This window comes from Diospyros lotus, chromosome 11 (genome assembly GCF_014633365.1).
Source record: "Diospyros lotus cultivar Yz01 chromosome 11, ASM1463336v1, whole genome shotgun sequence".
NCBI classification, from domain to species: domain Eukaryota; kingdom Viridiplantae; phylum Streptophyta; class Magnoliopsida; order Ericales; family Ebenaceae; genus Diospyros; species Diospyros lotus.
This window is the reverse complement of record NC_068348.1, coordinates 27,048,226-27,111,801: the sequence shown is the minus strand read 5'-3', so window position 1 is coordinate 27,111,801 and position 63,576 is coordinate 27,048,226. Positions and strand designations below refer to the sequence as shown.

At 35.4% G+C, this 63,576-nt stretch overlaps 5 protein-coding genes across 11 annotated transcripts; 2 read left to right on the top strand and 3 right to left on the bottom strand.

Annotated features, from left to right (window-relative positions):
* Nucleotides 1-11,657: 11,657 nt before the first annotated feature.
* LOC127813619 (probable receptor-like protein kinase At1g49730) lies at nt 11,658-13,412 on the bottom strand. The gene is made up of 2 exons (XM_052354670.1): nt 12,916-13,412; nt 11,658-12,466 (listed from the first exon to the last, which is right to left on the bottom strand). Exons 1-2 carry the CDS (start codon nt 13,376-13,378, stop codon nt 11,787-11,789), a joined length of 1,143 nt encoding a protein of 380 aa, XP_052210630.1. The 5' UTR covers nt 13,379-13,412; the 3' UTR covers nt 11,658-11,786.
* Nucleotides 13,413-25,387: 11,975 nt separating this feature from the next.
* On the top strand, nt 25,388-45,244 carry LOC127813752 (arabinosyltransferase XEG113). Of its 4 annotated transcripts, none has more exons than XM_052354885.1 (13): nt 25,389-25,844; nt 27,668-27,961; nt 28,085-28,290; nt 28,950-29,055; nt 34,158-34,414; nt 34,509-34,644; nt 37,584-37,678; nt 37,772-37,825; nt 39,761-39,874; nt 41,971-42,069; nt 42,158-42,277; nt 44,544-44,630; nt 44,730-45,244. In XM_052354885.1, exons 1-13 carry the CDS (start codon nt 25,643-25,645, stop codon nt 44,895-44,897), a joined length of 1,938 nt encoding a protein of 645 aa, XP_052210845.1. In that variant the 5' UTR covers nt 25,389-25,642; the 3' UTR covers nt 44,898-45,244. The 4 variants fall into 4 exon arrangements, with proteins under 4 accessions (XP_052210848.1, XP_052210845.1, XP_052210849.1 ...); XM_052354886.1 differs by having other exon boundaries at nt 25,390-25,844; nt 27,722-27,961; XM_052354888.1 differs by lacking the exon at nt 37,772-37,825 and having other exon boundaries at nt 25,388-25,844; nt 37,584-37,686; nt 39,784-39,874.
* Nucleotides 45,245-45,383: 139 nt separating this feature from the next.
* LOC127813751 (pentatricopeptide repeat-containing protein At4g19220, mitochondrial) lies at nt 45,384-48,930 on the top strand. Of its 2 annotated transcripts, XM_052354884.1 has the most exons (2): nt 45,384-48,211; nt 48,300-48,522. In XM_052354884.1, the coding sequence occupies exons 1-2, from the start codon at nt 45,724-45,726 to the stop codon at nt 48,380-48,382; spliced, it is 2,571 nt and encodes an 856-aa protein (XP_052210844.1). In that variant the 5' UTR covers nt 45,384-45,723; the 3' UTR covers nt 48,383-48,522. The 2 variants fall into 2 exon arrangements, with proteins under 2 accessions (XP_052210844.1, XP_052210843.1); XM_052354883.1 differs by having other exon boundaries at nt 45,384-48,930.
* A 516-nt stretch (nt 48,931-49,446) lies between these two features.
* LOC127813753 (glycine-rich protein A3-like) lies at nt 49,447-53,993 on the bottom strand. Of its 2 annotated transcripts, none has more exons than XM_052354890.1 (3): nt 53,828-53,993; nt 50,640-50,950; nt 49,447-49,965 (listed from the first exon to the last, which is right to left on the bottom strand). In XM_052354890.1, exons 2-3 carry the CDS (start codon nt 50,920-50,922, stop codon nt 49,709-49,711), a joined length of 540 nt encoding a protein of 179 aa, XP_052210850.1. In that variant the 5' UTR covers nt 50,923-50,950; nt 53,828-53,993; the 3' UTR covers nt 49,447-49,708. The 2 variants fall into 2 exon arrangements, with proteins under 2 accessions (XP_052210850.1, XP_052210851.1); XM_052354891.1 differs by lacking the exon at nt 53,828-53,993 and adding an exon at nt 51,657-51,702.
* Nucleotides 53,994-55,420: 1,427 nt separating this feature from the next.
* On the bottom strand, nt 55,421-63,014 carry LOC127813586 (F-box protein SKIP31). Of its 2 annotated transcripts, XM_052354629.1 has the most exons (9): nt 62,759-63,011; nt 62,414-62,671; nt 62,208-62,281; nt 60,715-60,790; nt 60,274-60,384; nt 59,415-59,589; nt 59,170-59,288; nt 56,047-56,107; nt 55,421-55,971 (listed from the first exon to the last, which is right to left on the bottom strand). In XM_052354629.1, exons 1-9 carry the CDS (start codon nt 62,834-62,836, stop codon nt 55,901-55,903), a joined length of 1,023 nt encoding a protein of 340 aa, XP_052210589.1. In that variant the 5' UTR covers nt 62,837-63,011; the 3' UTR covers nt 55,421-55,900. The 2 variants fall into 2 exon arrangements, 1 of the variants encoding a protein (XP_052210589.1); XR_008026152.1 differs by lacking the exon at nt 55,421-55,971 and having other exon boundaries at nt 59,063-59,288; nt 62,759-63,014.
* Between the last annotated feature and the right edge of the window lie 562 nt (nt 63,015-63,576).

Below are 63,576 nucleotides of genomic sequence, written 5' to 3'. Positions count from 1 at the left end.
ATAATAATAATAATAATAATAATAATAATAATAATAATAATAATATATTTATATACACAAGAGTTTGGTTGCTGGTTGCAACTAAATGAGCTTTCAGCTCTCAATTGGGTCATCCATGGCATCCCCACCCCACTACAGTTCTGTCACCTGCTGCATTATGGGCTCTCTCTCTCTCTCTCTCTCTCTATATATATATATATATATATAGATTAGAAGTGTTATTCGTATTTTATATGTGGAAGTAAAAAAATAAAAATATATGGAATGAATATTAAAATTTAAACACAGATAAATTTTGGTGTAATGGTAAAATTGAATTTATTATAATTTAAAGATCATCAGTTCAAATCTTATTGATAAAACTAATTTTTGTTTTATAAAATAAATATACAAAAAATATTTTAAAAATTCACTTTACATATGTATATACACACACACATATGTAGGGGTAGGGTTTGTTGTACATTCATTATTGTGAAGGGGACAGTATAAGATGGGATGAGATTTCAAAACTTCATGCACTATGCAGATCAGGACAAAAGATCAATGGCCTCTCCAGCCCCGCGAGTTTATTTTTTAATCCCCCTGAATTTGCAAATTGCAAGTTCTCTTGAGTGGAGGCCACTTCAAGTCCACTCTAATTTTCTTATTTTATTTTTCCATTTTTCCTTCATGCATGACCCTATACTAAATTCTAGGGCCATCAATCAGTCTCCAAATCTGGGACAATGTCAAGTTTGACTCCAGACATAGTCAGAAAAATAAAAAAAACCTTTTAATCTGGTTGAGAATTTAATAAAAAAAAATGATGAAGAGAAAAATAATTAAATTATATAAAGTAATTTAGTATTATAATTGTCTTACTTATAAATAACTACGTACAAAACCCATATGAAAAAGAATTCTATTTGAATGAAAAGCCTTCCCAAAAGTCAAAATGCTCTCTCTCTCTCTCTCTCACACACACACAGATGTCTCCATATATTTATGCATATTGATGCAATCACTTTCTAAATATACAAGTCATTCCCTGACTTTACAGATAAGATTTTGCTGTTTTTGTAGCGTTTTCATGGTTCCATCACCCCATACTTTATTAAGAGGAACAGATCATTGGCATGAAAGTTAGCTAAAACCCATAATTTTTATATGATATATATATTCTTAAAGGTCATATGTCATTTGCCCTGTTCCTGTTCATCTTTAATATATATAATCTCAAGCAGCTGGCAAGCATGAAGGATTGTTTAATTTTCATGCAAATCCATGCAACTGCTGACACACATGCACGTATTCCATCGATTTATTTCTAGTACGTATGCATATGTACGTACTGAGTATATTCCTAAACTAATTAATACTTTCCGGAGACAAGATTTAATGTATTCCACTGTAGCAGGGGCGTTCGAGGAAACACTGATAAATTTAAAAAAGATTTTTTATTTTTTTTATTTTAAGCCTTTAAGATCAATATTCAGTATTCTAATTAAGTAGTAATGAGATATGGACCGTATTAATTTCATTAGACATGTCACAATAAATAAGCTTGTTGCTTAGTCCTGGACCCGGTCCCAAGATCCATTCCATCCATATCAACTCAGTAACATCCCCCATCCCTTCATCACCATACTGAGATCCCTACCCTCAAAATAGATCTCAACTGCCTCGAGATCCTTGGCTTCTAATCCACCTGCAACGACCGACGACACGCAAGGGGCTCTCAATTTCTCTATTATATAAGTTAGTTAGTCATCGACCAAGGTATTTTTTTTTTTATCTAACAAAAACTCTACCACCTTAAACTCTTACTTATTTGAGCATCAAAGTGCTTGTAGGTGCCACTCCGTTGCTGTGCAGATTGTTGTTGCCTAAGACTTCGGTTTAATCATCTCATTTTGGGCTGAAATGAACATTTGGTGTCCATCATTGGGCCCGGGTAAAACTTGTCTCTGCCCCATAAATTCACCAAAACATCCCAAGCCATACCCGAGAATTATCCATGGCAAGAACCAAAAGTTAGAACAACATGGCCCCCAACCAAGAAAACCAAAACACCCACCCTCACCAACCAGAAAACCCCACAACCATAGAGATTCTTTTCCAGACCATTTAGCGGCTCGAGAACCAAGTCGCCAAATTGGCCCGCAATTAGCTACGCAACCAGCGCAATGGTCGAGCCAATGATAACGAAGAAGCCATCAACCACAACTAGCCCAAAGCAACCCATACCGCCGCACCTTCTACAACTTTATACACCTAACCACCATTTTTCAGAATTTATCATGTCTGTACTCTTTTCGAATGATTTTCGTCTCCTCGATGCCCTGGAGCCATATGACGAAATCACTGACCCCACCTAACCATGTTTAACTTCTTGATGCTATTGAGTAGGGGCATTGATCTTATCATGTGTCGAGCTTTCCCGAAAACCCTCAAGAAGTCTGCCCTATTGTGGTTCTTTACCCTCGAGCCAAATTACATCCATGATTTCTCTGAGTTCTCTACCAGCTTCCTCACCCATTTCTCCATCAGCCGAGTTCACCGCAAGACCTCGGCCAATCTCATTAACTTGAAGCAGGGTGAAAACGAACTGCTACAGGCTTACTTAAACCGGTTCAATCAGAAGGCCATCCAAATCAGGAACCTTGACCCCTTAGTCTCCCTACACGTTATCATGGCAGGATTAAAGCTCAGGCCCTTTGTCGACTCCCTTGTAAGAAAACCTCCCGCCGACTTCGATAACCTCAACTATTGACGACATGCTACATAAACATCGAGGAGATCTCGATCGCTAGACGTAGCAACTCTCAAATGAGAGCTCAGCCCCATCCAATCCAACTAATAGGGCCTCAAGTTGAGCGTCAACACTGACTATATATGGACCTTAGTCGAAAAAGGGTTAGTCGAAAAGAGTAAGCCAGGAAAAGGAAGAAGCGGGATTAGATGCTCGAACCTCCCCGTTTGAAATACAACACATACGTCTTGCTGATGACCTGGAGAAATTGAATCCTCCAGGAAGTCTATAACTCGAGGATCATTCAAATCCCCGACAATCAAGGACAGCAAAACCCCGGCGCCCACGTTGATACAAGTAAGCTTTGTGATTATCACTGGATGTATGGCCACATAGCCGAGGAGTGTGTCACACTGAAAGACCAAATAGGGTGACTGGTCTATAGAAAAAGAAGTTGGAGTAGAGAGCCACGGGGAAATCGAAGTTAAAGAAGGAGCTGCGACCCACATAGAAGACCAAGAATTGAAGAGGGCCAAGATGGCAGGACAACTCCCATTGGTCAGATAAGATGAGTTATAGACACCATTTTTGGAGGTTTTGTAGGGGGAGAGGACTCCAGCTCTGCAAGAAAGTAATCTTTCCGGGTGGTGATGTTGGTCAACAGTACCGAGCAAAAGAGAATGGCCCAACACCCGATAATCTTCTTCACTAATAAGGATTTTGGGGGAATTTACCAAAACCTAGACAATCCTATAGCGTTGTGGCCGCCAACTACTTTATGAAAAAGGTACTTATCGACCAAAAAAGCTCGGTTAACCTATTGTACCTATCCACCTTGAAGAGGCTCAAAATCCCCGAAAAAAAAGCTCAAGCCGTTTCACAGAAGTTTGGTCTGCTTTTTAGGAGAACAAGTGCACGTTAATGGGTACATCGAGTTGCGAACCACGCTTAGGACAGCTCTACTCTTCAGGACCATCAGCGTCAAATATTTGGTTATCAATTGCCAGACTCCATACAATGCCCTACTCAGACGCTCATCCTTCAAAGCTCTAGGTGCAATAGTTTCCATGCCTAATATGGCAATGAAGTTTCCATTGACCACCGAGGTTGGAGTTGTCCACGCCTATCAAAAAGAAGCTCACCAATATTACATCGATAGCCTAAGGGTCCAAACTCCCAAGCCTAACAAGAGCACCAACAACTGAGCTCTTTCCCACAATGTCAACACTACAGAGTTGGACCCTCAAAGCGAGCTCCCTAATAATCGACCACAGGCCACAGAGGAACTATACCTTGTGAGCCTTAGCCCACTACCAGGGCAGGTCACCAAGATCGGCTCCACACTCATTCTTGACCTAAAGAAACGAGTGGTCACCCTGATCTAACAAAATGCCGATCTCTTCATTTGGGCACCTATAATGCCCGGATCAACCCTGCATTCATATTCCATAAGTTGTCGCTAGATCCAAGCACCAAACCGGTAGCCCAAAGAAAAAAGAAGTTAAAAGAAGAGCGGCAGAAAGCAGTGGCCAAGGAGACAACAAAGCTCATTGAAGCCGAGTTTATTAGGGAAGTAGCATACACCACTTGGCTGACTAATGTAGTCATGGTAAAAAAACCCTCAAGCAAGTGGTGAATGTGTATTGACTTTACAGATTTAAACAAAGCATGCCAAAAGGATTCTTACCCTCTGCCTAACATCGACCAACTCGTTGACAAAACCTTGAGTTCCTGATGGACCGTCTCGGCCCAATATCGACCTGATCCAAGCCCTGTGCCAGCCTGCAACAGTAGCATTGCTGCTGTATGCTGGGAACCCACGCGCCCACTCAAGATCCCATCCCCATTTATAGCAGATCTCATCCTCATTTATGGAGGATCTCATCCACATTAATGAGGGTCCCGTCGACGACATGCTATAGCTTGGGAACCTCCACCAACGCCAGATACTCAGTCTCATCACCCTACAAACACTCGACGCATGTATGCAGGAGGACCTCTCATCCTTCTATATGAACCAGCTCTCTCCAGAGTCAAGGTATGTTCTTTTCTTTGACTCACTAATACTCTACCACATTTTACTCTCTTACTCACTCGAGCGTCGGACTGTTTGTAGGTGTCAGTCGCCTCCTCCCCGATGGACCAATCGCTGGGGCCCATCCCTTACCGTTGCAGGCTTATCTCCGACCATCCTTTTGTCAAGAAGGAACAACAGATACCTCAATTTCATGGACGCATACTCCGGATACAACCAGATTCGGATGCATCCTAACGACGAAAGGAAAATGGCCTTTATCACAGAGAACGCAAACTTTTGCTACAGAGTCATGCCATTCGGATTAAAAAATGCAGGGGCAATTTACCAATGACTAATGAATAAAGTGTTTGCGGAACAGATAGGCCGGAATATCAAGGTATATGTGGATAATATGGTAGCCAATACATCAAAAGACAGAGACCATTGTTTGAACCTGGCCGAGGTTTTTGGGCAACTCCGACAACACAACATGAGGCTTAACTCGGAGAAGTGCACATTTAGAGTGTAGGATAGAAAATTCCTCAACTTCCTACTAACAAGCTGGGGCATCAAAGCAAATCCTGAAAAATGCAAAGTCGTCCTTGATATACGTAGCCTTTACAACGTAAAAGAGGTTCAGTGGTTAACTGATCGAATAATAACCCTATCCCAATTCTTTCCGAGGTCAGTAGACCAAGCTCATCTAATTTTCTGGTGTTTAAAGAAGTTGACAGAATTTTAATGGACAGAGCAGTGTGAAATCGATTTCCAATAACTAAAACGCTTCTTAGCAACCCCTCTTATCCCGACAAGACCAAAGCTGGGTGAAGAACTTATATTCTATCTTTTCGTAACAGAGAACGCACTCAGCTTCATGCTAATAAAAGAAGAAGGCAGGGTACAACAACTAATATACTTCATCAGCCATTTTTGTAGGGACTCGAAATCTGGTACCAGAAGATAGAAAAATTGGCCCTCACCTTGGTGACAGCGGCCTGGAAGCTCAAGCCATATTTCCAGAGCCATCAAATTACGGTCCAAACCGACCAACCTATCTGACATGTGCTCAAAAAACTAGAACTCTCTGATAGAATGATCGTGTGGTCAGTTGAACTTTTCAAATTTGGCATATAGTATCAGCCACGCAAACACATCAAATCCCAAGTACTGTCCAACTTCTGTGTTGAATTATTTTCTCCTGCCCAAAGTTCAAATAGTAATCCTTGGATCCTATTTATGGACGGAGCTTCCAATATTAAGGGAAGCGAGGTCAACGTCATCCTGGAAGGACCAGATGGGCTACTGATTAAACAATTCCTCCATTTCAGCTTTGAAACAAGCAACAACCAGGCCAAATATGAAACTCTCATAGCGAGCTAAATCTGGCATAAAAAATGGGAGCCACTCAATTGATCGCAAAAAGTGACTCCCAACTGATGACAAATCAAGTAAAGGGCGAATTCCAGACAAAGGATCCTCAACTCGCCCAGTACCTCAATAAAGTCAAAACCTTGGCCTAAGCATTTGAATCCTTCGACATCTAGTACATTCCACGGGAGTAGAACTCAAGAGCTGATCTACTTTTGAAGCTCACCAACACTAAGAAACCAAAGAATAACGAGTCTGTTATACAGGAGACCTTGGACTCATCTATCATCAACCTGGTCGATGTACAAGCCATAGAGATAGGCCCCCGATTTCTAAGGATTCACAATCATCTAGTTCCTAGAAAATGGAGTGCTACCTGCTAACACTGAGGAGGTTAAGCAACTGAGAAGATCAATCAACTTCTACATCTTGGTCAGAACCAGTTTTACAAAAGAAACCTTGCGATGTCATTCTTAAAATGTGTGGATAACGACCAATCCACCTACATTATGTTGGAGATACACAAGAGTGTGCCAAAGCTATATGAGAGGCCGATCCTTGGTAGTAAATGCTCTCACTCACAGACACATTTTTCCATATATTTATGCATATTGATGCAATCACTTTCTATAAAAGTCATTCCCTGACTTTACAGATAAGGTTTTGCTGTTTTTGTAGCGTTTTCATGGTACCATCACCCCATACTTTATTAAGAGGAACAGATCATTGACGTGAAAGTTAGCTAAAACCCATAATTTTTATATGATATATATATTCTTAAAGGCCATATGTCATTTGCCCTGTTCCTGTTCATCTTTAATATGTAATCTCAAGCAGCTGGCAAGCATGAAGGATGGTTTAATTTTCATGCAAATCCATGCAACTGCTGACACACATGCACGTATTCCATTGATTAATTTCTAGTACGTATGCATGTACGTACTGAGTATATTCCTAAACTAATTAATACTTTCCGGAGACAAGATTTAAAGTATTCCACTGTAGCAGGGGCGAGGAAACACTGGTAAATTTATTTATTTATTTATTTTTTATTTTAAGCCTTTAAGATCGATATTTTGTATTCCAATTAAAGTAGTATTTGTTAAAATGAATAAGATAAAATTACAATATTTTCTGCATTTAAGATATAAAATGATCAAGGCAAAACTGAGAAATATTTCAAAATTTTTATCAGTTTGTTTATTAAATTTTTTAAATTTATTGAGAATTATACTTTTTTTTTCTACATATTTGTTAAATATATATGATAAATACTGAGATAATGATTTTTTACTAAAATATTTCTGTTAACAAATTCATTCAAAATTGTATGTTAACATTAACAATAAATTTATGATTAAAATAGTGTTTTATGATTAATGTGAATTGTTAAAAAATAAAAATGAAAATTAGTGTTTTATTTTTTACATCCATGTTAAAAAATAGATTCTAAAAAGACTAGAAAGTAGGAATAATTATTGGTAGAATTACAATAATTCCACTTAGATAATTAAAAATTGCCAAAACATATTTTTATAATAGATAATAAAATATAAAATTAAATAAAATAATTTTAAAAATTGGTGAAAAGAATTTACATTAGATAATAAAATATATATAGAGAGAAAAAAATTAAATTTTAAAAATCGGTAAAATGAATAATGTCATTTAAATTTTAAAAATTGCCAAAACATATGACAATTTAAAAATGTATTAAATGACATTAATTATAAGATTTAAATAAATGAGTTCTTTTAAAACCAACTTTATTATAAAAATAAGACTTAATAAATTTAAATTTTAAAATGTATTACATTAATTGTGTTATAAAGGGTATATGAGTAATTTAAACTTATTTGTAAAAACTTATATAAGAAGTCATGTAAGGGTTTTTTCAATAAATGTTAGATAAGTTTAACAAACACATTGAAACTAATAAATATCTAAAATGCTTTCGATTTCTAACATTTTTTACCCCATATCTTAATTAACAAATACTATCTAAATAGTAATGATATAACTTCATGGTAAAATGATTATGAAACTAATAATTTAATCATAGGTTTTATATCCTAAATTTTAAGGTCTAAACTTAAATTAATCATTTGTCACGGTTAATGATAAGATTGTCCATCTCATAAAAAAAAAAAAAAACCGATAAAGTGAGACTAAATAATATTAGGGAGGAAAGCTAGATTTGTCCTACTTTGGTAAAATAAAATGATATTAGATAGACATTTACATTATTTTTAAATAAATAATATTTATTATAATTTATTTTTATTCTTAAATCACTCGATAATAAATATATCATCTTTTAACATTAACCAATAATACTAGGCTTAGGTGATCAAATTTTCATTTGAGATGCCAAACATATGATTATTAATTATTCGTGTATCAAACGACTTATTAGAGCATATAATAAAATACATTTAATATATTAAGATGAATGCATTACGACAAATTAGAGCAATAAACACAGAATTGAAGTGCATTTACTTGAGATTTGTGTCATTGTCTTGTTGGTTGCAAAAGTATGTGTTGGAGTGGGTATTGAATGCTCGTGTTTGACCATATAGTGAACCAAATTTGAAGAAGACTGACTGAGATGATTAGATGGCGAGGAGATAAGTCAGCCCCCAAGCAATTAATCCAGTTGGTTTTTTGAATTATTTAAGTGGGGGATGGAGCATGGTCTTACCATTAATAATTATGCCTTGAGAATGAGTCTGCATTTGGGACTGAACATTTTTGTTTTAAGGGCAATTGATTAATTAAGGAATACGTGATCTAGTGGGAAGTCCTAATTGACTCTTAAATCAAGTCGATCCATGGTTTATTAAATTGATTTGACTGACTTTTCGAACTAAAAGAGTTAAAAAGAGGACTTAGAATGCTACCCAAAAGTCTTGCAAATAGCTTGTTTTATCCATTGTTAATTACACTCATTGTATTTACATATTTAATTCGGATCGTACTATTTTTAAGGATGTTGACATAATTTGGTGAGACTTATTCAGTTACGATATTTTATCATCTTACATTAATAAGTGTCACTTTCTATATTTGTTCTACTCTACTCTACTTTATTTGTAGATGTAATTTAATTTAAATATATATATTATTTTTCTTTTTTTTTTGCTTGTCCTTCAACACTAGTGAAGGACAATGCTTACAAGCATTGTACGTAGTTCTTTAATTATGTAAACCATGGTACTAGGCTTTGCTTATGAATTACAAAAATGTCGCCCAATGGGTGAAGGTTATAGAATTTGTATGCAAGAACCTAGGATCGAGTGCTACTCTATTGGATCACCACAAGGGTTTTATCCACATCTTGACAGCAAAATATTGTTTAATTATGTTGGTCTAGTATTACATTAATTAATGAACCCTAGTAATTAATAGTGATACATAATTGACCAGTTACATGGCTAATTATAGTATGATTGTACTTTAAGTTACATGAAGCAAATACTTAATCTTATTTTTGTTTGAGTTTTAATCTCACCTTGATGTGGCAACTTAATAACTTGATAGAGTGAGACCTTATATAATCATTATATTTAAATAATAAAAATTTAATTTGCTGAATTACTCCTAAAGGGTCACATCAAAATAGTGCTAGTTAATGAGAGTTATTTTGAAAACAAAATATAGTGAAGTCAAATTCATTTGGGTTATTCTCTCAATTCTAATAAAATGCAATCATATCAAGTATGAGTTGGCGATCAGAACATATATGGATAGAGCTTATAAGGGGGTCTCGAAAAACAAGTAATATTTTTTTAGGTTCATTTAGATTCTTGGTTGAAACTTCTGGTTAAATTATGTTTAGTAGAAATGAAATTATTTCTTCCAATCTTTTGCTTCTGCTAATACACTGTGATGAAGCTCTAAGGAAAAAATATAAAACCTATTGAATTATTGGAAAAAGATTTGAGCCCAAGGTCCAAATTTAATTTAGAAGTCCATTGAACCCCCATGACAATCAAGCAAAAAAGGTTAAGGCTTGGACTGAAAATAGGTCCATGACCCAAACCTAAAGTTACTCTAATTAGTGCTAGAAATCTCACCTAAAAAAATTAGCCCAAATCTAAACCCACATATATATTATATCCCTGGGTTGCTGAACTAGTCGAATGATTAAGATTTGACCATTTACGTGATATAATCTTAACCTTTTATTGGTCCGATAGTAAACTTATATAAACATGTTTTTTAGAAGCCAAATATTTCATCAACTGTACATTAATTGTATCATTCAATTTTAATTTTAGTAACTAACTTGAATGTCGAAGGATCCACTGGAGGATCCTTTTGTAGATAAAGCAAGTCTTGGACAAATTCAAACTCGAGGATCGCTAAAAATACCTTGGAACTGAAGCAACCCAATTAAGAGCATGAGTATTGAACAAATTGGGTGATGATGGACCATGAAACACTCATCACACTGTGATAAAACTGAAGATCAAGAAACATGGAATATGTTGCTCCACCCACCCAATTAAGTGCTTAATTTCTTCCTCCTTGCTTCTAATGAAAGGGAAAAATTTGAAAAAAAAGTAAGAAAGGCTACCTGTCTCTCTCCCTCTTTGATTTAAATTCTATTGAAAAATTTAAAATCAACTCAAAATCATTGTTTTAAGGGGAAAGAAGGAGAAGAGAAAGGCCAGTTTCAAGTTCTTACGGCCCGTTTAATGTTCTAATTTGGATTCTCAGGCCCATTTGATTTTTCCCTTTTTTAAGAAAAGCCCAATCCCCGGCCCATTTGACTTAATGAACATAGGGCTAGACTTGGGCTTTAGGCTTTTAGCCCAATGCATATTATGCGGATTGTGTATAACTCAAAACTAGAAGATTTTATAATTGTCTTTAGCAAACAAAAAAAAAAAAAGAGAAACAGCGAGATATGGGTCTCAAAATTTTGGTTTAATTCAAATAATTGAACTAATCGCTTTTCCCCTCCCCTTTCTTTGGACCTTTACAAATGCAAGACTCCAGGCGGCCATCATCGTCTTGACTGATCCCGATTCTTTCTCTTTACTTCAATCAATGATCTAAGAGTCGTGATCGATCTACCATTTTTCTTCTTCAAGACAATTTAGATTGACCCATTCTTTCTTTTTTTCGATCAATAACCCGTGATCGACCTACCCTTCCTCATTCTCTTTGTTTCGACCGGCATCGCACGATCGATCCCGACCCACAAAAGTGAGTTTGTAATTCTTGTAGTTTTAATTTTTAATTATTCAAGTTAAGATTTTTACTTTTTAATTGCTTTAATATGAATTTTTAGTTATATATATATATATATATGATGTATCTCTCTTTTCAATTTTCGCATTGCATTGCTACAATTCGGTTTTCACAGTTTATTCGATCTTTTGGTTTTAATCGATTTGTTCGATTTATTGATTTGTTCAATTTTTTTAATTTGACTGTACAATTTTCAACGATATTCGAGAATTAAATTTTTGCCGACACCTTGGCTACCTGAAAATTAAATATATATATATATATTATTATCTGGGAGTTAAATTTACAGGAGCAACTCAGGTATTTAGAAACTAAAACCGACTATCATTGTCGGAGAATTAAATTTACACCGACAACTCAGCTACTTAAAAACTAAAACTAAATATCATTATTCGGAAATTAAATTTACACCGGCAATTGCAAATCCGCTGCTTCTAAATTAGTTTCCGGCAATTCCAGGCAGCTTGAAATCCTACATGAAACATGGCTCATATCAGGCCTGGCTTCGGCATCCTCAAGCAAAGCCAAGTTCGCCACCTCCACCACCACCTTCAACTGCTCCACGTCAACTTCCCCGCCGAGCTTCGGGTCCACCATCCCCTCCACCGCCTCCAAACTCCCGCTCCCCCGCCACCCTTCACTCCACTCCGCCAGCGTTACCGACCCCTGCAGCGACCGCAGCCCCGTGACCAGCTCCAGCAGTAGCACGCCGAAGCTGTAAACGTCGCTCTTCCGCGACACCTTCCCGGTGCTCAGGTAGCTGGTGTCGACGTAACCCAGGGACCCTTTGACTGCTGTCTGCGTTTGCCCCCCGGCCGAAGCCTCGTGGCCGAGCTTGCAGAGACCGAAGTCTGCCAGCTTGGCGCGGTGGTCGTCGACGAGGAGGATGTTAGAGGACTTGACGTCGCGGTGGATGACCGGAGGGTCGGCTATCGAGTGGAGGTAGTCGAGGGCACGGGCGATGTCGGCGGCGATGCTCAGGCGGCTCCGCCATGAGAGGACGCCGAGGGATTGGCCGTAGGGGGTGTGGAGCCGGTCGAAGAGGCTCTTGTTGGGAACGTACTCCAGTACCAACAGTTGTTCTCCTGATTCAAATTAGTGTGGAGAGAAATTAATTTTTGTATATTAGCAGTAACACATGATTAATGATAATCGCAGTAAAACGTGAATTTATTATTTCAAAAATTTTGCATTGAAATTGAATCGAATCAACTCAATTAAATAGTTTAATTTTCAAGTTTAGGTTTATCTCAACTTATGAACACCTTTAATAACAAACAATACAAAATTTACCAAATCTACATGGTCCAAAGTTTAGCATCTTAAAACATTTACCAAGAATGGGAGAGAACTCCTTTTATCAAAGATGCAAAGGGAAGCATTAATTCTTGTTTGTTTCAAAGCAAGACCGTTGAAGAATTTGAAGTGGAGATCTCTATCTAGTTTCCATTAGCATTGATCGATAAAATATAGGATCAACACATATATAGAGATCATGACGAGGAGCGAATGATTCATATCTTAATTTATTTACCTTTGTCCAAGCAGAACCCCATTAAGCCTACCAAATTAGGGTGAGAGATTCTGAGCAGAACCGAGACCTCATCCAAGAACATCTTCCTGCTGCCGCCTTTCTCCTCCATGACCCGCTTCACCGCCCCGAACCTGCCATCGCCGAGCTGCGCAAGGAACACCTGAGAGCTGGCTCCCACCCCTACCCGAATCCTGAAGTCCCTGGTCGCCACCCTCAGCTCTTCCACCCCATAAGTCCTTATAGAAGAAGAAGCAAGGCTGCTCGTTAATGCTATTGCTCTGCCACCCTTCTCATCATCTTCTTCTTCTTGATCAGCTGCTTTGAGTTTATTCTTGAAAGATTTCGATTCTAAATTTGTGGCCCACTTCCTTAGGGTGAAAGTGAGATAGATCAAGAGTAGTATTATGGCTGCAATTATCCCGTAGTTTCTTGGATTTGTGGAGGAGAATCCAAAGAACCACATGGTGCATGGTTCTGATCTAATCTCTAATTCTTCGATCTCTCCCTTCTCTTTGATTATTCCTCCCATATATGCATGTCCCCTGGATAGAAGTTGGTAATTGAGGATACATGGTGAGATGCTTTGTTTTGGAATTTAGTATAAAGAGGCCATTGCATAGCTGTAAATCAATTGTCGCTTATACTTGGAAGATATTATGTAAGGGTCTTAGTTCTGTCCTTTTTGCTCTTAATTTGACCTGGAATTCAAAGGATTGGAAATATATAGTAATAAATTTTTGTACTTTCCATGACCCGAAGGGTGGATCCATATGGCAAAAGTTCCATGTAAATACATAGAGAGGAAGAAAAAGAAACCCTTTGTGGGAACCTTCTGAAAATTCTTCTAGCTGCACTTCTTGATATAAGCTGGCAACATAATGAATTTAACCCATTACCTGAATTGTTCTTCCAATTTAATTTGAAGAATATTCTAAAGTTCTAAATCGATATGGTAAACTAATAATTAAAATAGTGAGGCCAATTGATGATGAGTGAGTGTAGGATCAGATGTTGCTCTTCTCTCCCTCCGAAAAGCCCTAGCAGAGAGTGGTGTTTGGGCCCCTGCTGTCGCCGCCGATAGACGTTTTCTCCTTTATTCCCCCCTCTCCCACTCTTGCTTCTCCCTTAACAACCAACTCTAATTGCATCTATCTCTTGTCTCATCGTTTCCCTTCCCACTTCCCTTGTTTCCTCTGGTGATTCACCCGTTCTCTGCCTTCAAGATGGTCCTCTTCCCACCTCTACTAAAAGAAATTATTAGTGGCACTTCGAACTGGCTTTCATTGAATCCTATTTTTTGGTGAGTCATTACAAACACTTTCACTATTTGGTACCTTTAATGGAGATATATGAAAAACTTTCACTAATGGTCATATTTTAGATGGAGCCACGAAATGAACTTATTTAATGGCAAACAACATTAATCTCCACTATTAATTGGTACTTGTAGTGGAGACATATGAAAAAACTCCACTAATGGTCACATTTTAGTTGGAGCCACAATCTTACCTTCACTAATAAACCTTTTTAGTGAAGACTAACATTTGATCCCCATTATTAGTTGGTACCTTCAGTGGAAACATGTAAAAAACCTCTACTAATGGCCATATTTTAGTTGGAGCCATGGTGTGACCTTCACTAATTGACCTTTTTAGTGGTGATTAACATTTGGCCTTTATTAACATTTGCGGTTAAGACAATATAATTTCCCTCTTAATAATCTTATTTTTAATGAAGGATTAAAAAATCATCATTAATATATTACTTTTTCATAATTATTGAATAAAATTATAATTTTAATAAATTCATTTGCTTTTATAACTTTTATTAGTCAACATTTTGACTACAAACATCATAAAAAAACATTTGAGTCTGTAAATAACAATTTTTTTTACAAAAATTGTATGTATGTATGACTTTTAAAAAAAATGATAAAAAAAAATTCCATAAAAAATTTTTATTAAATGAAATTTTAATTAACTGCATTCATCAAAAATATATTAATAATTTTTTTATTTTTATTTAACCAACAAATATTTTATGAAAAATATAAAAATAAATTAATTAATTGATAGGCAATGGATACTTGTCGTCACTCCCACCAAACCCTTTCTTCGCAAAAACCCCAAACCCTATTTGCAAAGAGAGAGAGAGATCAAACGAGGGACAGATTGACTTCGGCATCAGTTTTCGACAAGTAGCTCATTCGGTGGCTAATATCCATCTCATCCATCTATAGGTTTTAGCTGTTTTTTTTTTCCTATTGTTCATGTGCTTCTACAACTCGATTTGTCTAGTTTAATTGGGTGTCTCATAGATATTAATACAACTTTTTCTCCTTTCTTCACTACCATTTTTCATTGTCGACGTCCCTCACTCCAAATCTACTACTCGTCATTCATCTTTGGATCGAGCAACTAATCGCTATTCTTCTTTCTTGCTGCAACCTTGAGGGTAGTTTCATCTTCAGATCTGTGCTTTTTCACGCTGCAACTTTGAGCTACCATTTTTTCTTGTTTATGTTTCTCTTATCATGTTCATTTAACCTTGTTCTATGTCCATCTTTATCAATTCTTCTTATTAGAGTTTCTATTATTCTTCTTTTTTTTTCAATAAAAGAAAAAAAAATCGAATAAGGAGTTTCTCCATGCCATGTTACATAAGCCACTAAAAATTACTTGAAGCGACAAAACATATTAGACAAGGATAAAAATGCCTCATACTATATAATGACACAACTGTGAACATTAAACAAGGAAATTTTTATTTTTATTAATATGGTGATATGGTTATCTTCTTAATGGAGAGTGGCCGCTCAAATGCCTTTTTGTACCTTTCACAGTTGTAAAAAAAAGAAGAAGTTATTTTAGAGTGTACAAAGTTTTCATTTTTTTAAAAATTAAGTAAGAGTCGTTTGTGAATAGTTTAGTTCTTATTTTTTATAAAAAAATTATTTTTACAACTTGATGTGTGAATTTTAATTACAAACGAGTAATCTGATTGTTATCGTCAAGACTAGTCTTCTCCTGTCCTATGCTACTTGCATTTTTCACTAAAATTTTATAGAAAAGTTGCATGGTCTTATCTCGTATCTTTTTTATCATATAATTCTATATTTATTTATTTTTTTACCAAAATTTATAGAGTATGACTTGTGTTAATATATATATATATATATATTTATATATATGATATCTCTTCACAGTTGGGGGCCTATGGAAATAATTGTGTAAAAATGTACCCTCAAATGAATAATGAATATTTGGACGGAGTCGAAGCTTTCTTGAAATTTGCATTTGGTCCTCCATCTCGTAAAGAAAAAGTCTTATATCCTTGCATCAAGTGTAACAATACATAAAAGTCGTGATAATGTGAAATTTGATTTAGTTTAGCATGAAATTGTCAAAAACTATGTTAAATGGTACTTTCATGGGGAGGATACATTTGATGAGGCAGGGACATGAGACCATTGATGATGAATGCACCAAATGCTAAAAGATGCTTTTAGAAGGTTTAACATGGGAGAGGATATAAATGTTGATTCTACGAGTCATGTGGAGCCTAATGAGAGCACAAAAGAATTTATAAATTATTGTCTAATGTTGAGAAACAACTGTACACTAGATGTACCCATGCATCAAAACTTTCATTTCTTGTAAAATTGTTACACTTGAAATGCATAAATAGGTGGAGTAATAACTCATTTGACATGTTAATTACTAGAGTTGATTAGATTTGTGTTTATAACTTGTGACTAAAATTGTGCCAAGTTCTTATTACAAGATTAGAAAATTTATTCGAGATTTGGGTCTTCTTGACATGAGATTTGAATCTTTCTCCCAACATTCTTCAATATTATGGAGTATTTCCCTATTCATTGACCTAGTGAATGCGATTGCATGACCGATATAGCATAGGTAGATGTACCCAATTGAAAGATTTGCTTGTTATCACTCAAATTATTTACTTTATAGGGTTTAAAAGTTATATTTCATCCTTCAAGTTTCATATATGTATATGATTTATATAGATACTTGTGTACGTTGAAATCTTATATGCGTAATAAAAGTTGTTCAGAAGATTTAATTACAAAAGGATAACTTATAGACAAATGCTTAACATTTTGTTCTAGGTATTTGAATGAAATTGGAACTAAATTTAATCATGTTGAAAAAAATTATGATGGGGAGGTTAGAGAATCAAGTAGTGAAGGAATATCAAACCGAGACATGCTTTAGGAAAAGCAAACCCACGTGAGCTTACAAGGGATGAATGGTTGCAAGCTCATCTTTATGTTTTAAAAAATTTGTTATGAAGTCTGACTATTTATTAAGTGAAAATTATCTATTTTTAAGTTTTTAGTTTTATCTTCTTCTTTTTTCATTAGCCTTATTATGCATAGTGTATTGTTTTTGTAGAGAACATAAAATAGTTGTTAATTCATTCCTTATCCCATGCTTACCTAAGAAATGTGGATACTATTCACAATAGAGATTTTGTAAAGTTGTTTAAAATTCAAGTAAGTATTGCAAACATTTGCGCAAAATGACATCAATGATATTTTATAAATTTATTAGTTTATATACTAATTTTTAGATATTTTTTATGCTTGTACTGAATAAGTGACTCAAATGCACAATTCAAATAGTGAAGAAGTGTTCGATCAATTATTGTCACTTGGCCCTAACCAAAATGCAATGTCTTATAAAGGTTATGTTGTAAATGGTTTTGTAATGGTTATCTGAGAATGTTTCTTATAAATTATTTACTTGAACAAATAATTGTATAAAATTATTTATTTATTTTTTTCCTTTTCGATTTGGATTATCACTTTCATATTGTAGGTTATATAATTGTCATGGAGTCTTCATCATCACTTCTACTAATAGGCACATCTTCTACTATTGGTACATCTTCTATTGAACAAAGTTGATCTGATAATATAACTTTTACAATATTTTTTCATTTAGATTCTTTTATATTTTGTATATTTTTATATGATTTTTAATAATGATTAGTTGAAATTTTAATATATAAATATATACATACATATATATAATATAGAATCATCGAATACAAATAAGAAAACACGAGGAATGACAAGAAACCTCAAAATAACAACATTGAGAGTTGGTGAAAAATTGCCGTTGGAGTTTAACGACCATGGTCAAGTTGTTGGTGACAATGGTAACATTTTCACAAATTATCTTGGTAAGCTTGTTAGAAATTGAGACGATACGACAATTACATTTAAATGTTGGGAAGATATTCCAAATAAAAAGAAGGAAAATATGTATGCAACACCATTGGTAGGATTAATAAATATTGTATATTATTGAAATTAAATTATAAGTGTATATTCACAAACTTAAATATGTGTTGTTAGAGTTAATAAATTTTTCCCCATTTTTGTAAGATAAATTCCAATTCAAGGAGATTGAGAATAGAAAAAAAAAATAGGTATTTCAAAATATGAGAAAAAAGTTCGCAAATAATAGGTATAAATTAAAATAAAAACATTATGACCCTCATATCAATAATGAAAAAAGAATTGTACATTGTCCTGAATATATTAATTGAGACCAATGCATACAGTTTGTCCATTGGGTGGGTACACCAGAATATCAGGTTTGTCTTTTTTTAATTTTTTTATTTTTTTTCTTGTTATCTTGTTTTCATATATTTATATTCATACATAGACTTTATGTGCACAAAACAAGAATAACATATCAAAACAAAAAATAAATAAAATTACAAGTACAAAGAGTTTTGCTCGTGAAAAAGAGCTAAGGAGGTATTTACTTTAAATATTGTTTTTGTACTTCTACTTATAACTATTTTATTTTGTGAGCATTATTTTTGGTACAATTGTCTTTGAAATTTTTTTAGGGTTCATTAGAATTAGTTTTAATATATTCATTTTCAATCATTCATTCAAGTGAATAAAAAAGGTCGCAAAGTCGATGGGAGATGTTTTGCATGACACATAAACAAAAAAATGAGAGAATGGTTGATGTAGTCTCACAAGAAATACCGATAATATGTTATATTCTTTATTTTTACTTAGTTTCTTTTTTCTTTATTGATATAGAGTATTAAACAATTAAGAGACAAGATTTTGAAGATAACCACAATAATTACACTTATTAAAAACGTTAAAGATAACCACAATGAATTATGCTTTGTTGAGAATAAGGCATAAGTTGGTAGGTTGTGAAGAAATAGAACACAATTCTAATTTACTACAACCTGAAGAAAATATTAGGCTGCGTTCTCTTTGCTTTTCAATTTTTACTTTTAAGTTTTGAATTCATTTTTAGTTTTTTATTTTGGTAGTCTGTTTTTAGAAAATTGAAAACGCGTTCTTTTTGTCATTTTGAAAAATTATTTTTCAAAATAGAAAATTAGAAAACACGTTCTCTTTGAAATTTTGAAAATATTTTTTTCATGATATTTTATTCAATAAATTTGATTATTAAATAAATTATAAATATTTAATGTTAATATATTATTAAAAAAATATATACATTTTAAAGTTAATGAATTTTATAATATTTTTTCCATTACAATAATAAAATATGAATAAATAAATATGTTTTGAGTTTTGAGTTTGTTTTGGATGAAAATACTCAAAATAACTTTTTGTTGTTTTGAGTTTTCTTTACAAATTTTTTTTGTTTTCAAAAATACATTTTTAGAAATAGTAAAGAGAACGCGTTTTCATTATTTTAGAAAATTAAAAATTAAAAATGACACTGAAAACAATAAAGAGAACGCAACCTTAGATTATAATGATTTTAAGGTGGATAATTTTCTGATTTTTGTTAGTTGTCATCATGTTTTCTTGACATTTAGAGACTTACAGGTTGCATTCTTTATTGTTTTCGTGCTATTTATAGTTTTCAGTTTTTTAAAATAATAAGAATGCATTTATTTTGTCATTTTCAAAAAAAAAGAAAAAAAATTATAAAAGAAACTCAAAACAAAACAAATGTTGTTTTGATTGTTTTCAACCAAAACAATCTCTAAATCCAAAACATAGAAAACACAATCTATTTTCCATGTTTTTGGCTCTAAAAAAGAAAAGAAGGAAGAAAAAAAATATTCTTAAATTTTAAAAATAAAATTATATATTTATTTAAAATTTAAAAAATATAGTATATTTATATTATAATTAAAAATATGGGATAATATATAGTATATTATTAAGTATATTACACATATTATGTATAATCATATTTAATATAAATTATCACTCAAATGTTAGTAATTTATTAATTAAATTTTTTATTTTATTTTAATAATAAAATTTTATTAAAAAGAGTTAATTTTATCATTTAATAATTAAATTCATTAAATAAAATATTATAAAATAAATTTTCTCTAAAATTAAATGCATTTTTAATGATGCAATCTTATCATTTATAATCACATTACGTAATATTAGTTCACGTTTTTAATTTTTATTTTAATACTTCCTATTTATAATCACATTATGATCGCACTTACTTTTTTTTCAAATTTATTTATTTATTTAAAATTAAATAATTTTAATTTTTGGATAATTAAATTTATTTAATAAAATGTTATTAAAAAATTATTTTTAAAATTTCAATGAGAACGCATTTTCTAGTTTTCTATTTTTAGAAATAGTTTTTCAAAATGATAAAGAGAACGCATTTTTAATTTTTTAAAAATAGACAACTAAAATAAAAAATAAAAAATAAATTCAAAACTTAAAATTAAAAATTAAAAAGCAAAGAGAACGCAATATTAATTTTTATGTTGCGTTATTTTTTTGGTAGGAATAATATGAGACATTTTCTAGCCAAGCTAAGGGATCTTCTAATCCAACAACACGAGATGCTATTTTTTCACAAATTATTGGTCAAAAAAGACATGGGTGTGTATGGGGCTACAAATTAGGCCAACACCTAGTTCCATCTTCGAGAAATTTCCAACATGTGTTGAGCTTATGGATCAATTGAATATTTCAAAACAATGTAATAAACAACTAAAGCAAGAAGTGATCAAATTGAAAGAAGTGGTGGAAGATGAGCGGAAAAGAAATGAAGAGTATAAAAAACTCCATTATATGTTGGAAGAGATTAGATCTAATATAATAATTTGTAATAGAAATTAAATCTTCTTTTGTATGCGAAAAAAATGAATGTTTTACATTTTATGTCATATTATTTTATTTGAATATGAATCTTTTGTAAGATTTGATGTTTAGGTTTAAAAGAAACAAGTTTGATGAATATCATGGACAAGTTTTGTTTGGTTTTGTTTTCCCGATTATTTGTTTGATTGTATGTTTCATATCTGATTTTACAAAATAAATTTACTTTTGATTTGACTTGTGTGAAGGTGCAACTTTTAGTAGAGGTCAAGGCTATCACTAATAGAATTTTAGTGGAGACTTCAATCTTCACGAATAAAGTAATAGTGACAACTAAATGAATATTTAGTGGTAGTCGAAGTTGTCACTATTGAACTAAAACTATTTTTAATGGAGGATTCCAATGATCTTCACTAATATCATTTTTACTAGAGATCAAAGTTAGTTTCAACTAATATAAGTTTTAGTGGAGGTCAGAACTGGTCTCTACTAATATTATTTTTATTAAAAATTAGGGATAGTCTCGACTAATGTGAGTTTTAGTGGTGGCCTTAAATGAGATCTACTGATATTGTTTTTAGTGGCTTCTACTAATATAATTATTTTTATTGAAGATTTAAGTTGACCGTCAATAAAGTAAGTTTTAGTAGAACTCTTAATAAAGTTTCACAAATATTGTTTTTAGTGGGGTTATCTTTGAACTCCACAAATATAAATTTTAGTGAATGTCACACTTAGCTTTCATTGATATTATCTATTTAGTAACAAGGACAACTTCGAGTGTCACTAATTGAATTTATGATAACTTCTATAATGACACTTGGTCAGAGTCGGCCCAATAGAGTTGGGGGCCTTAGGGGAAAAGGTTTGTTGAGGCCTTTCTGTATTATTTTTTTTATAAAAAAATAAATAATATATTTTTACATAAATATTTAATCATTTTATTAAATAAAAAAAGTTAAAATTCAATTAACTACAAAATATAATAATCTCTTAACGATAATAAATTTTCAACTAAAATATAATGTTTCGGAGATAAGAAAAAAAGCCAAACAACTTATAATAATAAACAAAGAAAAACAAAATTAATTTTTCTTGAAAATCTAAGAAGATCAGTGCGAGTAAAAAATTATACATTCATGATTCTCTTATAAAGAGAAACAAAACATAACATTAAACTAATAGTATTAAAGGATCAAATTCATCAATAGCAACTTCTCATTCTACAAATATATGTTGGAGTATGTTCACATTTATGTAAAATCATTTTTTCTTCCCTTTTGAGATGCAAAATTATTGATTAAATCTCTAAAATCAAATTTATCTAATAAATCATGGGTTTTATAGGGAACGCCACAGCAACGGTTAAAAAATGAAAAATGGTGAAGGAAATTAAAAAAATTTAAAATATTTTATATTTAATTTTTAATAAAATATTAATTATTAAATATATATATATATATATATATTACAAATTTCTAAAATCTGGAACCTTCTAATTTGGGAGGTCTAATGCTATGGCATAAATGACTTAAGGCTACGGCCGGCCTTGCCCTGCACTCGGTCTAATATGGACTTCTTGTTGAGACTATTTACCATTTTTAACAGGAGCTTCTATCTGTAGTGCAAAGCTATTTTACATGGCCCCCCTCCATCGACCGTTGCTCCTACTCCTAGTCTCTTTTTTAAGTTCCTCCTGAGCCATCTCCGCCCCTGGCAAAGCCGAAAGGAGCCTAATCTAGAGTTCCCCCCCCCCCCCCCCCCCCCCCAGGTAGGATAGGAAAGGAGTCTAATCTAGAATTTGATAACCCACCCCCTACTTACTTTAATTCTAAGCTTTACACCTGCTATATATACCAGTAATAAATATAAGTTAAGACAAAGTTAGATGCCCCACAGTCAACTAGAACCCAAGCCTAAAGACCCCTCCAGTACTTTCTTTAATTCTAAGCTTTACACCTGCTATATATACCAGTAATAAATAGAAGTTAAGACAAACTTAGATGCCCCACAGTCAACTAGAACCCAATCCTAAAGACCCCTCCACTTAACTTTAATTCTAAGCTTTACACCTCCTATATATACTAGTAATAATTATAGAAGTTTAAGACAAAATTAGATGCCCCACAGTCAACTAGAACCCAAGCCTAAAGACTTTTGATAATAATTGGGCATATATATCTTCTCACCTAACAAAGACTTTCTAAAAATTAGAATTCTTCCCTTAAAAAAAAAAAAAAAAAAACGTACCTTAGAATCAAAATCAAAATTTACCGTTTTAACTTTCTTTTTTTTTTTTTATCAATTTTCTAGTATGCACTATTATGTGATCGTTCTTTTAAGCAATCAAAATCCATCCGTATTAATTAACTTTTTTTTATATATTAAGGTAACGTTTGCTAAAATAAGTAAGATAAAGTTATATCAATATAATGTTAAAATATTTTCTAGACAAAAATATAAAAATAGTCAAGATAAGACTGAGAAGTATTATAATATACTTATCAAATTATTTGTTAAATTTTTTAGAATACATGAAAGGACAAATAAAAAATGTTAGAAAAAAAGTCACGTGACTTATTTTTTAATGGCCGCTAGATAAATTTAACAAATATAATGGAAAACACTTTTATTTAAAATACTTTTCGTATCTTATTTTTTTAGTTTATATATTGGTTAATAAACACTACTTAAATAAATTAATTAGAAACGTCAAAAATTTATAAATCATACATAATAATAAGTTCAACGAAACGTCTTAAAGTTTAAATCTAATTTTCTTTTAAGCAATTTTTGAAGGACCATGGATATAAGCCAACTTGAGGTGAGAGAATGGAACCTGGTGTATAAATGTAGAGATTTAAACACTTATCTTGAATGTGAAAATTATTTAAGGTGTCAGGTTACGATGTTTATAAGCTTAGGTAGATCTGTTTGAGAAGAAGTCATGTTTCTTATTTTTTTTAAGTTGCTCAATAACATTAATATTGATTATTGAGGTCATTGTCTTGTTTTTTTGTTTCCTTCAAATAATAAAAATCAGAATAAAAGTTTCAAAAAATATCTAGAGAAATGTTAGATCCATATAAATAAGAACGGCTAAATGGGTTCATGCCCAATGATAGGCCCAAGCCTAAAGAAAAAGGCCCAAAATAAAAAAATCATAAAAACAAGTCAAGGATGCATGAAGTTATTGGATGACTGAGATTGAGGGCATCAATTCGAGTGACCAAAAAACCTAAATGAGAGACTTGTGAGAGAGAGATTTGTAAAAGACTTGCAAGAGACTGAAGCGACACTTACTGGTGTGTTCAAGAAATTGGTAAGGTCACTTGAAAATTAGTATGGTCGAGAAACTAAGAAAATCGAACTGAACTTACCTCCGGTATACTTGACTACAAATTCGAAAGATAGTCCAAAATACTCGTAGAAGATTGTGGCTCTATCTTTACCTGTCAATCTTCTTTCTCTTATAAATAGAAGACTCATATTTTAATAAAGCAAATATACACTCACAATCCTGTAAATGTTATAACTCTATTTATTTTTTACATTCTACGCACTTATTGAAAAAATTAATTTAAATATCAAAGAGTCTTCATAATTTCTCACACACTTAACTAGTTTCTTTATTTGCAAGTCTTTCAAAAATTACATATTTGAAATACTTTCTCGTTGCAAATAAATCTATTATTGCATTATGACAACCAAAAGTGTAAAAAAACCAACAATTCTAGAACAAAAGTCTAATTGACTTATAAATGTTAGAAATTGTCAGTGTTTATGGATGAGTAGGTGAGACACAGACAAAGGGACAAGTCACTCTCTCTCTCTCTCTCTCTCTCTCTCTCTCTATATATATATATATGATGGACAAAGATTAGGAGATTCTTCAAGGAAAGTTGTAATTAATATATGTTTTCCCTTCTTGAATTTCTTTTAAATAGGTTCCTTATCATTAAGGGTTTTTTGAGACTCCAAAATCTGATAAGATTAAATGATTAATCATATACCAAATATATTTTTGAATTTTTAAATAATACAATAAAGGGTCAAATAACTAAACAATTGCCAAATGTCTTCCTAAGTTGTAAGTTTATTTTAAAACTTTAATTTTATCAATATCAATCAATCACCCCCACTAAATTTTAAAACATTAATTTACCATCAAATTTTCATTTAAGCCCTAATTAGTAATTTCAAGCTACTTGCTCTCACATGATTATTGCGCCTCCCAGTTAGATACTAATTTTAGCAAATAGAAATATAATTTAACTAAAATTACCATTTTACTCATATATATATATATATATATATGTGCGGCAGGCAGCTAAGCTAACCACTCCTAGGCAGCTAGTAGTAATGACCGTGATATTTAAATTACCTGTCCAAACGAGAAGAAGATCAAAGCTTTTCTTTTGAAGTTGCATTCAGAGATTCAGAAAGCCATCGGGTTGACTTGAACCATCGCATTGATTGGGATATATATATATATATATGTGAATGCACATGCGAGGTTTATATATCGAAGCGAATGGATGAATGATAGTGCTCAATGGTGGATGAAATCTGAGTAGAGGATAGGGAGGAAGGAACATCGGAGCGATGCCGGGGTGGAGGAATCAATTCCAGGAAATAGCGAGCTCGAAGCCGCTCTTCCTAACGATCTACGCCACCGTTGTCGCCGGAATCGTCTTCTCCTCTTTTTACGTCTTCTCCGCTGTCTACTCCTCCGCCGGACGGGGCGGCGCCGGCTCGGCCCCCTCGTCGTCCGCCACTTCCTGGTGGCTCTCTCCTCCTGCTTCCCGTATGTCCCCCCTCGTTAACGAATGTTTTGGTAGAATTTGATTCATGTCTCATTCATTAAATGCACTTGCCTCTATATGGTTTATTTTTGTTTTTTTCCGGTTAGGTTATGTATTGATCTGAATTCGATCATTTCAATTGGGTTATCTGATAACGAAGGGCGAAAGTCTGCAAACGTTTATATAGGTAGGTCTGTGCGTAAGAATAGATTTACCAGGAGTTTTAGTTATAATTAGAAGAAGCATTCCCGTTGGCGTTGCTTCCGGAAATTGTTGTAATGGTGAATGGAATTGAGTTTATAAATTTTGCCCCGCAACAACCCCCCCCCCCCAAACTTCCATCTTGTGTCCACCCCTAATGAGAAGGTTGAAGTTGACTACGTATGGTTGGCATGGAAAAGAGGGGCACTAATAATTGAGACTTATTGTTACCAAGAAATATCACTCAGTGATCCAAGCTTTTGAACTCAGACTGAGCAGTGGTGGTTGATTGGTAGAATCTGCTAAGGTGTAGAGGGTTTTGTTAGAAAATGTGGAGATCCTTGCCGTGGAGAGCGGAGGAACAACAAGCTTGTGATATGAAGATCATAGCTGCAACTATGGAACTGGATGTTGTGAACCTGTGCACTGTTTTTTACTTTGATAGCTTCTTTTACAAAAATAATATATTTTCTTGATCATTTAACAATTCTAACCAGTAGAGGAGTCAGATTGATTCATAATTGGTGGCAGGCTGATTTTTTAGGATGGTTGCGAGTATGCTATCAATACTAAGTTTCACCATCAGGTAAAGTAGTTCATAAGTTAAAATGGATGTCTGCTTTCTTCGATGAGATGAACCTTATGCGGTTAGTCTGACATTTCAGACTATAGGTCAGTAGGCTTCAGCCTTCGTCCTGTTGTCTGGGATTTTTCAATAGTCCTTGCTTGTTTGTATTGGTTAGTGCGTGGATGTGTAAAAGTGTATATGAGATAACTTGGCCCGATCTATGAATATCTTTCAGTCTCTGCCTACATTTCTTTACTTGGACTGGAGCTAATTGAACAATGCTTTGGTTAATTTTTCTTTATGACCGACCTTGCATTATGCTATCTTTTCTACTGATCTGGGTATAATAGGATCTGCTAGGTAAAAATTGTTTAACATTGGCATCTGTCATGTTCATTGAGATATCAGTCAAGAGTTAACTTTGCATGGACATAGCATGTGTAACCATGCAAGATCAGTGCTTGTATTTCCACATTCTTTCTTGCGCTTTTACCAGCCAACCCCTCAACTACAGTATGAACCTCTGTCTATTAGTTTAGCAAGGTATGTCCCTGCCTAAGAGACTTCAGCTGCTTTAATTATTCTAGTCCATAATTCTCTATTTCTTCGTGTGGCCTGCTACTTTAGACCAAATGGATGATGAGGGGGAGAATCTAACTTGTTAAGCGTTCTCTTTTATTGGCGATGCATTAGTTTAAAGTGTGTTATTTCGCTTATCTGCACCACTTTTTTTTTTGTTTCTTCTATAGTAGTCAGATCAAGCTAGATACCAAGTGCATGCTGTGCAAATGAGGGATTAGATTTTCTCGAGCTAAAGTTCATTTTCCAAGCATGATAAAACATTTCTTTCCTTAGCCAACCTAACATTTGTTTCTTTCATTTTCCAGCTTGGTATGTTGTTTTGTTGATAAAACATTTCTTTCCTTGAATCTGGTTTTTCCAAATGCATCAATTACGACCCTATTCCTTGTTATCTCTCTCTCTCTCTCCCTCTCACTTGCTCTTTCTCTCTCTGTTTTCTCATTACTATTTCTCTTTTTTCTCATCATATTTTAGATGTAGATTCTCCAGCCCAAGATAGAACTCCTAATTCTTCTCAAATAATGGCAGTGGGTATGCTAGCTGTGCCTGCACCACAGCCTCGAAGTAAATCAATGCCGCCAATTTGGAAAGCTCCTCCTGGTTCAAAAATGCCACCTTTAAAGACCTTCCGATTGACAAAAGAGCTGTTTGGAAAAAGGGCAAAAGATAATGTTGTAATAGTGACCTTTGGTAACTATGCCTTCATGGATTTTATTCTGACGTGGGTAAAACACTTGACTGATCTTGGTTTAGACAATCTTCTCGTTGGTAAGCGCCCATAACTTGAGCTATGTGTGGATTTAGTATATACTTGAACGATTTTGCTGAAGAAGCATGTTTCTGTATTCTATAATCTATACAATAGCCTAAGCAAACTTGTTTTTGTTACAGGTGCAATGGATACAAAACTGTTGGAGGCTTTGTACTGGAAAGGCATTCCAGTTTTTGACATGGGTAGTCATATGAGCACCGGAGATGTTGGATGGGGCTCACCAACGTTTCATAAAATGGGGAGAGAAAAGGTTATTCTAATAGATACCGTACTACCATTTGGCTATGAACTGCTCATGTGTGATACAGATATGGTCTGGTTAAAGGTAAAGTTTATACTTGTTTTCCTTATTGCCTTACCCTATGATTCTTATGTAGATTCACCTTTTCCCTGGGTGATTGAATTGTGTGAAGAAATGGATCTTTTACCATTTCTTTCTGTCTTATGAAAAGTCTAGAGGGGGAAAATTTGTGAAACATGTCTTCCGTCTTTTTCTTGAGTTGGTTTTCCTTGGGGATTGGAAACCATTCTGCTGTTCTTTTGCTTTCTTGGGAGCACAGAATGTGAAAGAGTACTCATGACTGGCTATAGTTCCCCCATTATTATATAAATACATTACTGCTAATCAGATGGAAAAGTTTCTTCCCTAATCCACCGAGAAGACCTGCAGCTGCAGTATTACATTAACTTCACTGTTGTTGTTTCTTTACCATATAGTCCTTTTAAATTATCTCCTACATTGTTTATTCTACTCTGCAATCTTGCGCAACTTCTTTTCTGTGTGCTCATGCCCCTGCCACTGCAGTCCCTCAACAAAAACATTGTTAACCATATTTCCTCCACCTAGTCCTTTGGGAGGATGAGATTATGATATTTCTTTGTTTTTATTTTTATATGAATACCTTCTTAATTTCTTTCTTTCTGTGTGTTTTTGTTTTATTGGGTGGGCACTTTCTTTGCACCATTTTGTACATCCTGGAGCAGAATCCCCTTCCATATCTTTCCCATTTTCCTGAAGCAGATGTGTTGACTTCAACAGATCAAGTTGTACCAACAGTTGCTGATGACAGGTTGGACATCTGGCAACAAGGTGTGTGAGAGAAATGTTTTTATTATTTTCCTTCATTTATTTATTTCGTTATTTATTCCTTATGTTATTGCTAGTTTATATTTTTTCACATAAAGAAAAGGAATCTTATATAGTCTTTAGTCTGTCATACTGAAGGAGAAAATTATCGTTATACAGTCATCATGATCTTCAATACAGGAGATTCTGTCTGGCTATATTTTTTTCTACTTGTGAGGGAGGCTCCGATAATGATGACTTTATTATGAAAAGTTTTCCTTTTTTTTGGTGGGGGAGGGGGGAAGGGTTTTTTTGAGGAGGACTCCTGTACCAAGTCACACAGGCTATATATAGCAGAAGAGGAACTAAAACTTCCTGCTGCAGTCCCAATAATAAACACATGAACAAAATTGATAAAGAAAAATGTTATCAAAAAATAAAAATAAAAAAACAAAAGAAAATTCTGGAAGGCACATAACTTTGGAAAACTTTAAAAATTTTCTAGCAAATAGAGTTTAGAAGGCTTGACAGAACTAATAGAAATGGCCTCCTTGAAGAAAAGTTTCGCATTCTTTTGTTCCAAATCCACATGTCAAACTTGCCTACTGTTGTTTTTCACCTTCATCCTTGTAAAAAAGGAAACTTATTTCCTTTATCTTACTCTAATTACTCTAGACTTCTAATGTCGAAGTAGTCACCTTCCTAGGTGGTCATGCAACAAATTATGATTGAGGAGATGGGTCAAGCCTCTCTCATTTTGTTTACTCATTCTACATGTACTTGGTCAAAGTTTTCCCTGGCCTCAGGTTATCAATAGTCAAAATCTTCTTAAAAGCTGCCATCCACCCAAAAAAACTCAATTTGGAGGGTTTCAGGCAAAACTTTGTTGTAAGCCTTTAAAGGAAAAGACCATTCCTTTTCCTACCTCGTTATCAACAAACTCTAGAGTAATTTAAGCAAGCAGCCCTTAGTTAGCTTGAAGATAAGGTCTTAGTGGTGCCTATAGTGACTAAGATTGTTTGGACATGTGAGAAAAAGACCAATGGATGCATCCATGAGGAAAGTTGATGGAATGGAATAAGTTTATCGCCAAAGAGGTAAAAAGAAACCAAAGAAAACATGTGGAACCATTGAACATGACATGGAATTTAATGGCATTACAAAAGTTATGGCCATGGATAGAGATAGTGGGAGAGCTAAAAATTCATGTAGCTGACCCCAACCAATGTGATTAAGGCTTGTGATTGTTGTTGTAGTCTTTAATTAACTTGTTCCGTGCTTGATGTGGCTCAAGCAAACCAAAAAATCTCATGCCTTTTTTCTGGTTGGACGAACCCAATCGGTGATTCCAATGACCATGTCCAATGCAATTGGTGATTCCAATGACTATTTCTGATTTTTTTGAGCAAGAAACTGGTCTACATGAACTCCTCAAACTTCTCTTTCCTTGAAGTCACCTATCTAGAGCAATTTTCTTAGTTCTAATCACCATCACAAGCTACCAATTCCCACACTTCTATCTGGACCAGAATTAGCTCAAAAAGCTGCATTCCTGAATGATACTCAAAATATAAGTTTCAAAAAATGATCCTTTCCATTAGAGTTCTCATGCAACTAAATTTTTTGCCAATTTTGATCAAATAATCCATACCCTTGAGAACTCTTCTCTTCCCTTCCTATGATCTTCAAAACCCACCCCACACGGGCAATGAAACTCACTTAACATTGAATCTCATAGCTCCATCCTGCTTTCCCCCCACCACCGTTCCTTATTTATTACTAGTTCCACAATATCTCCAATGCCAATTAAACCTACTGGCTCTGTTGAATGGTAAGCTTCTGATGCAGAGATCTCATGCCTGCCTTGGTGTATAAGCTGCATCCTTATGCACCAAATGAATAGTTTAATTTTGTTCTTAGAGATTATAGAAATTTTATAGTTTTTCAAGTCTTCCATCAAGTGATGCTGGAAATGGTGAAGATAGGTATAGCATAAGTTGGGATTCTAGATAACATGCTCTTGAACAGGAACATTTCTCCTTTCTACAGTTTTGTGTGTATATAGATATATAATAACCTGCTGCCCTGTCAAGCCTCTACATCCTGCCACATTTCTATTGCTTTCAAAGTGGCACCTAAGGAGACTGATAAGAAGACAGTAGAGACTGGCCTATCACCCAAGCTGCTGAACTGGCCACCATCCCATCTCCTTTTGAGATCCACCCTATAATATGGGGTAAAAAAGCCAAAATAAGTGATTTTAGCCCTTACAAAAAGAAAACAAATTCTTGAACCTCTTTCTCGCTCATGTCACGTCAAGGTACTGCAAAAGAAAAAACAGCAAAATCTGATCCAATTTATTGTAATCGATTAGTTAATGTGTTGGTTAACCGTATTCTGAAACACAGAAAAAAAATCATTGGCTTATCAAATTATCTATCGAGCCATGAAAAATATTCAACAAAAGACAGAAACAAAATCCCTCTTTCCTGACTACATACCTTTCCAGCTAAGGAATGGGAAATCTTTCTCCTGTTACATGAATCTGACCAATGGCTTATGGTCAAAAGAAACACAATTCTTTAGATGTTGTTGCAATGCATCACAACATACATGGATTCAGGTCTCTACAGAGGCAATGGACCTTTTAATCAAAGGAGGTTGGAAGATATTTTCCATGCAGGGCAAGGAGGCAATTCCTAGACAGATCCTAACTACATGATGATCAAAGCAAAGGCATCATGGTTCAATAACTTATGGGTGGACTTGTGATTGGAAGAGAAACTTAACTTCTTTTACTGCATGGCAGTGCTCAAGAGGTGAAACACTGGCATCCCCATCCTCACAAAAAAAGAAAAAAAAAAAAAAAAGAGCAACTTGAATTATCAACTTATTATCATTTTCAAAAGAGATTTTTTTTTAAATAAGTGAGCTCAATTATATTAATGAAAGTATAGAAAATGTACATCAAAGACCCGGAACAAGAGAGTTCCAACAAAACTATACCGACCAGAACACCCCCCCCCCCCCCCCCCCCCCCAACACAAGCCATTAGGGGAAAACGACAACCCAAAACTGACATTATAGCCAACAAGCCTAGAAGAGGGAGAATAACTTAGCGGCCAAAAGCAGAGGCTGACATGATAACCTGATCCACTGAGTAAGGGAAAGATGGCTAGGTTAAAGATATCAACTGCACCTGACCCTCGATCTTTGAAAATTAGCCTATTCCTCTCCAGCCACATTGTCCATAGCGCTGAATAAAAGAGAGACTTCCAAACCTTCCTTTGACCTTTACCCCGAGCAAAAAAATTTATCTTTAGGATTTATCTTTATTTTCAAAAGAGATTTATCTTTAGGATTTAAGATGAAGTAATTTAATGAATTTTTGACAAATTATCCTTTGTAGAATTTTGAACTCTTGTATAGATGCATAAGTTATGACAGGATAATAAACCTATTTTAACTTTTCACTCTTATTCCTCTATGCAATTTTGAAATCTTATACAGATTCGTAAATTATGTCAGGATATTAAACTTATGCTGGGTTTGCATTCTCACTGCTATGGGCAATGACTGCCTACTCAATGATAGAGCTACATTTGCACTTTCATATACAATGCTAGTTCACAACAGAGAGTCCGTTCTCTTTTATTTATTTATTTATTTATGCTAAGTCCATTCTCTTTTATTTCACTCCATGAGGATGATACTGTTATTTTCTCTGAAATGTCTTGAGCATGTAACTTTTGTGTTAATGTGCAATCTTGCACGCTCACTGAAAAACTTGGGCATGAGTTATCCTGTTTGGAAGGAACAATACTAATGTGGTGAAAATAAAGATTACAGTTGGCATTATTAGGTTTTGATAATTCCTTAGGAGTCCATTATGCAATTTAAGTGTGGCCTTGTTAGGCAGGATATTCGGTTTATGGATCTTGGCCTCTAGGATAACCTTGGCTACCTGTTAAGTGCATAATATGTTTGAGAATGTTGGGCCTGATCAACAATTTAGTGATCAAATGTTTGCCAGTTGTTGCTAACTTGAAATTATTCCTGATAGGGAGCTGGAACCTTGAACTCCATGAGTCTGTTACTTTTCTTTGTGAAAAGATCAAACTTGAGATTCAAACAGGAAGAGAAAACCTGTTGGCATTGGTTAATGACTTTCATGCACGGATCCCAACCTGTCAGATCACAACTGCATAAATGCTGCAGGCAGATGTGCATGCCCTTGAAATGATTGACCTTTTCACACTGCTACTTGCTGTGGCATAATTGCTCACATTACAGCTCTATCAAATTCAAGTCTTTATATTTGAGTAATAACTCTTGAGTTAAGTTTTTTAGTTGATGTATTCATGTTCAAAATTACAAAGAAAAGACAATTTTCGATATTTGGGATCAGTGATTCAAAAAGATGGAGAAATTCACGAGGATGTCATGCATAGAATTAAGGCAGGTTGACTAAAATGGAGAAATGCATCGGGGGGGGGGGGGTTATGTGATAGTAAAATTCCATTAAAATTGAGAGGAAAATTCTATAGGACAGTTATAATACTAGTTTTGTTGTATGACTCAGAATGTTGGACATCCAAATACCAGCATGAGCAAAAGACAAGCGTAGCGGAGATGAGAATGCTAAGATGGATGTGCGGCCATACAAGAAGAGATAAAATAAAAAATGAGGTTATTTGTAATAAGGTAGTAGTAGTGTCAATCGAGGAGAAGATGAGAAAGACTAATCTAAGATGATTTGGTCATGTGAGAAGAAGACCAAGAGATGCTTCAGTGAGGAGAGTTGATGAAATGAGACAATTAGTCAAAAAAAGAGGTAGAGGCAGACCCAAAAAGACTTTGAGAGAGACATTAAAGTTTAATATGAAGTGTATGGGCTTAAATGAAGATATAACAAAAGACAGAAATACATGGAAGTCTAGAATTCATGTAGCCGATCCCACATAGTGGAATAAAGGTTAGATATGTTGTTTTTTGTATTCATGTTCAAACTAATGCACTAATCAAGTAATTAATTTTATGTTAGTGAAGTTTGTTTTTGTCATATTCCAGGTATTGTAACTGTTCAGTAACTAGTTAATGCCAATTTTTTCTTTTGGTTTGGACAGTTGGTGCTGCATATAATATAGGAATTTTTCACTGGCGGCCAACAGATGCTGCAAAGAAATTGGCAAAAGAATGGAAAGACATGCTTCTAGCTGATGATGCAATATGGGACCAAAATGGTTTCAATGACCTTGTACACAGACAGTTGGGACCATCTGTTGATCAGGAGAGTGGACTTGTTTATGCATACGATGGAAATCTCAAGCTGGGGCTTCTGCCAGCAAGTATATTTTGCAGTGGGCATACTTATTTTGTTCAAGTAGGACCATTTGGATGGTTCATCACTTTGTCATTCCTTTCATTTTTTTATATCCCTGTGTTGGCATTTCTAAGCCCTTGCACTATGCCTGTAGGCAATGTATCAACAACTCAGAATGGAGCCGTATGCTGTGCATACCACATTCCAGTATGCTGGTACAGAAGGAAAGCGGCACCGACTACGTGAAGCTATGGTTTTCTATGACCCACCAGAATATTTTGACTCCCCAGGTAACTTTTCCATTAAATTTTTATTATACTTTAGCATTTTATTTCCAAAAATGCTTCCCCTCTAGCCTCTATAATCAAAGCTATTATGAGAGTGGTGTGGCTGATTGTATGTTCTTCATATGATAATATATTGTTTAGCTTTGCACTATGGTTTTGGCATTGATGAGCTCCTTGTCTAATAGTGATCTCATCTAAAGAGTGGTATGATGACCTTCAATGTTGTGATTGAGGAGGTGGAGACAAGATTTGGTTCTCTTCAACACTCAGAAGTTGGGGGTTAATATGAGTTAACATAAAAGGTTCTTTGGAAGACTCATCCATAAAGACATTTAGAAGGTGATAGTCCATTCTGAGGGGCTTTTCTTTGTTTTGTAGGCAGCTTACAGCAACATAGAGGACAAAAGTTCTTCCGCATATATTGTTAGAGGTGGGGTTTATAATTCATCGAAATAAATATTCATTATTGGTGGAAAGTGAGATGTGGAATAAGGTGTTTACTATATTTTTGCTGTCTTTGGAGTTTCCCTAAATCGTAGTGGAAGGATTCTGATGTTAGAAAGGATAAAAGATGAGCTAAAGGATGATTTGTGCAGTTCCTCTGTACTTTATGCATTCTTTATGGTTAGAGTAAGGGGAGTAATGGCCAACCCTTTAGTCTGCTTGAAGCTCACGTCCATCAAAATGAAGAGTGGACTTTTGAGCATAGAACCTTGTTCGGTCTCAGAAATGTCAACTCTTGATTTGGGTTCTGTTATGATTTGATGGCCAGTATATGGTTTTTGTTTCTTTTGTAAACATGGATGGTGTCTGTTAGCACTAAATAGATTGACTTTAACTTATGGAAAGAGGGGATGTTACCTATGATTCATGAAAGTATAGTTAGGCACCTAATTTGAGTGGACTTACAATCCTAGCCTATCTACTCTTAATGCAAGCTATCTAGCATCTAGACTAAGCATTGGATTTCATGAACCTGCTTGCCTGCAGTATCTAGCAATGTTATTGACTTATTGTAGTAGAGTTTTACTGTCACTTGATAATGGTGATGCTGATGATGAGGGGAATTGGCATTTTCCAAATGTCTGTGGCTGGTAGCAGAGTTATATTTGATATTTTCTGGATTCCCCCTTTAGCAGTGTCCTTGGAAATTGGAATACATAAATGTAGTCCTCTTTAAATTACAGTGATGGGTCTGATGAGTTTTTGATGGTGATCACCAAAGCAGTCTGTGATTCTTTATGAACTTTATTACAGGGCATTTTTATTTGCATTGTAGGTTCTCTTCTTGTTCACCACTAAATATCTTCATGATGCTTGCACACTTGCTCTAGGTTTAAATATCTTCATGACACAACAGGTATAAAAACAGTCTATGTATGCTTTCATTCATTGGTAATATCCTCAACTGTCCTGTTCTATCTCTCTTTATGAAGATCTGATCCAAAATAAAACAAGTAATTGGCCACAGTATGGCACTAATTTCTGTTCGACCCTTTTCTGAGCCAAATTCTGGATATACTTGATCATGGTTACTTTTGTCTTATTTTATTTTTGGTTGAAGAACTAGAAGATGCTTTAGGCTAATCCTTGCCTGACATGATTCAATTTGCAATTTGTCTACTTCCAACTTTTGGTTTTACCTTTATTGTAGAGTTACAATTGCCACTGCAGGTTTAATATTAACAGAATTATTTCCAGATACTGTTGTTGTTTAACATTAAGATACATGAGGCGCAAAGTAAGATGGGTTGCCTTGCCTTTACCATGCTCTCTTCTCATGCACCCAATAATATGCTTTTCCTCTTTGCTTATGGTGTCTAATAAAAATATAACAGTATTTTTCAGTTTGAGCTTGGAACAAGATTCGTTTGGATTGTTATTGTCAACAGAGGAGTGGGGGGAGTCTTTTTAGATTGTTTATATTTGTGTGTTCTACTTAAGTCTTTGCCATTTGGTTATCTGGATATCACTGTGGCTGCCATACTGCTGTCTTTGCCTTTTGTTTTGACAATTGTTGCTGCCGGATTTTTGGGGTTTGGGTTCATAAAATTTGCTGTTTGCTTTTTTTAGCATAAATTTCATGATATCAGGGACCGCATCACTTTGACTGTGATGGCACACATTGTCTTGTAGATCTTTTGCAGAATCATATCAATTAGCATACCTATCTGAATTTCTTTTATTGGAAAAAATATGGATTTTTTTCTGTTAAAAATGTGAATTTCTAAGAGGTTTTAAAGGTCTTTTTTTAATATTTTCTTCCTTGCTTTGATTACTCACTGATTCCCCTCTATACTGCACAAAAAGTTATAGTATTTTTTGTTTATGTAATTGGACTTCATGAAATTTTCCCTGAAAGTACGTTTTTGTTGACATTTCCTTTTTCTGGTGAAAGAAAAAATCCACGAAACCATTGACTACAATCTTCACAAGCTGGGGAAATTCAATCTGATACACTCAAATTTGGAAATCATTCCTGTGGAAATTCAGTGTTTACTTCAAATTTCCAATATTTCACTGTTTCAGTTTAGATAACAGTCACATAGTGTGGATTTGTTTTGCTGAATTTGATTGAGATGAGGGTGCTGGATTATGGGCTCAAATGTTTACTTCTTTATCTTAAAGGGCTATACTTGTCTAAGAAAATGTATAAATTACATTTCAGTTGAATTTTCCCTTGAGATTGCAATACTAATAAATAACTGGCAAATTTCACTGAACTTCATCTTCCATAGAAACTCAAAAATAGTTATGTCTTCATGACTTTCAAGCCATCAAAGCACTGTGTTGTTGCTGTGCTGCATATCGATTTCCTGAGCAGTGCTCAGAGCATCTTTTTAGTATAAACTTCATTCGTGTTCACTTGAACCTATAAATTATCTTTGACCAGTCCTTTTCAGCACAATACTTCTGCAACTTAATTTCATGATCTTATGCAGGTGGTTTCTTGACCTTTAAGCCATCTATTCCAAAGAGTTTGTTACTAGATGGGGAGCATACTATTGAATCACATTTTTCTCTTGTTAATTACCAAGTATGCATGTATTATCCTAATTCCACTGTATTCTTTTACAATTATGATTCAATGCATTGCTGTTCATTAAAATTGTTATCAATATTCTTTCAGATAAAGCAAATAAGAACAGCTCTTGCAGTTGCTTTTTTGTTAAATCGTACACTGGTAAGAACCATTCTGATATTGGCATCTTAAATATTGATTGTGGGTTCAGCTGGGAAGTCTCTACTTTATTGAGGAGCAAAAACTAAAATAAATGTTGTATTTTGTTTTTGTTGCTATAGATGTGATCACAATAAAAGGAAAAAAATAATGCATTCGTTACATTGTCCATGAAGGTCTTTGACCAATCTCTGTTCATGGTAGGTATGAACATGGATTTCTCACGAAATGGAGAAAGCATCATTTTGATTAAAAATTTTATGCATAGTGATTATCGTTACCATTCAAATAACTATGAGAGCTTTCAGTTGAGTGGTTATATCTGTAGCTTAAGTTTTAAACTGTCTAAGAATGCCAAATTGGTAATTTTATCAACTGTAAGTAAATTATTTACTACTTAGTGTGCATCTTATATTGTTCTGCAATAATGACTTTGGGTAAAAAATATACTGCCACAGTGCATGCTATGCATATCTGTTTCTTGTTTTATACCAAGAATATGCAATATTCAAATGTATTTTACCGATATATAGTGTACGGGCATTATCCATTTATTTACTTACTTTCATTAAGGTGGTGCAAAAAATGATAAAAAAAAATACACAAAACAAAAGCAAAGCCAAAACCAAGACTTAGATTCTTCAGTACAAGATATAGAACAAAGTCCAAACTTGATATATCTGCACATATTACATATTCACGTGCCCACAGTGTTTGAAATAAGAAAGTTTCACTATTTGTAATCATTCACCTCAATTTCTGAATTAAGAAGAATTGTACTTTTTTTGGGTAAAAGGATCATGCTTTGAAATGATTCTTTTCTTTATGCGTTTGTCCTGCCAAATTGGGGTGCTGGGAAGGCTACAGACCTAAAATGTGAACCCTAGAAGTCACCTTAATTCCTTGATCAAAGGGGCAAGATTGAAAATTAAAGGAAAGCAAAGGGGTTAAAATGAAAACAAGATTGAGAGAGAGCTGGTTAGGCTTAATACGTTATCCTACGAGAGGGAGGGAGGGTTGGATTTGGAGGTACCTGATATTGGAGCAAGTGGTCTGTAGGGAACAAACTGTGAGAAATCAGGATCAGAGCATTCAATTTCACTGAGAGAGAGAGAGAGAGAGAGAGGGGCAACTGAGAGCAAGTGGCTTTTCTCTTGCATCTTGGTTGCCCCTAGTTCTATCTCTCTCTCTCTGAAAGTGAATGCCCTGACCAATTTCCCACAGTTCATGCCCTAAAGAGTGCTTGTTCCATGTCAGGTACCTCCAAACTTGATTCATTTTCTATTACCTCTCTCCCTCTCTCTGAAATTGAACGCCCTGATCCCAATTTCTCATAGTTCATGCCCTAAAGAGTGCTTATTCCTATATCAGGTGCCTCCAAACTCCATTCATTTTCTCTTTCCTCTCCCTGACCGGCTCACTCTCAATCTTGTATTATTTTTACCCCTTTACTTTCCTTCAATTTTGGATTGTATTTTTATCCGCACGGTTCTTGTTCAAGCTTTCAATCTTGCCCATTTGTTCAGGGAATTTGAGATTTGACTTCTGGGGTTCACATTTTAGGCTACAGACCTAAAGTTCAGGTTTACTTAAGTGTCAGCGTTTGAATTCAAAACTACATTTCATGTGACTATATCATTTCTTTTACACATTACAATGAACCATAGTCAATAACCTAACTGCATTTTTCCACTTTATAATAACAGTATTGACTTTCAACCTGGCATATTCTGCAACTCAACACAAAGATGGCTGCTTTATTTGATGAACCAATGATTAAGAATAGCACTATGATGATTTACCTTCTCTCCCATTTATACTTATGTTATGTGGTTTCCTTGACTAGTGGACATGTATCATTCAGATTAACTACTACATGCTTAATTGCTGATCTAAAACCCATATTTTGATCTCATTGTCCTTTATTTGTGATTTTAGGTTATGCCTCCACTATGGTGCAGGTTGGATAGGTTATGGTTTTCACATCCTGGAATCCTTGTGGGGTCCATGACGAGACAACCTTTTCTCTGCCCTTTGGATCATGTTTTTGAGGTACTGTTCCCCCCCCCCCCCCCCCCCTTCTTTTGGGCTTGGAGGTGTACGGCTCTTTGTGATTACTATAAATCTGCTCTCATCACTTATGAGAAGAACAGCAAACTAATTGTTACAGTGTGATCCCTTGAAGTAAAGATATGTCACAATTTCTGTTGACACAGTCATGTTGCTAATAGTATTTCTCAAAGCAGTTTTCTGTTCTGTAAAGACAAGCAACATTCATTCCTGTTAAATTTACACAGTGGAAGAAAGACTAAACAACCAATTAGGGTTGCCTCTTATTGTATTTATACTATTGTTGAATGAGTATAGTGCACAATTATATCGTTTCTTCTCATCTAAGTCTCCCAACTAGCTGTGTAAGTACACAACTCAGTAACACACAAATAGTCTTTCTTTCCACCTAACAACGTAGATACATTGTTTATGTTCCCTGCAAGCTGGAGCATATGTATATCAGGTGTTTTTGGCTTGTTAGAAATAAAATTACTCTTAGATCCTCTCAGAGTTTTAACAAATATGCAAATTGATCTTCTAATTCAGAAGACTGGTCTTTATTAAATTTTGTACAATCTTTTTCATATGAATTGACAAACAACATTAATACATTTAGTCCTGTCATAGCATAGTGGATTGAGACTTGAGAGTAATATGAACAATTGATTATATATTAGCTCCATTAGTTGAATGAACTCCATATCAAGTCAAAAGTTGTATGTACCATAGCTCCATACTCGGAAACAGCATCAGATAGATCTGCCAGTGTATGCTTCTTATTTGCCCTGAATACTAAATTTTCATAGGGTCATGCTATTTATACATCATTTATGTACACCTTGGGTTACACAAGGCACATAAATGACATAAATACCCCTCGTCTCATTGCGCCTCACCACCTTGGGTGAGGGCATTTTAGACATTGGTACATCATTGTGTAGCCCAAGGTGTACACAATGATGTATCAATAGCATTTTCCATTTTCATATGCTTATGCCTTAGTGGTGTGAGATTCGAAGATTAGAAAACAATAGGAGAAGGAAACAATAGAAGAATGCCTCGATCAAGTTTCTTATTGAATGAATGATAAAACATAAGATAGTTGGTATTTATACTCAGCTATTAATACAAAGAGGCCGAGCCTCACTAACACAAAGGATAACAAACCTAACAAACATAGATACATCAGTTAACAGCAGTTTAATCAAAGTAAACAAACAGCAACACAAAATACTATCTTCTGTTATTTTCTCCAACATTTCCCCTCAATTTAGACCTCCCATCTGACTTAGAACTCCTGTGCTCCTTTAAGATATCTGATGCTCCAGCAAACTGTGACTGAATAGGAGAGATCTGCAGACCAATCTTGTTACACAGAAAATGTAGATGATCACAGATCTTTTTTTTTTGATTGAGAATCCACCCAACCTGCATCAATGTATCCCTGCATTAGAATATGACCATGTCAACTGTGCCTTTAAAATACCTTAGAATTTGTATTATTACTTTCTAATAACTTGTATGTGGCGAGCCTGAGAATTGACTGGCAACACCTGTGGCTAAAGATATAAGTGGACTAGTTATAGTCAACTAGTTTAATTTCCCATCCAATTTTAAGATCAGTTGGATCACTTAATACATCACCTCAACAGTCTTATAGTATCAACAACCTTAGATCTTGGCATATCTGTCCCATACAGTAAATAAAGAACATGTTTGCTCTGAGAGAGAGAGCAATGTCAAAGGCAATATCTAACAATCTTAATAACCAAGAAATATTTTGAGGGCTCTAGGTTTCCAGTGTGTGACTTAGCATGCAGGAATGATTTCTTTTAACCTATGTGCCCTTAGAATCATTGGCAATCATGTTATCATGTACATCCATTCTATCATCTGTGGGATGACTACAGATAATAGAAGGATCAACACTAGATCTTTGAAGACTAAACTGCATGACATCAGTGAACCTGCCAAACCAAGCAGGAGGAGATTGAAGCCATGCAAGGATTTTCTTCAATATAAAACTTCATGCTATCTTTTGTTGTTTGTCTCTGTCTGAATGCCTTCTATTGCTAAAAATATATGCTGGATTGCAGGTAAATGTTATGTTGAAGCAACTATCTGAGGAGGAATTTGGACCTAGGATCAATTTTAGAGAATATTCTTTCTTTGACAATCCATCAGTACCCAGACAGGTATTTCAGGGTTTCTCATACAAATTGGCCTGTATTTTCCTGTTAAGTTCAGTTGGAGCGAATTCATCTTTATTGTTGTTTGGTTCAGGTTAAGGAATCATGGCTTGATGTTCAACTATGTCAAGTAGGATCCCGGAACTGTAATGTCTCAAACAGTACGACTGCACTGGGAGTCCTCAAATTTCCCAAGCACAGCAATGAAGAAACGGTATTGCATTTTCATATATAGCCTTTTTCCCGACTCTTTGGTGATCTTGTTTCATTACTTGAGACATCTTTATACTGATTAGCTAGCCTAGAGTAAACAAGAATAATCTTTTCATCCATTAGTAGTAGCTGGACCTCAGCATCAACAATATCAAAAATAATAATGTTGATTGAAGTATATTGGTAATAGCACATTCTTATGTCTAATGTGTCCAAGTTTTCTGACTGACCTCAGTAATTGTTTGTGTTCTTTCTTTCTGCATTTGTTTCTAGATGTGGATTGTGCACTCAGATAATTCTGGCATTTATGTATGTCCCTCGTATTTATTCTTAAAGCATGAAATGTTTTGCAGTAGTCAGACTTGCATTTGTTTTATCTGCTCTTCTTCTGAGACTCTTTAATTTCATAAATGGATTGAAATCAAGATACAGTTTGCATGATTCAAAACTTCTTGCTCAACCTGATCCAGAAAGAGTGACGTTCATAAGGCTTCATCAGATGTTTGGTTCTCATCGTCACTCATTCTAAATAATGATTCTGAATGTATGTTTATAGAAAATAGAGATAGACAATCAAATAATATGCATTGATTGTTGTCCTAGATGGAGCAACTACCAGGAGATAATGCCATTTTCTGCTACCATGTTTGCAAGGTGATTTCTGCAGTTTGGAAAGCAGGTCATATATGTGACTTGGCTTAAGCCTTTAGATCTCATTCCATGCACTTTGTGCCGGTATTTTCTTCATGCCAGTCCTAGGAAGGCTCAGTTTTGACTTGTTTTCAACGCAGCGTCAAGGTTAAGGAGAATTTTGCTTGTGCCTGTCTATGGAGTGAAGTCATTATGGCTTCATGCAAAAATTAAAAACCAGCTCCTTCTATTAGATCCTGTAATTTTTATTGTCGAACAGTGAAAATGGAGAAAATGCTATAAAGAAGCCTAAGAATTCATGCTGCAGCTACTTACCCCCCTCCAAAAAAAAAAAATGCTGCAACGTTTTCCTCCCTACAAAATGCAGTGGATGTTTCTTTATAAACGCAAGGATCCCCTTCTGAAACAAAAGGAGAAGTGTTACAGATATATATGTACATATTGAAGTAATGTAAGGCAATATGAGGAAGCCATGGCCATAATAAGGACAACTATAGGAGAGATTAGTGGTTTTCTAATTCATGTGGATTTACATTAAGAATCTGTTTAAATCCTTATCTTCTTGTGTTAATGGTGAATGAACTAACTAGACATGTAGAAGATAAAGTACATTAAAGTATGCTATCTGCTGATAATATTGTCTTCAGTAAATGAAACAGAAAAAGGGGCAAATGCTAAATTAAAATGTTGTAAAGTACATTAGAATCAAGAAGTTTTAAGAAATTAAAACTGAAACTTAATATTGGACCGAAAGGGTAATTAGTCTTGAAGGCCAACATGTATATAAAGTTTGGTAATTTCAGTAATTCAGTCTCTACTATTCTACATAAGAAGAAAGATGGTGATGATGTCATAGGACAAGACTAGCATACTTTATGGTAAGAATGTTGGGTAATTGAGAAATAATTTTAGTAAAATAAATGTAGTTGAGATGGACTTGAGAGATGAGAGGTGTATCTATAAGAAAATAAAATGAAGAAGTCGTTTGACCTGATCCAAATATCTCAACACAGAACCATAGATGCCCTAATTAGGAGAAGCAACAATGATTGTATTGAGGGTATTTCCAGGTAATGTGGGAGAGACCAAAATTAAGGGAGACTGTATAATAGTAACATATTATTATTATATTGTGATTTAACCATAATCATGGCCTTGATTAAGTGAATGAAGGAAAAAAAAGGAGATATAAATTATCTATATAGGTTAAGCCAAGTTGGGACGAGGGTTTAGAATGTAGCAGTAATATATTTATTCCTTGGATGTAAGCTGATTTGCTTGAACTCAATCAATTGGACAAACTTATGCTAGTCACAGGTATCCTTCACTAGCTTGTAGTTTGAACGGAGGCTTTTTCCTCCTCATAACTCATCCCAACTATTGGGCGAGAATCTTTGGTCAGGTCAGGATAACTTCCATCTAATATTTTGAAATTTAGTCAAGATGGCTGCACAATTTCTGAATCTATAATGCTGTTTTTCGTTTTTGGATCCCTGAATCATTACTGGCTGAGTACTTGTACCAAATTACGGTAGTATTTGAGGGTATTTTTATTTGTCACTGTGCATAGCTCTAGACACAACTATCCTTGCTGAGTTCAGTGATCTGTAATGCAGTTCCATTCAGTATTCTCCTCATTCAAGGAGGTTAAAGTCATTCAATTCTCATCAATGCAAGACGCCTTCCCAGGATTCACTGACAAGGCAAGTTCTTCTCTCCCATTTTTCGTATTGCTTCAAAGGCAACGTTTTTCATGCTTAATCATGGTATGATACTAAGCCACTGTTAAAATATATGAACAGATAAGAGAAGGAAAGTTCAGAAATCGTGTGAAGCGGTATGTAGGTATCTGGTGTTGTGTTGAAAATCACATTCCCGGCCACATATACTATGACATGTACTGGGATGAGAAACCCGGTTGGAAGCCAATCCCGCCCCAAACTTCTGAAGACGATCATCCGCCATGGTGAGGCCCAACCTTAACTTCCGGTTTGTCGTCACATAAACACTGATACAGATGCACGCAGAAGGAAGAAGATGTCCAGTGGTCCTCCATTGCCACACCCACGGGGCAGGCCCCTATTTATACCTGTAGGCAAGACTTTGGAACACAATTTTGGGAGTAGGAGAGGACCTTGTGATCATTGTATACCTGTAGCCAAAGAATGAATTTTGGTAAGGTGAGGCAGAATCATCAACACGAAGGAGTTGACTTTCTTTACACTTCTTAGTTCAGGTTCCTTTTCTTGGCTGCCGTTGTTGGAAATTGTATGTTCCATTCAGTGGAAGCAATGAAATCTCTCTCTCTCTCTCTCTCTCTCTCTCTCTCTCCACTTTTTCATGTGTGGATTCTTTTCCTGGCTGCCATTGTTGGACTTGGGAGTTGATATTTTGGTGAATTGCCTTCCAAACCAATCCTAGTATATGCATCTTCTATCTGAATGGTTGAAGCATGAAATTAGTAGCTATGGAAAAGTGCCAATCTTAATGGTTTGAATATAGAAAAATGTTTATTATTAGGTAACGGTAGAGGTAAGAAAATGGGAGGGCAAAATTATCTGTTTTCTCTCGCATGAAAATTTGTATGCCATTTTTGATATCCCTATCACTGTCACTTACAATATATGCTCTGCTTTTTGATAGAATAATAATTGTTACCCTTAATTAAATTCTTAGAGGATGAGAAAAAAATCTTTAGCCCCCAAAGAAGGACAAGAAGAGAAAGATTACGATCAAATGTAATTCTCTCACCAAGTGAATTAAATGTAAGCACAGTAAATAAAAGAACACAAGGGCATGGGTTGTTGGACACTTGAGCCCAAGATATCGCTAGCCATTAGGGTAAATCCACTCATCTCTTTCCTCGAGGGAACAGCTTCACCTTTCCATCAAATCAGTCCAAACAAAACTTCTCAGTTTCTTCTCCACTCCTTTCCCTTTCGATCGCATTCCAACACTCTGCAACGCAAACGCCGAAATGCCTGGTTATTCACCCCTGGTCCATTGTTGTGTTTATTTACTTCTGCTGCTATTTCCACTGCCCCCCAGCCGTTCGACAAAATATCGCTTAGAGAGCAAAGCCTTGAAAATAGACGCTTTCGTGAGGTTCTTGATATCATTAATAAGCTTTCCTCCCTGAAACCTGACATTTTGAGTGTTAGAATGGTGCATTCCCTTGTCCTCAAGGTGGGTGCTTTTGCACACTTGCCCGCTTCCACTTCTCTTCTAATTGTCTACGCAAGATCTGGAGATTTCCAGTCTGCGGTGGCCCTGTTTGGTGAAATTCTTGACAAAGATGTGATAGTTTGGAATGCCATGATGACAATGTACATTGAGAATGGTTGTCTTGGGGCTGCAGTGGACTTCTTTGTGGCGATGGTGGAGGAGGGACCAGGGTTTGATTCTAGAACTCTTGTGATTGCGATTTCAGCGTTGTCCAATATGAACAGATTGGAACAAGGTCAGATTTTGCATGGTTTAAGTGTGAAGACAGGGATGCTTTCTGATTCATTTTTGTGTAATGCTCTCATAGATATGTATGCAAAGTGTGGTGAGCTGAGCTCCTCTGAGTGTTTGTTTGAAGCGATGCAATTTAAAGACCTTGTTTCTTGGAATTCCATGATCACCGGTTGTGTTTATAATAACAATCCTCAGAAGTCTCTACAGTACTTCAAAAGAATGGCTTCTTGTGAAAGACAAGCTGATGATGTGAGTCTCTCATGTGCCATTGCAGCAGCATCTACGTGTTTCGGAGAGTGGATTACTGGCCAAGTCATCCATGGATGGGGGATTAAATTGGGTTATGATGAGAGCTCCCATATTTCTTTTGCCAATTCCATCATTTCACTTTATTCTCAATGCGGATACATTGAGGCCGCACAGACTGTTTTTAGAGGAATGATTCATAAGGATGTGATTTCATGGAATTCAATGGTCGATGGGTTTGCCTCAAACGGAAAAATTATTGAAGCATTTGACCTTCTGTGTGAAATGCAATTAGCAGGGCGGCAGCTAGATACTGTGACAGTAGTTACCATAGTTCCTCTGTGTGCAGAATTAATGCTATTGAGCGAAGGAAGATCTATTCACGGGTTTGCAGTTCGAAGGTATATGGGGTCTGACTTGTCAGTAGTGAACAGTCTAATGGATATGTACATGAAATGTGAAAAGATCAAGGCGGCTGAGCAGTTGTTCAACACCATGCCAGATAGGGACTTGGTCTCATGGAATATAGTTATTCTTGGGTATTCTCAAAATGGTCAATCCGGAGAAGCTCAAACTCTATTTAAGGAACTTCTTTACAGGTACTCTCACTACAGCTTGTCAACTCTTCTAGCCATTCTTCCTTCTTGTAGTTCGCCCGAACATTTTCAGTTTGGCAAATCAATCCACTGTTGGCAGTTAAAAATGGGGTTCTCAAATTATATTCTTGCAATCAATTCCCTGATCTTCATGTATATTAATTGTGGAGACTTGAAAGCTTCATTATCACTGTTTTCAAGGGTTTCTGCTTCGGCAGATACTTCTTGTTGGAACACCACAATTGCAGGCTGCACACAGAATGGTTATTTTGAAAAAGCCTTGGAATATTTCAACTTAATGAGGAGGGCATCCAATGTGAGGCATGATTCCATTACCCTAGTTAACGTTTTATCAGCCTGTGGAAATCTTGAATTGGTGAATGAAGGAAAATTACTTCATGGGCTTTCTTTTAAAACTTTGGAAGGAACAGAGATTCGAGTTCAGAATGCACTGATTACCATGTATGGGAGATTGGGGGAGATCGAGAGTGCAAAGTTGGTGTTCTACTCTAGTTGCAAGCACAACTTGTGTTCATGGAATTGCATGATATCTGCATTCGCTCAAAATAAAGAGAGTAAAAGAGCATTAGAATTGTTTTGCTCTCTGGAGTTTGAACCCAATGAAATAACCATTTCCACCATGCTCTCTGCCTGTGCCGAGCTCGGTTTACTACGGCACGGAAAGCAAATACATGCTTATGTGCTGAGGTTTGGATTCCAAAAGAACACTTATATTTCTGCCGCTCTTGTCGACATGTACAGCAATTGTGGGAGGATGGACTTGAGCCAGCAAATGTTTCACAATTTGCCTGAGAAATCTGTTGCAGCTTGGAACTCCATGATATCTGCGTATGGCTTCCATAATAACGGTCAAAAAGCAATTGAAATATTCGACAAAATGATCGAGTCTGGAACTAGACCTACCAAGAGCACTTTCGTTAGCCTTTTATCTACTTGCAGCCATTTGGGGCTTCTTGATGAAGGTCAGTGGTACTATAACTATATGTTAGACGAGTTCGGAGTTGAACCTGTAACTGAGCATCATGTCTGCATGGTTGACTTGCTTGGTAGGTCTGGAAGACTCCATGAGGCTTACGAATTTATCAAGCAGATGGCAACCCGGCCCAAACCGGGCGTCTGGGGTGCCCTGTTAAGTGCTTGCAACTACCATGGAGATCTTGAGATGGGTAGAAAAGTTGCAAAAATTCTCTTCAGAACTGAACCTGATAACATCGGATACTACGTGACCTTATTTAATATGTATGTGGCTGCTGGAAGATGGAGTGATGCTGCAGAATTGAGAAGAATCATTGAAGACCGACAACTAAAGAAGACTGCAGGTTACAGTCTCATTGATATTGGCTTTGGGTGAGAGAGATTAAGGACCTCAAACAACCTCCGTTATACGTATGAATTCCATCCATACCTTTATTAGGATTTTGTCTCTCCTTTTTAGCTGTTCAATGTAATTGTTTCATGATATGCCATACTCCTGTACATAAAAGCGATCACACTCTTGTTCTAATTAGAATAAAAGCTTCAGAATGGGTTGACAGTCAACAAACTGAACTTGTGCCTCTCTTATTATTAGTTTTTTAACCTTTTCGGGGGATCATAGCTGGCATGACTTGTATCATCAATTTAAAATTTCCAGATTATTTTGCTTCAACATTGATATTGGTTCTTTGTAACCTTCACATGTAAGAATCATAAGAAGTCTTGTGTAGTAGAAAATTGTATAAAATACAACCATCTCTCGATTCTCTTGTGAAGTAGAGACTCACGTTAAGAACAATAGCACCCTTTATTTGGCTCCAAATTTGCCAAGTTTCAATATGCAAACACGCCAATTAATTCAACACCAATGGCTAGTAATTATAACCTCCCAAGGCCCAGAACTTAGTTGTTTTACCACATTGTAATCCAAAAATAATACTCTACAGGAGAGGCACCAATTCATGCCATTAGACTGAAAAGGGCCTTCAATGTTAGCATTCAAGCTCTTGAAGGCAAATTTTGTTGCACAACGTCAGCAACAATCTAATTAAATCTTCCAGAAAAAAAAAAAATACCCAGTACTAATCATTCGATTTCCCTACTCAAAACCGAAGAGAAAAGAACAACAGGAGGTGGCGGGGGGATGTAAAATTGATACTGTTTGTAGACCTGAGTTTCATAAAGCCGATATGCGAAATTACACCAAACAAAAGACAAGCAATTAAAATAAAACTTACTGCTTTAAATAAAATTCAGCACATAAGCTCCATGAGGATGATCATTTTAGCACAACTCCTGGATGGTCACTTTAGATATAAAATATTTTGCCAAGGTAGGCAAGCACTATAAGACAACCATAGAAGGCAACAAGTCCAGAAAGGACAGCGAAAGGAAAGCCTACTTAACATTAAAGTCTTTGTTTTATTAGTAAAAGCCAGGATCAGCAACTGTAGAGCCGACATGCATCTATAAGGAGCAGAGGATCACTTCCACTTCTTGAACTTCCCTCCCCCGAACATACCATGGCCCTTGCCATGCTTGCCGAATTTCCCGTGCTTAACTTTTCCATGCTTAAATTTCCCATGACCATGACCCTGACCATGTTGGTAACCACCATAACCCTGACCATGTTGGTAACCACCATGTGGAAGATTGTGACTGCCGTGTGATATATGGTGCGCACCATAAGCAGCAGCTGCTGCTGCAGCGCCCCCGGCTAGCATTGAGCCCAAGCCTGGACCTGAAAATAGATTATCCGAGAACTTAACAGCAGCATAAAGGGAGGGGGTGGAACTAATTCAGTGAGAAGTTCGTTCTCCATAATCAAGGCCAAAACAATGTATTTGTTAAATGACAAGTTTCTCCACATCTGACATATGATATACAGGTTACAGGATGCCTCTCCACAATGACAATTTTGGTCATTGATTAAGCTGTCTATATATTTACTAATTTAATTAAAGGTTTTCTCTCCACGATCAAGAAGACAAAAACAAATTTGAGAAGTTTCTCCTTATGAAACCTATGATATGTAGATGTCTCCAGAAAAACATTATTGGTCATTGATAAAACTGTATTAACATTTTCCTCAACAACAAAATATATCGCCACATACTGGGACTAAGGCTTGATATATTGTTTTTTGTTGTTAATAAAACTGATATGCATGACACCTTCCACAATAACATGTTTGAACCCTTGCTTATGCCAACACCCATGGTCCATCATCCCCGTGTGTAACATTGAATTTTGAGACACGTTCTTAGTTTTGCTTATGCTTTCCAGCAGAAAACTTTGAAAAGGAAGGAAAGCTTGATAACATGCAGTAGATCTTTTTATTTCCCCTGATTATTAGACAGCAGTTCCGTCCAACACAAAATATTACCAATACAATCCTGAAAAAAAGATACATACCTGAATGATGTGAAGCAGATGGACCAGCAGGTGGATATGCACCAGGGGGATACCCTGCCTGTGGGTAGCCTTGTGGTGGGTATCCTGCCTGTGGATAGCCTTGTGGTGGGTATCCTGCCTGTGGGTAGCCTTGCGGTGGGTATCCTGCCTGTGGGTAGCCTTGTGGGGGGTATCCACCATGTGATGGAGCGTGTTGCCCTGGAGGATATCCACTTAACCCATGAGCTAATTGTGAGAAAATCCCTTTCTCGCCATCTTGGTGTTTATCTTTATCCTTCCCCATTGTTTTGTTAACACAAAAACACTAATTCCTGAGGAACAAAGAACAACACGTCAGTTTCCAACAATGCAAGTACATCATAATTATCAAATCACGCGTATCAGTGGAACCAAAACAAAATACTGTGCTAAAGAAAGCATTATTGATAGTGTACTTCCTCTGCCATCTTGTTCAATAGGCAGAAGCAGAAAATTCTGGTCGCTGGTCCTAGATCACATCCAAGAAAGGCATTTTGGCATAACTAACATTTAGTAAAAAAGTTCAATAAGAGAATATTTAACCTCATTTAAATGCTATGTTCTATCTTAGGGCTAGTAGGGCAAGTCTTTATGGCAATAAACCCAAAATACAATGATACTATCTCACCCTTCTTATTGGACAAACCTTGCAAATTACACAACAAAAGGTGTCTACAACAGTTAGAACTTAAAAATGACCAAAAAGAAAAGATGTTCTACTGTTAAAATGGCCCCTCTTTCTCCTCTTTGTTTCCATAACTAGGCAGAACTGAACTAAAATCTAAGTGGAAATAGGAACCTCAATGATTTGTCTTCTTATAAGTCCGTAAGTGTGGCCTGAGCATAGTTAATAACTCGCTAACTTTTTTTTCCCTCACAGCAGGAGTGAATTTTAACCATGTCTCCTGTTCGACAATAAAAGATTCACACCCGGCTGCATTACAAGATAGATACAAATTACAGTGATTTTGTGGTCAATCAGATCAGGCCAGGTCTTACAAAATAGTTTTTCCATTGCCATGCCTGACCGATTCCTTCCCTAGTTCTGCAAAACATTTTTATGGGCCTTCAACTTGGGAATGAAAAAGCAGGGTCATGGTAAGAAACCCCATGGGAATATCCTTGCAATTAAGAAAAGATAGAAAGAAACGAAGACAAATTATATGCATTGATTTAGATAGGGCAGAAATCTATATATTTGTTGCCAAAGAGGCAAAAGACGACTACTCAGACAAAAACATATCACAAATCTGTTTGGCCACATAGAAAATGAAAATTCAGAAAATTCCACATCCATAAACATATCACCAATATATGTTCTGTATAAACATGTAAGGCCAATTACTTAAATATCATAAATCTGTTTACTGGTTTTGAATTTGTTGGATGTTTTTTTTTAATAATATAATTTTAAAAAATTACCCAAACAGTACTAGATTAAAAATAATTACCAATCTAGTACTAGCTTTTTGTCCAAGTGTGGGAAACAATAAATGCGCAAACGCATTCATTGTTTTACCAAAAACACGCTTGCTAAGTGTGTTTATGCATTTTCCCTTTTCAATACTAGATTGGTAATTAGAATCAACCAAATATTGTTTCAATAGTTTTTCAAATAATATTATTTAAAAAACTCAAATTTAGTGTATCGTCAATAATCCGGTGAGAGGATAATGTCATGAAGCAATAAAAGGGTATTATTGTAATAGGGTAGAATAGTTTGTTAGGGATATTTTAGCAAGTGGTTAGAAGCACATGGGAGCATGTGCTAGGCTCTTAGAAGGCAAATATGCCTATATAAGGTTGGTGTAATAGGTTTGTTTCCTTATCAAAGAAATTAATGAATTGAAATCTGAATTCTCTCCCCTTTCTTGATCTTCATCTCCTTCTTTTCTGTTCTTCTAATTCCCCCTAACAATTCTTCTAATCTCTCCCTCATTCTTTCAAATTTCCCCCCTAATTTCCTTCTATTCTTGGCCTTGGTGGAATCAGATTCTTCCGATTCCCAAACTGATCCTAGGTTAAGCCCTAGGTTCATGTCAGACAATTATCCACTAGACTAAGAGAGATAAAAAAAACTATTAGCAGGATTTAAGTAAGAATCAACCCCTTTTATTTTCTTCACACCAATTTGTCAGCAATCAAACACATGTATTTTGTCCCAAATACCATGGACCCAAAGGAACCAAGGATTCAATGAAACACAACCCACAAAAAAATTATGTCATCAAAAGCATGATACTGTTTCTAGATTAATTTGTATCACCTTGTTTTCTTTTCTTGCCTTTTCTTCTCACCTCAATTTTGCTCTGGCCAGGATATATCATAAACACTAAAACCCAAGAACTAAATTAGCCAACCCACAGACAATTCTATTAAGTATTTAGAAATGCATGACTCAAGTTTCTTGACTCACACCACCAACCTATTTTCTTTTCTTTTATTCTCATTTCGTCCAAACTCTGAGCAACCAAATACACCGTTTTGTTGCTCCAGAATCCCAGAATATTATGGACACAAAGTAACCAAGAATTTATCCCACAACAATCACAAACAATTCTACTGTCAAATGTACGACTCATGTTTCTAGATTAGAAGTACCAATCCCTTTTTCTTTTCTTAGCTTTACTCCAAATTCTTAGCAACAAAACACATCAATCAAATTTTGCTCCACAAGACCCAGAATACAATTCACAAAAATAAGCCACTAGTTCTAACAAACACAACCGACAAATAAATTCCATCATCAAATGCACAAATCAAGTTTCTTGATTCCCGGCATCAGCCTATATCCTTTTCTCTCTCTTTACTTTTTCTCCTTCCCCTCAAATTCGAATAGATCAAACACATGCCATTTGCTCCCAGCAACTCAAAATAACAAGCATGCATGACTCGAGTTTCTTAATTTACAACAAACCCTTTTCTTTTCGTTTCCTCCAAAAACAAGCTCTTGTTCCAAGAAACCAAGATTCAACCAGAGACAAACAGGAAACAACCCTATCAAAAAAAATGCTGATCGTATAACTTCTGAAAGTAAAAAATGGTTGATTTATCCGAACAAAATTTGCCGATTAACGTAAGATAAAATCACTCTACGGCAATCACAAATTAGAACTCAACGACGAGAGCGAGAGAGAGAGAGAGGGAGAGAGAGAAAAGAGAGCGCATACCCGTTGTTGAAAACCCAGAACTGTTTCAGGAAGAAATCGAAACGCGAGAATTCGTAGTTAAAGATACACGGGATGATCTGTATTGATGATTCGACGCGTTAATCTAACGCGTACGAGTCGCGTCCGACAATCGTGCGCCGCCTTTCTTTCGGCATTTCGAACTTAATTGACACTGACACGCATTACCCCTCCCTTCTTTTATTTTTGCTCTTTAATCATTATGAAAACTTGCGAATCCAATTTTAAGAGCTTTTCTATTTTATTTTGTGTCTCCATCTCCATGCCAAATTAAATGATTTTTTTTTAATAAATGTGATACAATTTTAAATATTATTAATATAATAATAATTTATTCATATATTCTTTCTTTTTGTTTCTTTTACCGTGTCACGCATCATTCAATATTTTAAATTTTAGTAGAACCAATTTCTTTTAAGTAATACATATATAACTTATAAAAAAAATATCAAGATAACAATGCATCTACATGAATAGTCGTATATTGGTAAATTACCTTTCTTATCATCCCTTATGCAATAATATAAATTTATTATTGTTAATATATAATAATATAAAGACCTTCTTAAAGTCTGAATTTTTATAAAAATTATTTCATAAAAATAGAAGTAATGTTATTCATCTAAAAGTTGGCATCCTTTTATTAGAAACTGAAAAAGGTGTAAATGTCTATATTTATATCTAAGCCTCCTTATTTTTTAATAAAAAAAATATCAATTAATTTGAAAATCTATCTCTAATCTAGATAAATAATATTATTTTAAAAATAATGATCAAGAATATAGAGAAGCGTTGGCAAAGTAGCAAATTCATAAAAATAAAAATAAGATAAAAAAAATCAATTACAAGGGATGATTTTATAATAATTTAAAAGGGGGGGGGGGGGGGGGTGGTGATAAATCAAAAGAGATGTTAGAAACTTAGGAAAAATCTGTGAAAAATCAAAGAGCATGCAAGTTTTGAATCGTCACTTACCTGCCAATATGGTTAGATAGTGGAAAAGAATGAGAATATCCAATTAAGTATGTATTAGTTAAACATGAATCAAATAGGTTTTGTGTGAAGCGAAAATAAATTTAATAAAAAGGAAATATTATAAAACATTTTAGAAATATTTAAAAGAGTTGTATCTTTCCTCCTTCCAAATCCCCATTTACTGCCTTTTTGTACTAAAAGATAATGTAAATATAATCTTATATTATAGTTTGATATTTGATATTTCTTTTCAAATCCTTTTTATCTTCTCACCTAATTTTTCAGTCAAAGCTACCATGAGATGAGATATAGTATTCAATATAATTATAATGCTACATTATCCTACCATTCCTCAAATCCAATCAACTCAGCTTTCTTCTTATTGGTTTGATAAGAATAGTCTATTCCTTAAGATTTAAGAAAACAAACCAACACGTACTAGTTCCAAGTTTGATCGCCCCTTCAACAATTAATACAAAGTCAAATCTTTCATCTCTTTTTAAATCACAAAAACAATTAAAAAATATCTTCAGAAACAATATAAATGACATACAGTTGTTATTTGTTGATAACAATAATAATAAAATAAAAAAAAAAGCATCCAGAATGGGAGGATTTTCGATTAGATGATTGCAAAGAAAACAATAACATTTTGCTGCAGCCTGCGTACAGACTACTAGGCCATAGAGAAGCAGAATATGGTACCATTGTGAACAGCCTTGCCAGCTAAAAGATTGTCAAAGGACTTGCTGATCAATAAGGTTTCGGCCAAAACCAAGAGGACAGAGCAAAATGCAAGAGACTCACAAATGCAAATTGCCATGCCAGGTGATGCAATTTACCTTAATTACTAGACCGACTGAGCACAATACAAAATGTAGCAGCATTTTAAGAGTTGGTGCGGTGACAGAAAGCAACTTAAATATGCCCTAATAAAGGTAAACAAACTAATCCATGCTTTCATATACATAGTACTTGGATAGAGCGACCCTAGTTACTTTCGAAAAGGAAGAGCAAAGATAAGATAAATGTCCCATTTCTGAGCATGATCGGGCAACTATGGATAGGGAGAGATCTAAATCAGCAAAACCTCAAAGCAGCTTGTAGCTCCTTCTCATCAGCACAATTATATCCCAAAAGATAAGCCCGAGCTGCAAAATACAAACGTACCAGATAAATAATAAGCTTGCTTAAACATGTTGTGTGGGTAGCAGAAGAGAAATTACCAAATCGACCGGATCCCATGAATGGCTCTGCTTCATCTGAAACGCCACCTTGCTGCTGTTCCTGTATTTTCAGCAGGAAGAACAAGGATGACTAACAAATCCAAAGTCTGATATATCCTGTTTGTAAAATATCAAAGCAATCTTGGACAAGTTGGCATTCAAAATAAGAAATTGGAGATCCCATTTTAATGATTAGTTTTCATGACAGATATGTTAAAAGTTCAACAGGGTAACTAGAAATTGATTTTTGCTTGATATAATACTCCAAAGAAGGAACTTTCTACAAAAATTACCACGTTTTAAAATGGCAAATAGCACCCTTTTCAAAATATTAACCAATATACCACCTTTGTTGTCCCCTGGGATCCCATCCTAGTTGGGCAGCAAACGCAGTTTTAGGCAGAGGGATAGAATCACTAGTGTGCTACAAGAGACTCATATGCTGTGGTATGGAACTGCCTATGCTCCAACACCGCTGCAATCACACTTCCTGCCTACTTCGTTTCTTATGCTTGTCACAGCAACTCGGATCTCCCCAGAATAAAAGCCACTGGCCCCTCAAGCAATTTCAACTGCTCTCACCAGAAAACAGCTGGAACAAGCAATGCGCTGAATAGGTCCAGCTATTGCTTTTCAGTGCTGCCAAAGAGCGTCACACCATGGTTTCCAACATGGGAAGCTTGGCTCCAAGCACTGAAACTGACCCTAGTTGTCTATGAAACAACTCTTGTTCTTGCCATAGACCAGAAGTCTCTGGTGAAATCAAACATAATGGCTAGCTCCAACTACTGCGCTGATGATTGGTGAACTTAATTGGTATTTTGCAGATGTTGAGACTGAAATCTCTGGAAAAATGGGGTGCACTTTAAGGATGAAAGAGTAGCTTCCATTTGCCAAAGCCCTTGATTGGAGGCCTAAATTCCCAGTTTTCACCAGAAAGGTTGGTGTCAAATAATTAGGATAGTGGATTGTAGCAGTGTAAAACTGCTTCTGGCATAGGCAATTCTGCACTGTAACCTGGAATTGCAAGTCCCAAAGGCAGTTCTGCTTATGCTGCCCAGCCATGCTGGCCCTCCCTCCAGCATGGCATCCCAGGTGATGGGGAATATCGTATTCTAGTAAAAACTTTCAAAAGGCTGGCCTTGAGCCATTTTTTTAAAAATGTGGTAATTTAGTGAAAATTTCCCAAAGAAGCATATGTTTTTTCTCTTTCAGAAAAACAAGAAAGAAAGAAAATAGAAAGCCAAAACAAGAGCAGGAGCTGAGTCCTTTCACACAATGTCTCCAGACCTAATTGAACAGAGCATAATCTACTTAGGCACATAAGGCTCTCAATATTCTAACACGTAAAAACCAACTCAAATGCCAGCTTAAAAAAGATGAAATACTCTCTCTTTCAAGCGCTGTTCATTCCTGGATCAATCACAAAAGGCAGAATGCGGGAATGAACACAGCTAAGTGCTGAATTGGTAAAGTTTTCCCCAGTGGACTATGATCTTTAAAATGTATTTGGCTACTCTTGATACTTAGAAAGAAACATACTATATTCAATATGTGCATGAGATTTTCTGGTATTCCCATATATCACTGTTGAGAAATCTCACACGTGTGGGCTAATGGAGACTTCCATAGGAGGATATGGCATACACCCAGTCAGCATTTAAGTACTAAATTAGTAGCAATCTTTGTGGTGGAATACAATTTGGAAGGATTGGATGTGAGAAAATAAGAGATGCCTCTTAGGAGCAATGATAGGCATGCAGAAGACTGTAAGAACAATTATCAGAGAGAAAAGGAAGAATGGGAGCATCTGAGTGAGCTACAGGGGAAAATGAGATCTCAATGTCGTAGTAATGAAGGTCTTAGGTCCCCCATTTGTAGAATAGAAGCAAAGACTATAAATGCCATGGAACATGGATAGTTCATAGTCTATATCCATTAGTGGGGCAACGTGTTGGTCCCAAAAGCAGCAGAAGTACTGACACCATCTATGAATTTGACAACAGTTGATAGACCACAATCTACCAATAGTTGAAAACTCCCTCTCTTATAACTAGAAAAAATTGAAAAGGAAATTCCCTCACCTATCAACACAAAGCCCCTTCACTGAGTACCTTGAAGAGACTTACCTCTAACCTACAATTCAAAAAGCCCCCCATAAGTTGTGAACGGCAGGGATGCTTGGTCCACCTCAACCTAGATTATTATATCCTTCTGGTTTGAGATTGAAAAGTCATGGAGAGCATGCTGGCAGAGCCAAACAGCAAGACTTCACACGGTGGAGCACCACTCACGGGAATTGCTGTCACAAGAGTGTTTTCGGCCTAGAATTCCATTAGCTGAAGGAGGTGCCATGCTCATACCTGTAGTGAGAGGATAATATGGAGCACTTAGACAAAGTTCCATCAGTCAGGCCAAATATATACCAACATTATCCCTTGAGAAACCTCATGGTGATGGGTACCAAGTGGTTACCTCGCCCAATTAAGATGCAATCTCCAGAAGAGAGATTATGAAGATATATTCATGCCATGCGGAGTCACATATGGAGCAATTGCTTACATGGGGATGATGGGGAATGTGAAACGGGCAGAGGCAATACACATAAGCACAACGAGTAAACAAATTGGGATTCTACAAGCAAGGTTATGCTCATGATCATTAGGTTATATGAGCCTACCACATCACCATCTTAGGCGTGTAAAAGAAAATCAACATAAATCTGAAAATGTTTAGAACCATAAAGAACAGAATTCCTGGATCTAGATCAAATGGAAGAAAAAGAAATAGAGAATAAAGAACACCGAAACAACATACACAACAAAATTTAGGCATTCAAATTCTCTCCAAATTATTTGCATGTGCTTGTAAGTTATCTTCAGCCCACTTACTATGATTGGAACAAAAAATGCACTCTATATAGTGATCATAGCCCTAGGTCAATAATGATAATGGACAAGACTGAGTTGTAGCAGTTTCCGGGCTGAATTGTGTTAGTCATTGTAATAATATATACCTTATATCAAGTTTTGCAGACTTTATGGTGCATGATGGTGGTCTACCAGCTCAGAATTGAGTATAAAACAAATGAAGTTAGTATAAGCAATAGGATGCCTTTCTTACAGGATCTGGCTCCATTTCAGCAGGGGACAGTAATCTATCAAAACAGTGCCCAGATATTGTACAAACCAAAAGCTCATTTCCTGGATCCAAAACAGCTTCTCTGCAGGTATCATCACAAACTGCATAAACAAAGAAAATATACACCAATAATCTTTGCAGACCCCATTTATAAAATCTATGCAATTAGACCTGTTTAACAAACAAACAAGGTTGCTATGTTTAATAACCACAAATAGTGTTCATACCATGAACCCGCCCTGTCTTCTCACAAACAAAAACATCTCCTATTTGATAATAAGTACAGGTTTCTCCAGAGCAATCATGGTTAGAGACCATTGTATCAGTCAGGCCTCTGCTGCTTTTCCAAATGGACACTTGATCAGAAACAGTCTTGTCAAGAACGATTTGATCATCATTCACCTTCAGATGCACAAGGAAAAGATGTAGTAAATAATTAGAAATAAATTCCTTTGCTTATTTTTATGAGGCTCATCTAAAAAGGCCCTCTCCTCCAGTACATTGTGAATGCACAATGACATCATTCTCACTGTGCCCTAGGACTGAGTCATGCAGTTGATCCAATCCTCAACATCATAAATCATGAAGAAAACCAAATGTGAACACAATTGGTTCGACCCTACTGCTCATGCATGAGGACTAGCTACCTGTGTGTTTGCCCAAGAACTGGCATGCATACACGTTACATCTACTCACACATGGTGTACTTGCACAAGCAAAGTAAGTTCAAGATTAGCCCACAGATGGCTTATCCCAAAAAAGGATAAAAACTGCCTTTCAGTTGTGGCCTGGTAAGAGGCAATTTTCAGCTAAACATGTGATTAAAAGAGAAGGCTCTTTTCTCTCATTTTTTTTTTTTTTTGGTCTCATGTGTGCAGGGGGTGGGGGGCACCACATTTTTCCTGACGAAAAGTAATGTTTCCAGAGACCCACTCAAAAAGTCTGATAACCTAAATCCCTTTTCCATGCCCAGAAAATTCTATGAACTATATTCCAATCCTGATAGATTTTTACTAGTGTACAAAAGAAGAAAATCGTGGTTCCACCAAAAGCAAAAGATTCAGTCCAATAGCTACCCCTATTTACCTGTGAAGGAAGAGGTGCTTGGCTTCTCTTAGCTGCCTGCATTTGGATGTAGTACTCTTTGAACTCAGAGGGGCAATTCCTAACAAATTCAATCATGTCCTCTTCATCACGCTGGAATAAGAAAAATATTGCCCCGTAAAAATCTTTGTTCATCATCCAGCATTAATAATGAGCACGGAATGGTTCAATTAACAGTTAGGGCATCCTTGAAACATCAGAGAACAAATATAATGTAGGAAAACCAAAGCAGTTTCAGGGGAAATTTCTATCAAGAATCTTCCTTTAACCTAACAAATTAGAAGCAGAAGAACAAGAAGAAGAAAGAAAATTTTCTGTATCTAAAACAAAGATATAGAAGGATTTTCAAATGTCAATTTCTGATAAGATTCTCCCATGCTGCCAACAGAAGAATTCAATTGAACCTAAAAGTCTGAAATGCACCTGAATGTAAAGCCTTTTCCAAGCAACTTCCCGCAACTTTTTTGTAGGGGGCAGTAATCCCCACCTCATACAGTACCTATAAGAAGTTTACAAAACCACCAATCAACTCATGCATAAAATGCACCATTTTGTTGTGAAGACATGACCTGAACTAGACTTAAATTGCAATAAAAACACCACCATTTTCAACATTCAGTAAAAACCCCTAAAATATCCAAATTTTAGTTGAAGCAATGCCTTCTCTGCTGCCTGAAAAAAGGAGCTGAAGGAAGGCTGTGTGTGAGTCATGATGCATTTTGTTGATCGTTGACAATAGCATAATGAAGTTAAAAGTTAAAACAAGAGATTAATCACCTCCCTGAACAAGCCTCAAGAAGTGTATGGTTTATAAACTAGGAGATGGTATCTATAACCAAGTGTGCTACATAGCAGCTCTATACAAATTCTACGAGAAAGTAAAAAACACCACTGATTTTAGAACCAGTAGAATATAAGGTGCATATTCATGTTTGAAAGGCCATGTGACTCATTCCACAACTAAAGCTGAAAATCTCAATTCTGATTCCAGGACTTCTGCAGAAAAAATTCCTAAAAAGTTTATAAGACAGAAAGAGAAGTTCAGCCTCATCCAGCTATTAAAGTGAAGCAATATACCAATTGAATGCCCAAGCAAGCAGGATGACTAGCTTCAATGTTGCTAAATTACAGTTAGCACTTAACAAAGAAATACAACAGGTGATACTCCACAAGTAGGAAGAGGAACCTAATTCATTCAGGGGCTGAATCCTTGATTCCCTGAAAGTGTAAGTATATCTATATTGAATCATGTACGTGAGTGTTGTTCCAGTCACGCAAATGCACATAAGCATATTTACACCATGTTTGCAACTTGAATTTGTGGAAGGAAAAAAAAAGAAAAGAAAAGCAAAGTAAATGTTTTATGTACATGTAAAATTGTATATAAATAAATTATTTTATTTTCTTCTCTTCCTTTCCTTCCATAAATCCTAGCTCCAATTGGATGGTTAATCATTATTAGCTACAATACCCTAAATCTCAATTGTACATGCATCTTCTAGTTTCCCTACTCCTTTTCAAACCACTGAGAAACATCACAAAAGAAGCACCTTGGCCATTAATAGAAGAAATTATGTAAATTTGATGGGAAAATAAAAAACAAGTCAGATGATAGCAAAAAGAAATAACGGAGTCCTTTCATCCTATTTTCATTGAAAGAAGAAAGACACAGAAAAGCCCGTTTGATTACCAGCCTACAAGGAGTAAGGTTTCCTAAAAATTGACTTGATCCACAGCCATGGAATGTAGAAAATATAAAATTAAAAATAAAATCACATTTTGATGCCAAAAAGTGTTTATGCACATTGCATGTGCTCCAATTGAACAAATGATAAACAATTGCACAAACAAATCAACTATCCTCCTTTTTCCCCTGTATATAGAATCGTTAAGATAAAAAGATTATCTTGACTCACAAGCGACGCCACAAGGACTCATCTGAAGAAGCATAATTGAGGAACCTACAGACCAGAGAGCAAGAGACAAGATCCTGCATCCATTGCCATCACCATAAACAATCAGAAAACCACAATTATCCAAAACAAAGGGAAGAGGGAAGATGCTTTTTCCCGATAATAAAGATAAACTATCTATCGGCCGAGAGATAATAGATCGAGAGTACCTCGGAGGAGAGGAATTTGAGGATGTGATGGAAGAGCTCCGAAGGGATCTTGCTGAAGAAACCGGTTTCTATGCTTCTCGGCTTCGGTCGCTCGTGGAAGCCATCTCTATTACCACAACAGCAGTCCTTATTCACACATATATTACTCATTGGAGGCGGTGGTGGTTGAAATTGCACAATCGACGACGGCACGACAGAAGATCCTTCGCCGGCGTCGTCCGCCACACGTAGCCTCTTCGTTTGCGGTTCATCCTCCTCCTGCAACCAATCCACCGAACCAGTAAATGAATCGAATGGCCTAATATATACCTACATATCTATGCATATAATATGTGTGATTAAAACCTGGTCTGAGAACTCAGAGAGGACTTCGGATTCGAGGAAGTGAGCGAGGCTTTCGTCTTCGTCGTCCGAGATAGTCATCTCTAATGGCCTTCAGAAATCGAGAAGGAGATAGATTATCGCCACAGGGGACCGGAATCTTACGCCGGCCGATCGTGGCCTTTTATACGGTAGAGGATCGAGGCGAGGATGATAAAGAGAGGAGAGAAAACGGAGCAGACGATGCGTCGGGTCGGGTGGGTCCGAAACTTCGTGATCGTCACGCTTTCCTTGTTCTTCGAGACAGTCGTTTGGAATTTCGTATTTCTTATATATAATTTTTGAAATTTATTAAAATAAATTGAATGTTTATTAATAACAATTTTATTTAAAAATAATTTTGGAAACAGGAATAAAGAATTATTCTGAACATTAATTTTAAAATAATTTTGAAAAATTAGTTATTTTATTTCTCAATCAATTTTGAGCATGAGAAACCTAAAGGGTGAAAATGTCTTCTTAATTAAAATTAAGGTTCAAATTAGACCATAATTTTTTCAATTGAGATTAATTAAACCTAATTTTTAATTTGTGACCTTATTAGCTCAATATTTTTATTTTATGACCAATTAAACCTAAAATAATATCCTCTTCAACGAGTGGCATTTACTTAATTTCAAGACTATTCATAAATGTATTAACTGAATAAATATTATTTTTTATTCTATCAAATCTTTAAACTAATGTTGGTCTACTCATTATTAATCTTTCCTGTTGTCATCATATCTATAGACTCAACGTCGATCTTTCTCATCAAATCTACAAATTTACCATCAATCCTT

Coding starts and splice junctions, on each gene's coding strand:
- LOC127813586 (XM_052354629.1), bottom strand. CDS start 62,836: ATGACTATCTCGGACGACGAAGACGAAAGCCTCGCTCACTTCCTCGAA. Junction 62,672..62,758: donor TCTCTGAGTTCTCAGACCAG/GTTTTAATCACA, acceptor GATTGGTTGCAG/GAGGAGGATGAACCGCAAAC. Junction 59,289..59,414: donor GAAGACAGGGCGGGTTCATG/GTATGAACACTA, acceptor TTGTTTATGCAG/TTTGTGATGATACCTGCAGA.
- LOC127813751 (XM_052354883.1), top strand. CDS start 45,724: ATGGGTTGTTGGACACTTGAGCCCAAGATATCGCTAGCCATTAGGGTA.
- LOC127813619 (XM_052354670.1), bottom strand. CDS start 13,378: ATGTGGTTCTTTGGATTCTCCTCCACAAATCCAAGAAACTACGGGATA. Junction 12,467..12,915: donor GGGGTTCTGCTTGGACAAAG/GTAAATAAATTA, acceptor AATTTGAATCAG/GAGAACAACTGTTGGTACTG.
- LOC127813752 (XM_052354885.1), top strand. CDS start 25,643: ATGCCGGGGTGGAGGAATCAATTCCAGGAAATAGCGAGCTCGAAGCCG. Junction 28,291..28,949: donor CAGATATGGTCTGGTTAAAG/GTAAAGTTTATA, acceptor ATCCTGGAGCAG/AATCCCCTTCCATATCTTTC. Junction 44,631..44,729: donor TCCCAGGATTCACTGACAAG/GCAAGTTCTTCT, acceptor ATATATGAACAG/ATAAGAGAAGGAAAGTTCAG.
- LOC127813753 (XM_052354890.1), bottom strand. CDS start 50,922: ATGGGGAAGGATAAAGATAAACACCAAGATGGCGAGAAAGGGATTTTC. Junction 49,966..50,639: donor ATCTGCTTCACATCATTCAG/GTATGTATCTTT, acceptor ATCTATTTTCAG/GTCCAGGCTTGGGCTCAATG.